The 60,948-nt window shown below is 38.3% G+C and overlaps 5 protein-coding genes across 14 annotated transcripts; all 5 read right to left on the reverse strand.

Moving 5' to 3' along the window:
- Positions 1-3,971: 3,971 nt before the first annotated feature.
- Positions 3,972-6,419, reverse strand: LOC110613277. The gene has a single exon (XM_021754329.2). The coding sequence runs from the start codon at positions 5,911-5,913 to the stop codon at positions 3,991-3,993; it is 1,923 nt and encodes a 640-aa protein (XP_021610021.1). The 5' UTR covers positions 5,914-6,419; the 3' UTR covers positions 3,972-3,990.
- A 1,104-nt stretch (positions 6,420-7,523) lies between these two features.
- On the reverse strand, positions 7,524-8,181 carry LOC110613203 (chaperone protein dnaJ 11, chloroplastic). Its single transcript, XM_021754223.2, has one exon. The coding sequence runs from the start codon at positions 8,057-8,059 to the stop codon at positions 7,727-7,729; it is 333 nt and encodes a 110-aa protein (XP_021609915.1). The 5' UTR covers positions 8,060-8,181; the 3' UTR covers positions 7,524-7,726.
- A 27,840-nt stretch (positions 8,182-36,021) lies between these two features.
- Positions 36,022-38,211, reverse strand: LOC110613248. 5 transcript variants are annotated; one of them, XM_021754286.2, is made up of 3 exons: positions 37,863-38,211; positions 36,651-36,695; positions 36,022-36,494 (listed from the first exon to the last, which is right to left on the reverse strand). In XM_021754286.2, the coding sequence occupies exons 1-3, from the start codon at positions 38,202-38,204 to the stop codon at positions 36,489-36,491; spliced, it is 393 nt and encodes a 130-aa protein (XP_021609978.1). In that variant the 5' UTR covers positions 38,205-38,211; the 3' UTR covers positions 36,022-36,488. The 5 variants fall into 5 exon arrangements, with proteins under 5 accessions (XP_021609978.1, XP_021609977.1, XP_043811726.1 ...); XM_021754285.2 differs by having other exon boundaries at positions 37,860-38,211; XM_043955791.1 differs by lacking the exon at positions 36,651-36,695 and having other exon boundaries at positions 37,873-38,211.
- Positions 38,212-45,594: 7,383 nt separating this feature from the next.
- LOC110612790 (pentatricopeptide repeat-containing protein At2g21090) lies at positions 45,595-47,913 on the reverse strand. Its single transcript, XM_021753590.2, has one exon. The coding sequence runs from the start codon at positions 47,735-47,737 to the stop codon at positions 45,893-45,895; it is 1,845 nt and encodes a 614-aa protein (XP_021609282.1). The 5' UTR covers positions 47,738-47,913; the 3' UTR covers positions 45,595-45,892.
- Positions 47,914-51,007: 3,094 nt separating this feature from the next.
- On the reverse strand, positions 51,008-60,179 carry LOC110613583 (ABC transporter E family member 2). 6 transcript variants are annotated; one of them, XR_002487644.2, is made up of 12 exons: positions 58,736-58,859; positions 58,563-58,648; positions 58,360-58,457; positions 57,801-57,918; positions 57,622-57,711; positions 54,126-54,430; positions 53,840-54,035; positions 53,560-53,745; positions 53,198-53,467; positions 51,884-52,129; positions 51,400-51,577; positions 51,008-51,242 (listed from the first exon to the last, which is right to left on the reverse strand). XR_002487644.2 is itself a non-coding variant. In XM_021754793.2 (12 exons), exons 2-12 carry the CDS (start codon positions 59,438-59,440, stop codon positions 51,458-51,460), a joined length of 1,818 nt encoding a protein of 605 aa, XP_021610485.1. In that variant the 5' UTR covers positions 59,441-59,462; positions 59,866-60,179; the 3' UTR covers positions 51,248-51,457. The 6 variants fall into 6 exon arrangements, 5 of the variants coding, with proteins under 5 accessions (XP_021610485.1, XP_043811998.1, XP_021610484.1 ...); XM_021754793.2 differs by lacking the exons at positions 51,008-51,242; positions 58,736-58,859 and adding exons at positions 59,338-59,462; positions 59,866-60,179 and having other exon boundaries at positions 51,248-51,577; XM_043956063.1 differs by lacking the exons at positions 51,008-51,242; positions 58,736-58,859 and adding exons at positions 59,025-59,162; positions 59,338-59,462 and having other exon boundaries at positions 51,248-51,577.
- Positions 60,180-60,948: the final 769 nt, after the last annotated feature.

Raw genomic sequence — 60,948 nt, forward strand, 5'->3', positions numbered from 1 at the left:
CATTTTGATCGATTTGATTTAAAATCGAATCAAATTAAATAAATTAAAAATTAAAATTTTAGTATTTATAAAAATCGAATCGATTTTGATTAAAAATTAAATTAAATCAAATCGATTTGATTCGGTTTGATTTAATTTGATCGATTTTAAATTTTAATAAATTTTTTATTTTTTATACTTTATTTTTAATATTTTAAAATTTAATTAAAATATTTTAATTTTAATATGATATAATTTCTCTATATTATTAAAAATAATATATTATTATCATTAATCAATTCGATTTAATTTTTTTAATTTTTTTAACTAAAATTGAATTAAATTAAAATTTTTAAAATTAAAAATTAAAATAAATTAAAATAAAAAATTCAACTCAACTTTTAAATTAATTTAAATCAATTAATTTTTTTAATTTAAACCGAACACTATTAACCTCTAACTCAAACAAGTATATTTATCGGTGGATAAACGGGGCTTAAGCCTTTGACATTCGATTCCTAGACTGGATCACACTGTAATCGGTCCTAGGAATTCTTAGCTTCGGTTTTCATTTATGCTTTGTTTGTATGGAAGGAAACGAGAGAGAAGAGAGGAAAAGAAGAGAAATGTTTGGATATAAATTAAGGAGAAATGAAAAAAAAAATTTTATTTCTCAATTGGTTACAAATATTTTAAAATATTTTTCTCTAAATTGATGAGAAATAGAAAAAAATAAATATAAAACATTTGAATGCTACCGTTTCTTTTAAGAGAAAATTTTAATTTCTCCTTAAAATAATTTATTTATTCAAACACTATAAAGTAAATTAATTTTTCTTTCTTTTTTTTTATTTACTCTTTTTTTATTTCTCTCCGTTACCCTTACGCAATTAAAAATCCGATTTTCTTACACAATTAAAAATCCGATTCTCTTACACAATTAAAAATCCAAACAGAGTTAGGTCCTAATTTTTGCTTTGAGCCTTGGGTCTTATTGTATTGGTCTTCTCTATTTTCTCATGTATCAGGTTTTGGATTTTTTACCATTAATGAACATTATCTTTGATAAAAAATAAAAACATTACTTCCTAATTAAAATTTAAGGAAAAGGATTGCAAGAACATGATTGCAATCTGACAAGCAGCTAAAAGATATAAAAATTTGATATTTGGATACTACAATAGAATTAATAACATCTATCTCTACAATGAAAAAACATTGGGTTGGGTTTGGATTTCATAATTTTGAAATAGCGAGACTTTTAGTGAGTATCAATTTTGTCAATTCACATGTCTCAAACGGTTATTTTGGATACAACGACTACGAATTTGAACCGAAGAGAAAGTGAGAGATTTAAGTGTAGGATCGCCAAAATAGAGAGATAAAAACGTTAGTTACGTTAAATCTCAGAGACTAAAAAGTAATTTTCTCTATAATTAATTATAAAATTATTTTTAACAATACGTAATCATATTTATGATAATTTATTAGAATATGCATCTTTTATTATAGCAATCCGTTATGTAATTATGAAATAATAAATTAAAATAATAAATATAGAAGCCCATTATTTTTTTAATTTATGAGATAATAGCTGTTAAGATTTTTTATTGTTAGGATTCAGATTTTACTCATATTTTTTCGGTTATTTTTTAGTTATATACATACGACCAAAATCAAAAGAAATTCAGTTGATTGTTCAGTCTTGCTAGAAAATTTAATTCTTTAAGGACTTGCAAATTTAGCAGAAAATTCAATATGAGTAAAAAAAAAAGGAAAATGGAGATGAAAAAAAATCAAGAATGTCTAACAAATTAGGCACAAACAACAGGCAGCTCATTGGATAAAACATGGTATGGTTCAATTAACACCATATTTGGAAATTTTTTTTGGAGTAAAGGATAAAAGATAGTTTTTTTTTTATGTAAAACTACTAATTGCATTAATAAAATTTCATCAAATAAAGAAGGATATTATCCCAAGTAGAGAGACAATTATACCTAATAGATTCTCTAGCCAAAATATGAGCAGTTAAACTAGCATTACGACGAACCCATTTAACAGAAATATCAGTTTTAGAGTCTAACAAATATTTATAATCATTCAGAATTAAACCCTTACATAATATAATTTGGCAAAAATACTCAAGTGCCTGTCTAAACCTCTGTATAAGATAATTTGGCAAAAATGCTCCTCCTTTTTTCTTATCTCTCGAACATAAATTATTAAAGTCTCCCGAATAAAGTCACGGAAGAGAGTTTCTACGAGATAAAGTTCAAATAAGATTCCAAGACTGACGTCGTCGTTGCGATTCCAAAAACCCATAATAACTAATAAACATTCATTGAACATTACATTCCGAAACAACCGAATCAATAAATTTTGAAGAAAAGCTAACAACAGAAACAGACACATGACTCTTTTATATTAATGAAAGGTCTCCTCCCAATTATTATCTATTGACGGAGAAGCAATTATCAAAATGTAAAAAACTACGAAAAAATTCCATACGAAAAATTTACCATACAGAAATCATAAGTGACGATCAGAATATCTATGGAGCTCTTAACAGGGACAACAATATCTTTTTCTTTATCGATAGTCAATTAACGCAGATCGTCTTTAATGGAGAAGGGGAAAAAAGAAATTAGATTTAAAAAAGAGAAAAAGGCGAGAGTATCGAGTCACAATGGGAATACATAAGAAAACTTTTTTTTATTAAAAATGGTTATTTTTCTTATTTTTAATTGGATAATGAAAAAAAAAAAAAAGCAAAGGCAAATATGTTTATTTTTCTTTGCTTGGAAAGACATAGAACAAAAGGAGAGTAATTTTCTTTTCATAAACGTACCATTATATCCTTCATTTTTCACTCTTTTTCATTGTTTATAGAGTGATATATATGTAACTTCAAAATAAATCACATATTTTCTTAGAGAAAATATATAATGGGAAATAATTTTTTTTAAAGTAAATTTCTTATTATTTTGTCAAGTTATTTTTATTTTCTTCTATTGTTCTGAGTGTAAATTTCATATATTTATATTACATGTTCAAGTAAAATTTTTTAATAATTTTTTATTTAAAATAATTTTTTTTTTAAATTTAAAAATTTTTCATTTTAAAAGAGATTAAATGCTTACATTATTTTATAAGAATTCTTTTGAATTAAAAAAATAAATGCTACCAAACGGATATTTAATGTTTTTTTTTTTTTTTTTAGGTATTCTTGTGGTTTGTTTGGGGAGAAATTATAGTGATAGAGGGATTAATTTATAACTTTTTGTAAATTTTTTGAGTAAATTGTAAAATATGAAATATTACTTTTAGTCCTTAATTATATGATGCGTGTTCTAAACACCCAAATTTTGAGACAAATTGACCACTTTGCCAGCTTGTATGATCTAATTTCACCCTTATATTTATTAAAAACTTAAATTGTGCATATTTTTATTAGGCATGAAGTACTAATTTGAGTTTAATTTAGCGTAAAAACCAAGAAAATAAAGAAAATTGAGCTTTTTGATTTTTTTGGTTAAATCAAGAAATTAAAAAAATAGCTCAATATTTAAAAAATTAAAAATCTTGATTTTTTATCTAAAACAAAAGTTTAGCCAAACTTGAGCTTAAATTGAAATTCTCAGCCTAATTTAGACAAAAAGTTAAAAACGGGTTAAAGTGTACATCCCCAATATGCACAGAGATGAAATTAAACATTTAGAGAAGCAAAAAATGAAAGAGAATTTGCAGTCTACAATGTGTTTGTGAAATTTTCTGAACAATTACTAATTTTTCACGTAAGAAAAAAAAGCTACATTATGTACATTCCATAGAACAAAAAATAATCAAAGAGCTTCTCAACGACGAGCAAAATTTTTTCTAAACTGATCTATATGGACCTGTAATATAAAATATATGAGATTTTATGTGGATCTCACCATTTATTTATATTACAGGTCCGCGTAAATTCAATGCAGATAAATACTTTCATGATGTTACAGAGTTGCATAGTTAATGGAATCCCCTTGAGCCTCTTGACTGATAGAGCTCCAGTCTCCTCTTTGCATCAATCAATAGAGGTTCAATTGTGTAATCTTGGACAAAATGTGATTGCTTTGATGACCATTCTAGCACAATCAGAACCTCTTCATTTGCAAGAACGTCGCTATCTGGGCAACTCAATGCGATGTAGCAAACCAAACGCAATGAAGGAATTTGAACCATTTGCTCTCCAAAGTAAACTAGTTGAATCAAGTGCTTGGCACCTCCTGCATTGATTATAGCCTTTGAATGAGTAACACACAGGTAATTTTCTGTGGATGCAAATTTGTTGAGAGCAATTGCTGCTTCCATTGTAATTTCAGGCTCCCTTTCATCTAGTAGCTTCACTAATGGCCCAATCATCCTTGTTTCTGTTGCTCGAAAGGTCCTGGCTAAGTTGCCTATGGCACTGATGCAGGGTATGAGGAGGTCTGAATCTGCCTTTTCAATTACTTTTAGAAGGTGATCAACAACTGCTTTAGCGGTTGGGGAAGTGGGTTTGAAAGCAGAGCGTCTTAAATCAGAATTTTTTTCAGCTACTGCTGTGATTTCCATTAATGCCATTGCTGAATGGGATTGAACATCTTCAGGACCTTTCTCTAACAAAACTGTGAAGCATAAAAGCGCTCGCGACTCGGTTATGCTTTGGCATATAGTGACATTTCCCTTGCAGAGTTGCCAAAGTGCTCTAGCTGCCATGGCTTTCATTTGCGCTTTTGTAGCAGGGTCTTCACATTCCCTCCCTTTGATGCTAGTCCCAGTTAAAACATGATGGTGATGACGTTTTGAATTGCTTTGGTTGCCCCTTCCTTGGTGTGGATGATGTGTTTGATTTTTTATCTGAGTTGGTGTTTGATTTTGCTTCATAGTGTTGGTTACCAAATTGTGCATTTGGTTAGAAGTGTTATGGTTCGTTGGATGAGAAATCCTTGTGTTTTCATCTTCTTTCTTTTTTTCATTTGGGTTATTACTGGCCATGACAACTGAATGAATTGATATTGATTGCTTACTAGCAATTGCATACTTGCTATGTTCTTGAACCGTCTCAAAAGCAAGATGAGTAACAAGAAACCGAATTATATTGTTTTGTGCAAAATGATCTTGGCATTTGGGATAATTTGCAGCCAATTCAGACACAGCCCAAGCCACAACAGCTTGAACTTTCATATGACCTTCTTTGAGGATTTTCGCAAACACATTGCAAACCCCAGCATTCACAAGCTGTTCGACACTTTCTGGGTCACGTCCTAATAATCCAATGGCCCTAACAGCATTTTCTTGACCCATCATTTGCCCTTCTTTAAGCAACTTAAGCAATGGAGGAACTCCGCCTTCCTCAATGATCAACTTCCCATACCGATCATTATCTCTAGCTAAAGAAACCAAAGAAGCTGCAGCATCTGATCTCTCTTCTAAAGAACCTGTAAAAAGTAGAGCAATTTGTTCCCATATGAGACACAGAATCGGTTCATTTGCAGCAATAGGAGGCAGCCCTAAGTACTCATCATCTCTATCATCAGCAGAAGCTGAGACACGCAGTAACCAAGAAACATCGCCTATTGAATTCTCCAACTGCATTGAAGTTTTTCGAAAGGCACCAGAAGGGATAATGGTGAACATTCGTTTCATTAGGCCAGTGGCACGACATTTAATGACAAGAGTAAGAGCTTTATCAAGGACTTGCTCTGTGTCATCGATGATGCGTCTGGTTGGGCGTTGATAAAGGACGTTGCTTGCACGAGCTGCTTGGCGTAAAAGTATTGCGAGCTTCTCTGTTTTGGCTTTAAGTTCTTGACAATCCTGCTTGAAAGATTGTGCCTCATCAATGGACTTTGTCACCTGGTCCGCTAATTGTATTGGCCTTGCCAGGATCTCTTTCACGATGTCCGCCATGGCCAAGGCGGACAAGAAGGCCTAGAGTTTAAGATCAAAACACTTTCAATGGGAAAATTTTATTGCCAATAGTAGAAATTCTAGGGAGAAAAGAAAGAAAGAAAGAAAGAAACTGTTTTTGCTATTAATGGTGAAGGGTATGCATTTCTTGATTCTTTGTGTTTGTGCTGGAGATCAAGGTGTTTAATAAATTTTTTCTTTCTTCTCTTTTTTATACGTTCTTTTGGTTTTATGGAGAAGTTTTGATGCTTGTATCTCTTGTATCAGCTACGAGAGGCAATGTGGAGGGGCAAATGGTGGTCGTGCATGGTGGTACAGTTGGTGCCGGCGATGAATTTTGTTCGCTAAACAGGGAGAGAGAGATAGAGAATGGTTAGACGGATTTTTCTCCTACATCTATGGTTACAACGTTAACATTATTCTTAATTTATATTAATTATGATAGAAATCATATAAAAACATTGAGTTCATATAAACAAAATTTGGAATTGGCATCAGACATCTTTCTTAAGGTGTCCCATTCACAAATATAACTGCAAATATAGCAATAAAAATATTTTTATATTTGATATGATTTATATATATATTTTAAATAATAATTTAATTTTTAAAAATCTCATTTATTCTAATAACATAAAATAAAATATGTGCTGCAGCAACTTTTTATCATTCTAAAAATTTTTAAATTATGTGAAATTATAATTCATTTCTTATGGTTTAATAAAATCTATAATTTAGTCTGAATAAAAAAAATTGCTTTTAAAATTTATAGGGTTGATTCCAATTAATTGGAATATTCTTTTTGTATTGACCACTATTTATAAATAACTAATTAATAAATTTTTTAATAATTTAAAAATATTTTAATATATTTTTAAAATTAATGAATTAATTAATAAATTTTTTTATATCATTAAAATTAAATAATATATATTTTGTAATTTTATAATAGTGCCGTGTGTTTTCGCTGGGTTAAAATCTTAATATTTTAAAAATTGGGGAAGTGAATTATAAAAGTCGATAATGTTCGACTAACTTCAAACCATCAGCATGATTAAGAGCTTATGTGGAAAAAAGAAATAACTTAATTTATTTTCACACGGGCAATGAGTCACCACAAGGCTAGCGCTGCACGATAAACATGAAGTTTGGGGACATTTGTTTTCAAAGAAAGAAAGATGAATGGGTGATTTGGCAGCGACATGTCATTATCTCCCCACAATAAAAGCAAATACATAATCTATGTTCTGTCCATTTCTCTCTCTTTACTTAGAGGGTTTTTATCCATTGGAAATAGATAAACATTGTGCCCTTGCTCAATTCAATAGAAAAAAAAAATCCTAATGTTTTTTTTTAAGTTTATCTAAACATTTTAATTTTAAATTTATTATTTAAATATTAATTATATGTAATTTTAATTTATTTTTAAAATTAATATTTGAAATTTAAATTTACCCACATGAAAATGTAATTTTGCAATTTTAATCCAATTAGTTTTTTTTTTTAAATTATACTTGTCCATAGTTGGAACTTGTCCACTGTAGAGTGAGTGTATCATGAGCCAACCAACAAAGGTTGCCCTGTCCCGAGGTATCCGTTCGTCGTTGCTCTAAGAGGGGAACCGAAAGATTTATTACATATACAATGGTCTGTCTAAATACAGATGCCATTTCTGCCATGTGGTTGTCTTCTACTCTGTTTCGATCTAGTGCAGAATATTTGAAACAGAGAATCAAAATCGACAACCCTTTTCAGCTAAAACACATTCGGGCAAGAAAAGACACAGAAATCTAAAAAAAAGAAGAAAAAATCACTACCAACACTGATCAGTCTCCCAGTTTCTACCGCAATAAGCATAACCAGAAGCAGCAGCTATTGTCGCAGAGCTGAGAGAAGATAAGCCAGTAGGCCGCTGGCGAAACCTATGAAGATCCCTGTCATAATTTGCTCGTTTATCAGGATCAGACAAGGTGGAATAAGCTGCATGGATTTTCATGAATTCATTGGCTGACATATCCTTCTGTTTTACAGACACAACATCAGGATGCAAAGCTCTTGCTAGTTTTCTGTAGGCTGCTTTAATCTCGTGGCCACTTGCGTTCACTGGTATCCCTAACACTTCGTACAACGATGAAGTTGAAGCCATTAAATCATTAGTACAATAGTTTGGTGTTTTGAATTTTGGGTGCTGTGAGTTGAAGAGATTGAGTAGGGTTATGAAGCTTGTGCCTTGAAGCGTTGTTGATTGATGGTGGGAGTTGCAGATAAATTACAAGCATAAATAGATAACGAAGGCAATCTTTTTTTCCTTTTTTACCCGTGATTTTTCTTTTGCTGAAATCCTTATCCATAGGAGACTATCCTTTGCTGACTCGGCTAAGATTTTACATGGATAGGCCTTCAATCTTCCTTGGTCCCACCTTTCCTTCTTGCCTCGTACACTTATTTTATTTTCATTTTCATTTTTATTTTTATGAGATTAGCTCATTATGGAGTAAAATACCTTCGGATCCATTGAGCTGAATGATTAGTCCGTAAATGGATTAAACTGTTTATATTCTTTGAAATTTAATTTGATAAAATGACTCAATTTAATTTCTAAATAAATCAAATTTAAACTTAATTTTTAATCTTTTTTATAAACAAACTAAATTTGAAATTCAAAATATTCAATTTGTTAAGTCTTGTGAGCTTGATTTATTTTCGAATTTGATGACCGCTGGATTTTTTCACCCCGGTCTAGGGTTAGGCCCACGACACCAGGTCCTCTTCTAGGGACCTTCAAGCCTCATCACATGTATCAAGCCCGGCCCACTCAGCCTGAAGGCCGGACTCCCATCAATCTCTTCAATCAGGTCGGTCTAAGCCCTTTGGGCCCGATGAATAAAATCCTCCCCGGGTTCATCCCATATCATATCATTCGGTCCGGCCCAGAATAAGGAAGAAGACCTACCCTTCCTTCACTTGGGACCACCCGTATGCGCGTCCGGGAGAATCAGGGGCCGTTACGCATGGGACAGAGATATGATTCCCTCGTACGTCCGTATCAACGTAGTCTGTTAACACGTCACTAGCAGACAAAAGGAATCATATAAAAGGAGAAATACTCTTCTCTAGGTCTAAACTTTTCCAGTTTTACAGAACCTATTGTAAAACCCTATTTTCTGGATCTCAGATCATCAATTGGCGCCGTCTGTGGGAACGAAGGAGATCTTTTCATTGCCGGAGTTCCACTCTCACAAATACCCACTGAGATCCACAATGGCTAACCACAACAAAAACAACGTCACTCCAAACGACCTGAGCTCTGCCCAAGAGGGGCAGAAGTTCTCCTTTTCTAGTCCTACAACACCAAATAACCAAACACCTATTCCTTTCAATCCCTCGCCAAGCTTGGCAGGGAATGCTCCCACCGCTACCTTGTCCAATCAGGACCTCCAAACTATGGCCCTTCAACTGCAGAATACCGCCCACTGGTTGGGGCAAATAATGCAACAACGGGGCCTTAGTACCCCCGCAAACGTATCGCCAGTGGTAGAAGAACCCCAGACCAACGAACCTCAGCCTACCTTCAACCACCCCAGAGCCGTCAGCCAAGAAACCGGAGATGGGAGGAGGAAAGCCGGAGAAGAGGAAGAGCCGGAAGCTCGAGTTCATGGAAGGAGGGCGAGGGAGCTGATAGAGAATGATGAAGTCGATAGCTACTCCGCCGGAATCACCGGAAGAGGGGGGAGCGAGACATGGGAAGAGGAGGGCTGCCAAGAGAGGAAGCCCAGGCAGGAAGGGGAGAGTGTAGACCAGAAGTTGCAAAAGATGAGAGAGCAACTCTTGGCCGAGCTAGGAATGAAGGATCAGAACCAGGCCCTCCTGCCCACCTCTTCACCCTTCTCGAAGTGGGTACAGCAAGAGACTGTCCCCAAGAAGTTTATGATGCCGCCTATGGCCGCGTACGACGGGGCGGGGAACCCCAGGGAGCATGTCTTGAACTATAAGACTTTCATGGAGCTGCAAACTTTGTCAGACGCCCTGATGTGCAAGGTATTTCCTACGACGCTCTCGGGGCCAGCACGGGCATGGTTCAACAGCCTTGAGGCAGGAAGTATTAGTAGCTTTGGAGATCTGGCCACCCGCTTCATCAGCCGGTTCATCACCGGGGTGCCCGCAGATAGGAAGACCAGTTACCTGGAGACGGTCAGACAGAGGAGAGACGAATCACTTAGGGAATACGTCGCCCGTTTCAACACGGAGGCCTTGCAAATTTCTGAGCTCGATGAAGGAAGGGCTGTAGAAGCCATGCAGAAGGGGACGACCTCAGCTGAGTTCTTTGGTTCACTGAGCAGGAAGCCTCCGACCTCACTAGCCGAGGTAATGAAGCGGGCTGAAAAATACATAAAGCAGGATGATGCCTTAGTGACAAGCAGGTTTGCCAAAGGAGCGACGGATAAGGGGAAAGCACCGGAGGAGGGAAGGCTGTAGAGGCATGAGAAAAAGCATGGCAAGAGACCTGAACCGTATAGACAACCCTGGGAGCGCAGGGACCAAAGAACTCTCCCTCCTCGGGCCTCAGAGTAAAGGTCACTCCCCCTGTGGGTTCCGGAAACACCGACCCCTCTCAATGTCTCTAGAGCCGAGGTGCTCATGGCTGTCCAGGACAAGGAGTTCCTTCAATGGCCTAGGCCTATGAAAACGAAAGCAAGCCAGCGAGATCCTGACAAATATTGTCAATACCATCGCACACACGGCCACGACACCAATAACTGCTTCCAGTTGATTACAGAGATCGAAAGGTTGATAAAAAAAGGGCACTTCAAGAACTTCGTAAGGAAACCAGAGGGACAGAGGCCTCAGCCCAATCCGGCAGCACAAGTGTCAAGGAAGACAGGAATTGGACCGGTGAATGATGGGACTAGTGGGACCATCAACATGATTGTTGGGGGAATAGGAGGTCGGATGAGCCGTAGGGGAAAAAAGAGGAGTCGAGAGGGAGAGAGCAGCGGCGCCGAGGTCATGCAGGTAGTTGAGCACTCTCCGGTAACCATCACCTTCTCTCCAGAGGATGCCCAGGGTGTTCAGATGCCCCATGACGACGCCCTTGTCGTTGAAGCTATCATCAACAACTATCGAGTCAAGAAGATTTTAGTGGATGATGGGAGCAAGGTGAACTTATTACCCTACCGAGTTTTCCAACAGATGGGAATCCCCGAGGAACAGCTAGTTCGAGATCAGGCACCGGTCAAGGGGATTGGAGGGATACCAGTACCCGTAGAAGGGAAAGTGAAGCTGGCTCTCACCCTAGGCGAAGCACCAAGAACTCGCACCTATTATGCGGTGTTCTTAGTGGTTAAACTCCAGTTGAGCTACAACGCCATCTTGGGGAGGCCTACCTTGTTTGACTTCGAGGCAGTCACCAGTATCAGATATCTGGCATTGAAGTTCCCAACTAAGGCAGGAGTAGGAGTAGTCCGGGGAAGCCAGGAGGAAGCGAGAGCAGTATACTTAGCCACAGTGGCGGAGCCGAGCTCGGTGGCAGAGAGGCTCAACTCAGAGGTGTTAGAGGTCAGGGACGAGGAGAAAGAAACCAGAACAGAGCCGGTCGGAAGACTGAAGACTTTCCCTTTATTAGAAGCAGAAACAGATAAAATCTTCAGTCTCAATGCTAGCCTCACCGAAGAACAAAAAACTGAAGTCATGACCTTGATCCGAGGCCACGCATCGAGCTTCGCTTGGAAGCCTTCTGATATGCCCGGGATTGACCCTGAGGTGATGACCCATAAGCTGAACGTTCTCTCCGACGCTAGACCGGTAAAGCAGAAGAAGAGGGTGGTCGGAAGGGAGAAGCAACAGGCCATCAGGGAGGAAGTGCAGAAGTTAGAAGAGGCATGCTTTATTAGGGAAGTCATGTACCCGCAGTGGTTAGCAAATCCTGTATTAGTCAAAAAAGCCAATGGCAAAAATAGGATGTGCATAGATTTTACCGACCTGAATCAGGCCTGTCCAAAAGATTGTTACCCCCTCCCCGACATTAATAAAATGGTCGACTCTACGGCCGGTTTCGATTACATGTCTTCTTTGGATGCTATGTCTGGCTATCACCAAATTCCAATGGACAGGTCAGATGAAGAAAAGACTTCGTTCATAACAGAAGAAGGGACTTATTGCTATAAAGCCATGCCCTTCGGTCTGAAAAATGCCGAGGCAACATATCAAAGACTGATGAACAAGGTCTTCAAAGATCAGATCGGCAGAAATGTAGAGGTGTATGTAGATGATATGGTGGTCAAAAGCCCCACTTTCCAGCAGCATATGATAGATCTGAGGGAAGTATTTGATGTGCTAGAACAGTATAGAATGAGGCTGAACCCAGCAAAGTGTGCTTTCTTCATCAGAGGAGGAAAGTTCCTAGGATACATGGTGAGTGGGAAAGGCATCGAGCCCAATCCAGAGAAAATAAAAGCTATACTGAATATGCCAGAGCCAACCTGTGTAAGGGATGTTCAGAGATTAACTAGGAGAGTAGTGGCGTTAAATCGCTTTATGTCTAGGTCGGCAGAGAAATGCTTGCCGTTCTTTAAGAAGTTGAGGAAGGTACCAAACTTTGAATGGACGGAAGACTGCCGAGAGGCTTTCGAAGAGCTTAAAGGCTACCTCAGCTCCCCCCATGTACTCAGTAGCCCCTTGAAAGGAGAGGAACTTTTGATATACTTGGCAGCCTCTGAATAAGCGATCAGTGCAGTATTGGTAAGGGTAGATGAAGGAGAACAAAAGCCGGTATTTTACGTCAGCAAGGTACTTAAGGGTGCCGAGACCAGATACCTGAACATTGAAAAGGTGGCGTATGCTCTGTTGCTAGCCGTCCGAAAGTTTAGGATCTATCTGGAAAGCCATCAAGGTATAGTGATGACGGACCAACCTCTGAAGAAGGTTTTGCGTAGGCCAGAAACATCAGGTCGGATGCTCGCTTGGTCCATGGAAATTAGCCCTTACTGCCTAGAATATCGACCTCGGACCTCTATAAAATCTCAGGCCCTTGCTGACTTCATAGCTGAATGCTCGTTCAACGAGGAACAGGGAGAGTCATCTTCTGAAGCGTCGGGGAGTGGGAGAAAAGAAGACCCTCCCCAAGAATTTGACTAGAAGTTGTACGTAGACGGGGCATCAAGCGCCGGGGGCAGTGGCGCCGGGATAATGCTTAAAGGACCTGGAGAGTTTAAGGTCTACTATGCCCTATGCCTGGAATTCAAGACCTCCAATAACGTGGCAGAGTATGAAGCTTTAATAAATGGGATGCTGGTGGTAATGGAGGTAGGGGTAACCGACCTCGAAGTGAATAGTGACTCCCAGCTAGTGATCAATCAGGTAACTGGGGTATATCAGGCCAGAGGTCCAACCATGCAGGATTATTTAGCAAAGGTAAAAGCCATAGAAGCCGAACTCAAGGGTCGGGGAACCATCGTCAAATACCAAAGAATACCTCGAGAGAGAAATGAGGAAGCAGACCTGCTTAGTCGGTTGTCCAAGGAAGAATTAGAACAGCTCCTTGACGAAGTATACATACAGCATGTCAACACACCAGCTTTTAATGAAACAACCACTGTGTTGTAGGTAAAACAAGGCCAGACCTGAATGACCCCATACCTGGAGTATCTAGAAAAAGAAAAGCTCCCTGAAGACAAGGATGAAGCAAGAAAGATAGCAGCTCGAGCCGCTAACTACCAAGCAGTAAGGGGGACATTATACAGAAGAGGGAAGTCCAGCCCCTGGCTCCGGTGTGTAAGCCCGGAGGAGGCAATGAAGGTGATGGAAGAGATACACAGAGGAATATGCGGAGCTCACGAAGGGGTAGGAACACTGGCTAATAAAATATTCAGGCAAGGATACTACTGGCTCACTGCCAAAAAAGAGGCAGAGGAGTTCGTCCGGAAATGCGATGTATGCCAGAGGTTTGCTAACGCCATCAATATCCCGGCCACTCCTCAATCCAGCATATCCAGCCCGTGACCGTTCTCACAATGGGGAATAGACATCCTAGGGCCCTTTCCCAAGACCACGGGGCAGAGAAAATTCGTGGTAGTGGCTGTGGAGTACTTCTCAAAATGGCCAGAGGCGGAAGCAATTCCTACAATTACAGCCCGCCAGATGATAGATTTCGTATGGGGGCACATCATCTGCAGATTTGGCATCCCTAAGGTGCTTGTTTCAGACAACGGCAGGCAATTCGACTGCAACGCCTTCAGAGCCTTTACGGCCAACATGGGCATATGGCACAAGTTTTCCTCAGTGGCCCATCCTCAGACCAACGGCCAAACAGAGGTCACCAGACTATTCCCTTAAAGTGGGAGGTCAAGGGTTCGAGTAGTGGGGGAGGCGACCTAATTTCCAAAGGGAAATTTGGGCCAAATCCACTTGGGGAAGGATGCGATGCGAGAACCCAAGGGGACAAATCCTGCCAGGAACCCGTGAGGGTGAATGGATGTTAAGAGCTGTTCACGACGCCAGTGGAAAGCCCGAGGTGGCACAGGCCAGGCGAGGGATAGCCCTGGGCCGTGAACGGTAACAGTGCCGGTGAAAGGGCCGGGCTGTTACATAAAACTCTGTAACAACCCGGAAACCGATACCCCTTTGTAACGGCCCGAACCGCCACCGGCGCTAGGATCCAGATCGGCTTAAGGCCGCCGGGACCCGTAGCAAGCCAAACATACCTCCTATCACCTGGTCAAATCCCATACATGATCGAAACTTTAACATAAAAACTCAAACATCTGATGTACAAACCGAGCCTGACCTGTATGCGACATAACTGAAACATCAAGAACCCCCTACTAGAGCCCTCATCAAAACTCTAGCTGGGTCAACACAACATACATCAAGCCGGAGTCACATCCAAGGAACTAGAACCTAACCTGTGCATGCAACAAAACCACAAACATAAGACCTCTACAAGGGTCCTCATCAAACACTAGCGTGGTAAACAACACATGCCACAAGATTAGTTCAAACACAACTCAACAAAAGCCATAACATTAAAACATTATATACATCATGTACTACAAAGGGACTAACCAAGTCTTAGGGCCAAGCACATTTCTAATCCATAAACATAACTCCACTTAACTTTACATTACATTCTCTTACAAATCATTATATCAATTTACATTACATGTCCACACAACTCTAATCTATTACAAAAGCAAAACCTTAACTCTTGAGACTTCCCGATCAACCTCAAACCTGCAACACTGGGGTTAGGGGAGAGGGGTGAGCTAAAAAGCCCAGTGAGTAGAAACAAAGAAAACAGTTCATTAATTACATGCTTTCATGAAATGCGTCACAGCACAAACAAGTCATATCACGGATTGGACCCAACCCCAAAACATCCCTTCAAGTCTCAGTATGCCCGGCCCAGCCGAGTCTCACAACCTTCGTATGCCTGGCCCGGCCAGGTCTTACAACAACTGAAAATGTATGCCTGGCCCGGCCAGGTCTCACAACATCTCTAGGGCTAGTGGGGTCGTCCTTGGTCCAATCTCCATCATCAATAAATAATGCAATGCTTCATATTCGTGTAACTAGTGCAACCAACCTATTACATATAAACATGATGCATGAGCATGCTTTAGGCATTTGATTTCATAAAATAAAGATTAAGTTTAGTTCTACTCACCTCTGGCAGACACTGGACTAACTCTGCAACTGCTGACACTGATGGCCTCCTCGATCCCTCGGGTCCGATCCTACACAGGTGGACTCGAATGAGGTGCCAACACACTCTAAACAACTCATAAACAACTCCCCAAAAACCCTCTAAAACATCACTTAATCATGCATAGAAAACAACCTTGAAAAGGCTGGACAGGGCACTTTCGGCGGCACCTTCGGCGGCCGAACCCTTCCTCCAGAGACGAAACTCGGGCACTTTCGGCAGCACCTTCGGCGGCCGAAAGTCCCACTCCAGAGACGAAAGTCAGGCACTTTCGGCGGTCGAATCCTTCCTTCGGCGGCCAAAAGTCTGCTTTCAAGCCAAAACTCAGCTTTCGGGGGCAAGGTTAGGCGGCCAAACCATGCATCCACAGACAGGTTCGGCGGCCGAAGCCACTTTCGCCGGCCGAACCTGAGTTCTTCCCAGAAGGGCAGAACTCAGCTTCTCATGCATTCAAGCCTCCCAAACCTTCCAAACACCCCAAAACAAGCACCCAACTTTACCAAAACATGCATAAACCTTAAACCATGCATAAAGGAGCTTAACAACTAGATTAAACTCCAAAAACAACATCCAAACATACCTAGATAGTTTATGACCCACATAGGCCAAAACCATCAAAACAACCCAAATCCTCACATACTCTCTCCCCATCATGCATACTCACTCCCACATGCATAAAGGAGCATAAACTAACAACATATCATCACATAAACACATATAATCATACATTGGGCATCAAACCCATATAAACCTAAACATGCATATCTACCCATTAAAACACCATTAAACTTACTTAAAACTTCATTAAAATATAAAGGGAAGCATATATCCACACTTACCTCTTGAAGATCGAGGGTTGGTGCGATCCCTAACTTGGAGATGGGAGGAAACTAATCCTTGGGTCTCCAAGCTCCCAAAACTTGATCTAAGCTTGAAAACTCTTCAAAAACAGCCATGGAACTCATGAAAATATGAAGGAGATGAAGAAAAACATGAAAACGGCCAAGGGAGGACAAAAACTCACCTGAGCTCGAGTAAAGGGGAGAAAACTCGCCCATTTCCGATCTGAGGGCCCTTTATAGGTGGCCTGGTCAGAGACCTTCGGCAGCCTAACGTGCCCCCTAAACTCATGCATGTTCGGCTCGTTCAAACAAGACTTTCGGAGGCCAAAAGCGCTCCTGAAGCCTTTCCATGTTCGGCGGCCGAACTTCACTTTCGGCGGCCGAACCTGGCAAACGCCTCCTTGGTCTTTTCTTTTCAAAACTCAAATCTTTTCCATTTAAACCATGAAATTATTGTGAAAACATTTTAGAAAACACATTTTACCCCTCTAGAAACCTCTGGTATATTCAGAATTCCAGATTCCAACGGAGATTCTGCCGGAAGGTAGGGATTCCGATGCCGGAATTTAGCCGGGTATTACAGCCATCCTACAGGGATTGAAAAAACGGCTGGATGGGGCAAAGGCGAACTGGGCGGAAGAGCTCAACAGCATCCTGTGGGCACTCTGAACTACCCCCAGAACGTCCACTAAGGAAACACCCTTCGCACTCGCTTTTGGCACAGAGGCCGTAGTCCCAGTCGAGCTGCAAATCCCCACTCATCGAGTCCAATTTGCTAACGCAAGCACTAACGATGATAAGTTGAGGAGCCACCTGGATGCCCTCGAAGAGGTTAGGGAGAAAGCCCAAGTCCGAACTGCCGCTTACCAACAACGAGCAGCTCGCTACTACAACCAAAGGGTCAGGGAAAGAAGCCTAAAGGTGGGAGACCTAGCCTTGAGAAACCTGGAGGCTACGGGAAAGAGAGCGGCAATAGGCAAACTAGCACCGACCTGGGAGGGCCCCTTCAGAGTAGCAAAAGTGGTCAGGCCAGGAGTATACCGAATTGAAGATATGCAGGAAAACTGTAACAGCCCGCTTACCGGACCATCACCGGCACTAGGATCCAGATCGGCTTAAGGCCGCCGGGACCCGTAGTAAGCCTACTGTCAACTCTGTGTACCTGATAAATCCCATACATGATCACACTTAAACTTAAAACTGTGACTTACTCTTTTTTTTTTTCTCTGCTTGACTATCTTTTCTTTCTGTATAACTGAAACTTTTCTCATCAACTAAGCCTGGGCTATGCATGCTCTGTCTGTATGCACTCGAAGAGTGATACCTGCTATGGTACCATACAGTAACTACAGAAATAGAAATACTACCATGCACCAAGCCTAGCTCTCATAACAACATTATCTCACTCATAAAACATAAACATAAAATGATCATGTGCAAAGGGATAAACATACACTAGGGCCAAGCACAATTCTATAACTCAATACATATCTTGCTATTACATCGTTACTATACATTACATAAACTCTGTACTGTACATCATTATCATAATAATCATGTCCACTCATCTATACTATTACATATGCTTTTTACCCTTGCTATCTCTTTCTCTTTCTCTTCTCTGAGGCCCTGTAAAATGGGGTTAGGGAGAGGGATGAGCTGCTAAAGCCCAGTGAGCGGAATCTATAAAAAAAACACATTTAAAACATGCTATCATATGATGCATCACTGCACAAACATTTCACATCTCGGATTGGACATGATCCCAAAACTCCCTCTGTCAGTGCCCGGCTCCCAAAGGAGCTCACACAGGTCTTTCACTAACTACTCATGGTGCCCGACCCTATAAGGGCTCTCACAGGACTCACCCAAGGTAAATGCCCGGCCCCAAAGGAGCTCACACAGGACATACAATAATGACAGACTTATGGGCTATTGAGATCGCCTCGGTCCAATCCACATATACAAGTAATAATGCAATGCATCAACTTAGTGAATACTAATGCAAAGCATCCTACATAAACATGGCATTAATGATGCATGAATCATGCTAAAACAGTTCTTAACTTTTTAAAATAAAGTTCTTGTTCCACTCACCTCTGGCAACTGCTGAGCAGTCTCTGTAACTCTAACTCTGTGGGCCTCCTTGGTCTCTCGGGTCCGTACCTACACAGGTGGACTCAAATGAGGACCAAACTTACTTAAACATAACTCTTACTATCTCCCCAAAACCCCTCTAAAACATCATAGGCATGCATGGAAAAATGGGCAAAAGAAGGCTGGACTGGGCACTTTCGGCGGCTGGTTCGGCGGCCGAAACCTCCCTCCAGAGACGAAACTCATGCATGTTCGGCGGCACCTTCGGCGGCCGAAAGTCTCATCCAGAGACGAAACTCATGCACTTTCGGCGGCCGAACTTCCTCTTTCGGCGGCCGAAAGTCTCTTTCTCACCCAAAAGCCTAGCTTTCGGGGGCAAGGTTTGGCAGCCGAAACTGCCTCCACAAGGGGTTCGGCGGCCGAACCTTGCTTCGGCGGCCGAACCTGGATTCTCCAGAAAGGTAGAATCCGAGCACAACTCATGCTCTCAGCCTCCAAACTCCTAGCAAACACCCATAACATGCATACCAACACTTCTCAACTAACATATAACATAACTCATGCATATAGAGGCCTAAAAACTAGTTCAAGCCCCAAAAACCACAACAAAACGCATATGAGCAACATATGCTCAAACTCATGCTTATACCCCAAAACATGCCATAAACCTCTCCAAAACTTCTAAAACTTGCTTTAAACATAAGGGAAGGTGAGGATCCATGCTTACCTCTTGCAGAACTAGAGGATTGATGATCCAAGCTTGGAGATGGGGAAAAACTCACTCAAACTCTCCAAGTGCTCAACTTTGCTTCCTTTTGCTCAAATCTCTAAAACAAAGCTCAAATCAAGTTAAAACATGCAAGATTTGAGGAAAACATGAGAAATCACACCAAGGAGAGCTTAAACCTACCTTTGACCCAAAAACAGAGTGTTTAACACTCAAATCTCGGGCAAAAGGGGCTTTTGTAGTGGCCAACCGACCCTTCCTTCGGCGGCCTAACGTGCATGCGAAACCATGCAACTTTCGGCGGCCGAACTTCACCTTCGGCGGCTGAACCTGGCTTTTGTCCCCTTGGCCTTTTCATTTCAAAACTCAATTTTCTTAACTCAAAACATGCAAACACTTAAAAACATCTTAAAAACCTTTCTTATACCCTTAGGGCGAGCTCCGACATCCTCGAATCCCGACTTCCAACGGAAAATCCGCCGGAACGTAGGAATTCCGATACCGGGGTCTAGCCGGGTATTACATTCTCCCCCCCTTAAGAACATTCGTCCCCGAATGTTCCTCTCTAACTCAAACATGCTCCAAACATAACATAAGGCACATAAAGAACAAAAGAAACTCAAACTAACCTCAAAAGAGATGGGGGTACTGTCGGAGCATAGACTCCCTTGTCTCCCAGGTGCACTCTTCGATATTATGGTGGTTCCAGAGGACTTTTACCATCGGGATCTCCTTGTTCCTTAGCTTTCTGATCTGGGTGTCAATGATCCGTACTGGCTGCTCTACATACGTGAGATCACCTAGGATCTCCACATCTGGTTCGCTGAGAACCTTACTCGGATCTGACACAAACTTCCTTAGCATCGAAACATGGAAGACTGGATGGATTCTTTCCATAGACCTAGGCAAATCAAGCTTATACGACACATTTCCGACCTTCTGCAAAATCTCAAAAGGTCCAATGTACCGCGGAGCCAGTTTACCTTTCCTCCCAAAACGAACCACCCCTTTCATTGGAGACACCTTCAACAAGACCAGATCCCCCTCCTCAAACTCTATGTGCTTTCTGCGAACGTCTGCATAGCTCTTCTGCCGACTAACAGCAGTCTTGAGCCTCTCTCTGATGATGGGCACCACCCTGTTCGTGATCTCTACTAACTCAGGCCCTGCTAGGGACCTTTCTCCAACCTCTTCCCAACAAATGGGTGACCTGCACTTCCTCCCATACAGAGCTTCATATGGGGCCATCCCTATGCTAGCATGATGACTATTGTTGTAGGCAAACTCCACTAAGGGTAGATGCTGCCTCCAAGATCCGCCAAAATCTAGCACGCACATGCGAAGCATATCTTCTATGGTTTGGATGGTCCTCTCTGACTGTCCGTCAGTCTGTGGATGGAAAGCAGTGCTGAAGTCTAATCTCGTGCCCATAGCCTCTTGCAGACTTCGCCAAAACCTGGAGGTAAACTGGGGTCCTCTGTCAGACACTATAGAAACAGGAGCCCCATGTAACCTCACAACTTCCTCAACATATACCTGCGCTAGCTTGTCCACAGAGTAGCCGCTCCTGACAGGAATGAAGTGAGCAGATTTCGTCAGTCTATCCACTATCACCCATATGGAGTCTAGTCTGTTGGACGTCGCCGGTAAGCCCACTACAAAATCCATGGCTATGTTCTCCCATTTCCATTCTGGAATCGGCAGTGGGTTAAGCATTCCAGCCGGCTTCTGATGCTCTAGCTTCACCCTTTGACATATCTCGCAGGCTGACACAAACTGTGCCACTTCTCTCTTCATTGCTGGCCACCAATACACTCTCTTCAAATCTTGATACATCTTGGTGGCTCCAGGGTGAATGCTATATCTCGCATTATGAGCTTCCCTCATAATGTCTCCTTTCAAACTGATGTCATCTGGTACACATAGTCTATGCCCGTATCGGAGAATCCCTTGGTCGTCGAATCTGAACTCTTCGCTCTTGCCTGACTGAACAGTCCTGGCAATCTTGATCAACGCTGGATCCTCATGTTGTTTCTGAGCCACCTGCTCCAGAAACACGGGTGTAACTTTCATCTGTGCAATCAAAGCACCTGTACCAGTTAACTCTAACTGTAGCCCTTCCTCAACTAATCTGTAGAAGTCCTTCACCACCGGCCTCCTCTCTGCTGTAATGTGAGATAAACTGCCTAGTGACTTCCGGCTCAAGGCATCGGCTACAACATTTGCCTTTCCCGGATGATACTGGATCCTGCAATCATAATCACTAAGCAATTCTACCCACCGTCTCTGCCTCAAATTTAACTCTCTCTGACTCAGGATGTGCTGTAGGCTCTTATGATCGGTAAAGATCTCACATTTCACCCCATAGAGGTAATGCCTCCACATCTTGAGTGCAAAGATAACAGCTGCCATCTCAAGATCGTGTGTTGGATAGTTCAGCTCGTGCTTCTTCAGCTGTCTAGAAGCATAAGCTATTACTCTGTCATTCTGCATTAACACACAACCCAATCCCACTCGGGACGCATCACAGAACACTGTGAAGTCTTCATCACTAGTAGGCAGAGTTAACACCGGTGCTGAAGTTAATCTTCTCTTTAACTCTTCAAAACTCTCTTCACATTGGTCAGACCATGTGACTCTCTGGTTCTTTCTGGTTAATCTGGTCATAGGAGCCGCTATCTTAGAGAAGTCCTGAACGAACCTCCTGTAGTAGCCTGCCAAACCCAAGAAACTCTTGACCTCTGTCACTGTGGTGGGTCTAGGCCAATTGGCTACAGCTTCTATCTTCTTGGGGTCCACTGCTATACCTTGATCTGACACTACATGCCCCAAGAATGAAATGCTCCTTAGCCAGAACTCACACTTGGAGAACTTGGCATATAAACCATGCTCTCTCAAGGTCTGCAGGACTATCCTCAGATGATGGGCATGCTCCTCTGCATTCCTGGAATACACCAAGATATCATCTATGAAGACAATAACAAAGTGATCCAGGTATTCTCTGAAAACTCAGTTCATGAGATCCATGAATGCTGCAGGGGCGTTAGTCAACCCGAACGGCATCACTAAGAACTCATAATGCCCATATCTGGTCCTGAAAGCTGTCTTAGGTACATCCTCTTCCCTGATTCTCAGCTGATGATAGCCTGATCTCAGATCTATCTTAGAAAAACAACCTGCTCCTGCTAGCTGGTCGAATAGATCATCGATCCTGGGTAGAGGATACTTATTCTTGGTAGTGACTTTGTTCAACTGCCTGTAGTCGATACAAAGTCTAAGGGATCCATCCTTTTTCTTGACAAACAACACTGGAGCACCCCATGGTGAGGTACTTGGACGGATGAAACCCTTCTCTACCAACTCCTGTAGCTGCTCTTTCAACTCCTTAAGCTCTGCTGGTGCCATCCTGTAGGGAGGAATAGAGATCGGTCTGGTACCAGGCACTAACTCGATCTCGAACTCTATTTCCCTATCAGGTGGTAGTCCTGGAAGCTCATCTAGAAACACATCTGGGAACTCTCTGACTACGGGCACTGAACTGGGGTCCCTAACCTGACTGTCTAGCTCTCTCACATGAGCTAGATACCCCTGACATCCCCTCCTGAGCAACCTACGAGCCTGTAGGGCTGATATCAGACCTCTAGGCGTGCCCCTCCTGTCTCCTCTGAAGGCAAACTCAGATCCATCCTCATCTCTGAACTTAACTACCTTGTCTCTGCAGTCCAAGGTAGCACCATATGCAGATAGCCAATCCATCCCTAGAATGACGTCAAAATCTGTCAACTCTAGAACCACAAGGTCAGCTGGAAGGCATCTACCATCTATAAACACTGGACTATGTCGACAGACTGTCTCTGCCAACGATGGATCACACTTAGGGCCACTGACCCATAGGGGACACTCTAACCCAGACGTCATCAAACCCACTCTCTCTATGGCTTTGGGAGCAACAAAGGAATGCGAAGCACCAGGGTCTAACAAAGTATACACCTCAGAACACCCAATGAGGAGATTACCTGACACCACGGTGTTAGAAGTGTTTGCCTCCTGCTGTGTCATCGTGAAAATCCGCGCCGGAGCTGACAGACCTCCACCTCGGGGACCCGCAGATGAAGAGGCTGACCCTCTCCCTCTGCCTCTGCCCTGCGTCATACCTGAAACTGGTGGCTGTGGCATGCTAGCTGGAGCTGTCTGATGGGATGGTGCCGTGAAAGATGCCTGAGGGCACTCACGAGCCATGTGTCCCTCCTGGCCACACCTGTAACATCCTGTAATCCCAAAGCGACAAACTCCTCTGTGCGCTTTCCCGCACCTATTACACACTGGAACCTCTGAACCTGAACTCATGCCACTGCCTAATCCCAGACCTGCTTTAATCTTATTCCAGAACTTATTCTTCTTCGACTTCTGCGTGGAACCACTCCACTTCTTACCACTGGAAGTTGCTGCACCCTGTGAAGAGGGATCTGACTTACCCCTACCTGGGGTCTTAGAACCAGAAGACTGTGCCGGCTGCTGTTTCACTGTACCCTGTATAATGGCACTAGCTTCCATTCTTCGTGCTAAATCCACCACGGTGTGGAAACTCTCCCTCTCGGCTGCATGGATCAAAGAGGAATACCTGGAATGCAGTTTCATAGCATACCTCCTGGCCTTTTTCTGTTCCGTATCATAGGCCTGTCCTGCATACCGCAACAACTCCAAAAACCGGTCAGTAAACTCATCAATACTCATATCCTCTGTCTGCTTGAGCTGCTCAAACTCTATCAGCTTTAGCTCTTTCGAACTATCTGGAAATGCCCATCCGGCAAACTCATTAGCAAACTCCTCCCAAGACATGTTATCCAACCTAGGGTCCACATAGACGCCAAACCATTCCTTCGCCTTCTTACATTTTAACGTGAACCCTGCCATCTGAATGGCTCTGGTATCATCTGCCCCTAGCTCATCTGCTATCATCTTGACTGCTTTAATGTACTCAAACGGATCATCTCCTGATTGATACTTAGGAGCATCTAACTTTAGGTAATCAGTCATCTTTACCTTGCTCCTCACAGATGGGCCAGGTTGAGGTGTTTGGATAACTGGGGCTTCTGGTTGTACCACTGGTGGTGGTGGGGGAGGTGCAGAACTTTCTGGTGTAGAGTATGCTGGACTGGGGTAAAAAGGTGAGGGTGGATACATGGGATATGGTGGATATGGGGGGTAATACGGTGGATAAGGCATATATGTGGGATATGGGTGAAAACTAGGATGATCCGATGTACCTCCCATCGAATATCCTGGGCCCTGTGGGTAGGGCTGATAGTGGGGTGGATAACCATACCCCGAGGCCTGACCGCCTCCCTGTGATGATCCCACATCCTCCTCCATAGTGCCAACACCTAACCCTCCATCCCTTCTTGGATCCACATCCATCTCTTCCCTTGTATCACTAGATCTTCTTCTCTGTTCTGTCTCCCTCCTGCTTTCATCAAAAGACCTTCTAGGGTCCCTTGATGATCTTTCTCTGCCTGCCCTTTGGGACATAGCTCTTGGCAAAGCAGGGGGACGCCCTTCCATACCCTCATTCTCGGGCGGAGCTCCAGTCAATCTAGCTGATCGACGGGTTCCTCTCATCTTAGCTTCTGAAAACATAACATAAACTTTAGCATCATAGGATCCATGTAACAACATGAACCCGCAACTCATAACATAACATATCATAGCATATCATTAAATGCACATGCATAAAGTCATGGCATAACACATCAAGACAGGACTCAACATCCTATCCTAGTGGACATGATCTTCCTATTGTGCTTGCCCTCTAAAACAACCTCTTTCCGATGTGAGATATCTCTAATCCCTGAGCATCTTAGCTCAGCACACCGTACTCTAGAGGCCCTATGCTCTGATACCAATCTGTAACAGCCCGCTTACCGGACCATCACCGGCACTAGGATCCAGATCGGCTTAAGGCCGCCGGGACCCGTAGTAAGCCTACTGTCAACTCTGTGTACCTGATAAATCCCATACATGATCACACTTAAACTTAAAACTGTGACTTACTCTTTTTTTTTTCTCTGCTTGACTATCTTTTCTTTCTGTATAACTGAAACTTTTCTCATCAACTAAGCCTGGGCTATGCATGCTCTGTCTGTATGCACTCGAAGAGTGATACCTGCTATGGTACCATACAGTAACTACAGAAATAGAAATACTACCATGCACCAAGCCTAGCTCTCATAACAACATTATCTCACTCATAAAACATAAACATAAAATGATCATGTGCAAAGGGATAAACATACACTAGGGCCAAGCACAATTCTATAACTCAATACATATCTTGCTATTACATCGTTACTATACATTACATAAACTCTGTACTGTACATCATTATCATAATAATCATGTCCACTCATCTATACTATTACATATGCTTTTTACCCTTGCTATCTCTTTCTCTTTCTCTTCTCTGAGGCCCTGTAAAATGGGGTTAGGGAGAGGGATGAGCTGCTAAAGCCCAGTGAGCGGAATCTATAAAAAAAACACATTTAAAACATGCTATCATATGATGCATCACTGCACAAACATTTCACATCTCGGATTGGACATGATCCCAAAACTCCCTCTGTCAGTGCCCGGCTCCCAAAGGAGCTCACACAGGTCTTTCACTAACTACTCATGGTGCCCGACCCTATAAGGGCTCTCACAGGACTCACCCAAGGTAAATGCCCGGCCCCAAAGGAGCTCACACAGGACATACAATAATGACAGACTTATGGGCTATTGAGATCGCCTCGGTCCAATCCACATATACAAGTAATAATGCAATGCATCAACTTAGTGAATACTAATGCAAAGCATCCTACATAAACATGGCATTAATGATGCATGAATCATGCTAAAACAGTTCTTAACTTTTTAAAATAAAGTTCTTGTTCCACTCACCTCTGGCAACTGCTGAGCAGTCTCTGTAACTCTAACTCTGTGGGCCTCCTTGGTCTCTCGGGTCCGTACCTACACAGGTGGACTCAAATGAGGACCAAACTTACTTAAACATAACTCTTACTATCTCCCCAAAACCCCTCTAAAACATCATAGGCATGCATGGAAAAATGGGCAAAAGAAGGCTGGACTGGGCACTTTCGGCGGCTGGTTCGGCGGCCGAAACCTCCCTCCAGAGACGAAACTCATGCATGTTCGGCGGCACCTTCGGCGGCCGAAAGTCTCATCCAGAGACGAAACTCATGCACTTTCGGCGGCCGAACTTCCTCTTTCGGCGGCCGAAAGTCTCTTTCTCACCCAAAAGCCTAGCTTTCGGGGGCAAGGTTTGGCAGCCGAAACTGCCTCCACAAGGGGTTCGGCGGCCGAACCTTGCTTCGGCGGCCGAACCTTGCTTCGGCGGCCGAACCTAGATTCTCCAGAAAGGTAGAATCCGAGCACAACTCATGCTCTCAGCCTCCAAACTCCTAGCAAACACCCATAACATGCATACCAACACTTCTCAACTAACATATAACATAACTCATGCATATAGAGGCCTAAAAACTAGTTCAAGCCCCAAAAACCACAACAAAACGCATATGAGCAACATATGCTCAAACTCATGCTTATACCCCAAAACATGCCATAAACCTCTCCAAAACTTCTAAAACTTGCTTTAAACATAAGGGAAGGTGAGGATCCATGCTTACCTCTTGCAGAACTAGAGGATTGATGATCCAAGCTTGGAGATGGGGAAAAACTCACTCAAACTCTCCAAGTGCTCAACTTTGCTTCCTTTTGCTCAAATCTCTAAAACAAAGCTCAAATCAAGTTAAAACATGCAAGATTTGAGGAAAACATGAGAAATCACACCAAGGAGAGCTTAAACCTACCTTTGACCCAAAAACAGAGTGTTTAACACTCAAATCTCGGGCAAAAGGGGCTTTTGTAGTGGCCAACCGACCCTTCCTTCGGCGGCCTAACGTGCATGCGAAACCATGCAACTTTCGGCGGCCGAACTTCACCTTCGGCGGCCGAACCTGGCTTTTGTCCCCTTGGCCTTTTCATTTCAAAACTCAATTTTCTTAACTCAAAACATGCAAACACTTAAAAACATCTTAAAAACCTTTCTTATACCCTTAGGGCAAGCTCCGACATCCTCGAATCCCGACTTCCAACGGAAAATCCGCCGGAACGTAGGAATTCCGATACCGGGGTCTAGCCGGGTATTACATTATTGGAACAATTGGTACTCACTCTCACCAGACTATTCCCTTAAAGTGGGAGGTCAAGGGTTCGAGCAGTGGGGGAGGCGACCTAATTCCCAGAGGAAGGAATTGGGCCAAATCCACTCGGGCTAGGGCGGGCCGTAATGGCTCCTCCGAGGGACAAATCCTGCCTGGAACCCATGAGGGTGAAGGGATGTTAAGAGCTGCTCACGACGCCAGTGGAAAGCCCGAGGTGGCAAGAGGCCAGGCGAGGGATAGCCCTGGGCCGTGAGTGGTAACAGTGCCGTGCGAGAAGGGCCGGGCTGTTACATAAAAAGGCGCCTTTTTATGTAACAGCCCGGCCCTTCTCGCACGGCACTGTTACCGCTCACGGCCCAGGGCTATCCCTCGCCTGGCCTCTTGCCACCTCGGGCTTTCCACTGGCGTCGTGAGCAGCTCTTAACATCCCTTCACCCTCACGGGTTCCAGGCAGGATTTGTCCCCTTGGGTTCTCGTCAAACGCATCCTTCCCCAAGTGGATTTGGCCCAAATTTCCCTTAGGAAATTAGGTCGCCTCCCCCACTGCTCGAACCCTTGACCTCCCACTTTAAGGGAATAGTCTGGTGAGAGTGAGTACCAGTTGTTCCAATGGAACAACTGGTACTCACTCTCACCAGACTATTCCCTTAAAGTGGGAGGTCAAGGGTTCGAGCAGTGGGGGAGGCGACCTAATTTCCTAAGGGAAATTTGGGCCAAATCCACTTGGGGAAGGATGCGTTTGACGAGAACCCAAGGGGACAAATCCTGCCTGGAACCCGTGAGGGTGAAGGGATGTTAAGAGCTGCTCACGACGCCAGTGGAAAGCCCGAGGTGGCAAGAGGCCAGGCGAGGGATAGCCCTGGGCCGTGAGCGGTAACAGTGCCGTGCGAGAAGGGCCGGGCTGTTACAAAAACCCTGAGCCTTATGCCTGGAATATCCAACACTTTAAAAGATACTTCCCTTGAGGTATCGTTAAATGCAAAAGACTTATTGTATTTTAAAAGCATGGTAATAAAATAGGCGATGCTTATCGTCTCAATTCATTATTTGTCTCTACTCGCATTGCTCTCATGAAAGAAACAAAAGGGAAAAATGAAACAGGCATAAATACTCAAGACCTCAGTTAGGCACAAAACCAGCTAAGATGACAAAGCGACAGTAAGGCCAATGAGCCTGAATCTTACCCAAGACCTCAGTTAGGCACAAAACCAGCTGAGATGACGAAGCGACAGTAAGGCCAATGAGCCTGAATCTTGCCCAAGACCTCAGTTAGGCACAAAACCAGCTGAGATGACGAAGCGACAATAAGGCCAACGAGCCTGAATCTTGAAAAACGGCCGGCGGGATCAATAAGATCTCCCCGGAGCAAAAACGGCCAGGATCCCGTAAGATCTCCTGGAACAAAAATGGCCGGCGGGATCAACAAGATCTCCCCGGAGCAAAAACGGCCAGGATCCCGTAAGATCTCCTGGAGCAAAAACGGCTGGCGCGATCAACAAGATCTCCCCGGAGCAAAAACGGCCAGGATCCCGTAAGATCTCTTGGAGCAAAAACAGCCGGCGGGATCAACAAGATCTCCCCGGAGCAAAAACGGCCAGGATCTCGTAAGATCTCCTGGAGCAAAAACGGCCAGCGGGATCAACAAGATTTCCTCGGAACAAAAATGACCTGGAGCCCTGAAGCACAGCCCGTATGAGGCTCATCAAGAAAGCAAGAAATTAAGCGCTGACTTCACAAAAAAGAAGGAGAATTTTCGAACTCATGAGCCCGTCACACAAACAACACAAAAGCTGTAGCACAAAAATCCAAGTAAATAACAAAAATCCGAGCTCCTTAATCAGCTGAACGGACGAACTTACGAACAAAGCAAATGATCCCACCCACAGCTCGGATCAACTCACAATAAACAAACGCTTAGCAAAAATGACCCTGGGAGAGGAAAACGACAACACAGCTGAACTCCCCCTCCCAGTGGGGCATACAGCCCACACCGCACCAACTGACAAAGGATAACCTCAAAGGAGACCAGATACTCGAACTCATTACCAGACAGAGAGGTAAAATCGTCTAAAATAAAGCAGCGCCATTCCAAATGAAGTTTAGGGATTTACCCCCTCACCACTCATGTCATAAATGCTGATGAGGTAAAAGGGGCAACTTGAGGAGAAATCCAAAGGCATGAGCAGATGAAACTCCAGTTTCAGCTCTTATCAAATTGGAACTAAGGACAAAAAGGCCAGCCCTGCTTATCACCTTTAAAGGTACACGATCTGACCTATTACTATTAAACAAAAGTTGTATGACCGAGCTCATAATAATGAAGTAATAAGAGAAAAATGAGGATGTCCTTGCAAGAATCATAAGAACTTGCAGGTTGAGAGTCCAGTCCCATGTTAACAACAGAGCTCATGGGTAAGGATAGTCCAGCCCGGAAAGAGTTTACAGATAAGAATGCCTTAGCAAAATAGATGAGTCTATAAGCCAAAAGTTCAGTCAATTAGTAGAATTTTAGTTCTGATGAGTTTGAAAGCAAAAAGAAGAAAACAAGCAAAATAAATAAAAATGAAATTTCATTCAAAGAAAAAGAAGAGTTACAGTCTAATCACCCACACTACTGAAGAAAAACCGTCCTCAAAGGACTTACATGCCTAGATACATTATCATCTACATCACTATCACCTACACTCTTATTTTATCTTTCAATGAATCCTTACTGTTCGGAAGACGAGCTTCACGAGTCTGTGGGGTTTCCCGCTTCTTTTTTAGCTCGGCAGACTCCCTATACTCCTTTAGACGCTCCTTACATTCCAGCTGAACTCTGCCTCGATATTATAGGAGAATTGAACAAGTTGACACCCATGAGCATCTCTCACTGTTCCATCATACGCTGTGTGTATATCACGCATGAAAAACATAAGTCTTCAAGTTAAAGTCCCTGGAAGATCAGCCTTGTCGACTGGTTACTGAATGAACAAAACATTCCACGGGAAGATTGACGAGGCATTTTGGAGAGCAATGGAACAAGTGAATGTTGCAAGCCTACACACATACTATGTTGGACTAATTTTAGCAGATTACCCTTGCTTATGTTACATGTGTGAACAGCATCTTGTATCCCACAATAAGCCTCAGAAACCATGTTATTCCATGAGTTTGAGTTAGGAGCAGACATCAGGGGCACCACGAGAACCTTCTCCTCCTCCCCGAGAGAAAGAAAGACAGAAGCCGGTCTTCTAGAAGTCCAAGACTTCTTTGGAGCGCGAACCAGGACAAGCACTTTGATGAGAATGGGACGTTTGCCTCCGACCTTCTCCGCTACACCCCCATCATCCACAAAGCTGAGTTCCCTATCCTCGGCAGTCGGACCGACCTCGGAAAGGACCCCATGGACATTCCTCACAAAGGCGATCTCAGCCCTACTAGCAAGGGTCCCCATCTCAGCTATGAAGGCCTCAAGCCTCTCTCCAGAAGCATCGACAAAAGACGGAGCAGGCTTCACTCCCGTCAACCCGGAGTCCTCGCTCGACCTTGAAGCCCGAGGGAACTTGAGAGCTTGAACAACCAGAGCGGCTGAGACCGACCTGTCAATGTTTGACAGCCTTGAAGGGTCGGCCCCTCGAGAACTCGACTTTGGAGATAAGGCAGAGGCAAGAGGAGGAGGTCGGCCGGGCGACCTGGACGATATGACTTCGGCCACTTGTTGGGTGACCCCTCCCGCTGATCGCCCTACTAGGAGGATGTCCGAGGCAACATTCAGAATCCCCCTGGGCAGCGTGAGAATCTTAGGCGACTTAATTTGATCCATCTTTATTTCAGAAGCTGCAAAACATCCAAAATCGGGGCAAGTCAGAATGATTCTCAATGAAAATCACGAAAGCAAGATTAAAACAGACCTCTATGAGAGGCAAAGTAATAGAACTTTAGCTCACCTTGACCAGCCCGAAAAAAGTATCAAACAGATGCCCTGTGAATGTGAAACCCTCGTTCAGACAGATATATTCGAAAAAAGACATGAAGAGAAGGAAATTAGTAGTCAACACTCGAGGAGCAATCCCGAAATGCTAGAAAACCCCGCGGAAGAAAGGAGATAAGAGAAAGGAGTTCACGTCTTTTTGAAGATCGATTATACCGGAGGTATATGGATCGGAAGAAAAGATCCTCCCATCCCGGAGAGGGTCCTGAAGGGAAAGAAGGGGGTGATACCAAGATATACCCTGAGAAGGAGGTTTTTATGCTGGATGGGACTGTAATATCCGGCTCGAGTCCGGCCTCGGAATTCCTATAGTTCGGTGGAATCTCGAGTGTCGGAACCCTCGAGAAGGGTAAGACATATGTTTTCATGTGTGTTTTCAGAGTTTTGAATGTTTTCAAGTGTGAAAGGAAATGAGTTTTGAAAGAAAAGCAACAAGGGAGAAATGCAACGGTTCGGCCGCCGAAGGTCACTTTCGGCCGCCGAACATTGCATGGTTTCGGCTTCACGTTCAGCTGCCGAAGGTGGTCTGGCCAGCCACCTATTTAAGGGCCAAAGGTCGGTGGAAGGAGGATATTTCTCCTCCACTTGCAGCTAGAGGTGAGTTCAAGCCTCTCCCAAGTTGACTTTCATGTTTTCCATGTTTTTCCCCAAATCTTCCAAGGTTTTAAGAGTTTTGATGATTTTTGAAGGTTTTAAGCAAAAAGAACAAAGTTTGAAGCTTGGAGAGTTTGAGAACGGATTTCTCTCTATCTCCACGTTAGGATCGTGTAATCTCGTGTTTAGAAGAGGTAAGTACAGATCCTGAACCTTCTTTGTTGATGTTTGAAGGTTTTATGAAGTTTGTATGGGTAGTATGCATGTTTAGGTTTAGGTGAGGTTTTTGGTGATCTTTCATGTTTAAGTGTTATGTGCTATGTTTGTTTGGGGTTTAGGATAGTTTGAGACCCCTTTGTGCATATCTATGTGTATGTGCTAGTTGGGAGTAGTTGATATGCATGTTGTAGGTTTTTGGGCAAAGTTTGCATGAAACAGAGCAAGGTTCTGTCCCCTGGACAAAACTAGGTTCGGCCGCCGAAAGAAGGTTCGGCCGCCGAACATGCTTGGAGGCAGTTTCGGCTGCCAAAGCTTGCCCCCGAAAGCTAAGCTTTCGGTTGAGAAAGGGACTTTCGGCCGCCGAAAGAGGGAGTTCGGCCGCCGAAAGAGGGAGTTCGGCCGCCGAAAGTATGTGAGTTTCGTCTTTGGACGAGACCTTCGGTCGTCGAAGGTGCCGCCGAACATGCATGAGTTTCGTCTCTGGAGAGGGGTTTCGGCCGCCGAACCTGCCGCCGAAAGTGCCCTGTCCAGCCTTCTTTTGCATGTTTTCTGTGAATGTTCGAGGATGGTTTAGAAGGGTTTTGGGGAGTTTCTTAGAAATATTATTGAGTGAGTTTGGTCCCTCATTTGAGTCCACCTGTGTAGGTACGGACCAGAGGAATCAGGGAGGTCAGCAGTGAGTCCAGTTTCAGAACCTGCAGAGTCAGTTCAGAGTCAACTCGAGGTGAGTGGAACTGAACTTAGTATTTGCATGAATATGCTATAGGGTGAGTGCATTAGTGTACACGAATATGATGCATTGCATTTATCCTTGATTCTATGACTGTATGGACATAGTAAGGATTCAATAGCCCTCAGAGGAAAGACCTGGAACAGCCCTACGGGGACCAGGCATAAAGACCTGGAACAGCCCTACGGGGACCAGGCACAAAGACCTGGAACAGCCCTACGGGGACCAGGCATATGGTATAGAGGGAGTGTTGATCCGTCCATGCTGAGATGTGATTACTTGTGATGTGATACATTGCATGAGAGCATGTTTTATCACCTGTTCTTTATTACTGTTCTACTCACTGGGCTATAGTAGCTCATCCCTCTCCCCTAACTCCAGTTGTGCAGGTTCAGAATTCAGAAGGAAGTCAGCAGGGTACAGGAAGAGTATATAGTTTGTAATAGTTAGTCAGTGTGGACATGTAAATGTAATGTAAAGAGATAATGTATGTGTACAGTGTATAGAATGGTGCTTGATTATAAGAGTTGTAATCCCTTTTTGTGTTTTCACATGATCAATTTATGTGTATTAATGTAAAAAGATAATGTATGTGTACAGTGTATAGAATGGTGCTTGATTATAAGAGTTGTAATCCCTTTTTGTGTTTTCACATGATCAGTTTATGTGTATATATTGTGGTATATTTATGAGAAAACCAGGCTTAACATTATGAGTTTTATCCGCCTAGAGCAATGAGGAGCTCTAGTAGGGATTGGTAGAGAACAGAGATAGTGCATGCACAGGTTAAGCCTTGGAATGAAGAAAAGTTTTATGTTTTTTACAGAAAATATATGATCATGTATGGGATGTCACAGGTTCACAGTCAGGATAGCAGGCTTACTACGGGTCCCGGCGACCTTAAGTCGATCTGGATCCTAGTGCCGGTGGCAGTTCAGTTTCCGGGCTGTTACAGGGACGATGCTAGACTCTAGGCTAGCAGTGTCAGGATCCTTAAAAGCTATTCATAGGAGAGGAAGAAAACCGTACCCTGAAGGTAAAAGCAGGAAAGTGAAGATGGCAATATATACGAAAAACAGAAGAAAGCCAGAAGTGGAAAAAGACAAAGGGGATTCGAAAGTCCAAATGACAAAAAGATGAAAGGATGTTATGAGGGAAGCTGTACATAAACAGGCGCGGTCATAATGATTCTTGGGATTTACCCCCTCGTCAGTCGAGGCAATAACTGACGAGGAGGTAAAGGGGCAATTGATGACCGCTGGATTTCTTCACCCCGGTCTAGGGCCAGGCCCACGACACCAGGTCCTCTTCTAGGGACCTTCAAGCCTCATCACATGTATCAAGCCCGGCCCACTCAACCTGAAGGCCGGACTCCCATCAATCTCCTCAATCAGGCCGGCCTAAGCCCTTTGGGCCCGATGAATAAAATCCTTTCCGGGTTCATCCCATATCATATCATTCGGTCCGGCCCAGAATCAGGAAGAAGACCTACCCCTCCTTCACTTGGGACCACCTGTACGCGCGTCCGGGAGAATCAGGGGCCGTTACGCATGGGACAGAGATCTGATTCCCTCGTACGTCCGTATCAACGTAGCAGGGACAGGTGGTCCAATGATACACGTTCTGTTAACACGTCACTAGCAGACAAAAGGAAACATATAAAAGGATAAATACTCTCCTCTAGGTCTAAGCTTTTCCAGTTTTACAGAACCCATTGTAAAACTCTATTTTCTGGATCTCAGATCATCAGAATTTATGAATAGACTCGCAAATAGATTCGTAAATAATCTGGTTAAGCACATTGATATTAATATCATGAAAAAACTAAACTCAAATTCTGTATATACTTTCGAGAATCAAATTTAAGTTTTTTAAAATTTAGTTCTACGTAGTTTAATTACACTTAAAACTTGTAAATATTTAGATTTTTTAAGATTTAAGAGTTTATTTTTTTATAAATTTGCAAACTAATTTATATATATACTTATTTAATTAAAATTATTGAATTTTAAATTTATTAATTTTAAATTAAAAAAATATTACACATGTAAAATAAATTGAACTGTTTGAGACTAAACTCGATAAAGTTTTATTCGTTTAATAAGCTCGTGTATAATTCATCTAATATGCTCGTTTGTTAAATGAATCAAGTTTGAACTTATTGATATTCAATTTTAATTCGAAATGAGTAAATTTTGAGTTCAATTCAAACTCGAAAAAATTTTAATAAATTAAATTTAAACTTTTTAAAATTCAAATCGACTTGTTTGATTTACACTTTACCAATAATTAATTACTTCATTTTCATTTTGGCATTGTTTTGAGAAGTTTGAAGATTTTTAACGGATTTTTAGTATGTTTTAAGTTTTTTAGAGTTTTTTTCCCAATATTTACATTTTAGAAATTCATTTGCAATTTAGAAAGGGACTTTAGAGATGGCTTCTAAATTTTGAATTCTTTTTTAATTTTCAAATTATACAATTTATGAATGATCTTGAAAAAATTCCCCACAGAGTGGGCCTATTTTGGGACCATTTCTAAAAGTCATTTTCACACTTTGCAGCAATTTACTAGTGTCAATACACCGAAGCATGACACATCCATTATAAAAAAAGATTATCAACGACGAAAATTTTTATGGCTGGCTGGTAATATAAAATCTGTCGCTGATATCTTTAGTAATGAATTTTCAACAAACTAAGATCCGTTGTTTAAAATTTTATCGCTAATTTTTTCCGACAAATTTCCCTTGCCATCAGCGACGGTTTCTGATGTAAATATCTGTTGGAAAATGCCCGACAACTGTATCCGTCGCTAATGTCCCTCGGTAAAACTGATATACATAATAACAACTTCTATCCGTCACAAATCCATCGAAAATAATCAAAATACTTTTAGTAAAAATTGTAGCTAAATTTATTTATTTATTTTTAAATATCTTTTATTAATCATATAATCTCAAGATTATACATACATAAAAATAATATAGCAATTAAAATAAATTTGATCAACACAAATAAATTGTATATATTATTAAAACTGAATGATCCATACAAAACAACTAACATTTATTTAAAACAATTAAAATATGATTACATATTAAATTAAATTTATGGATATTAATTATGTATACAAAAAGAGCTTAGTCGTGGGTCGCCAGGATGCACGATAAGTTGCTCTCTCATTGGTCTAGTCGTACTTAAAAAAGTTTGGCAGCATAAATAAGCTACTTCTTCGATAATTTGATCATACCCAGAAAAGTCTTAATATCTTAAAACATGGCCAAACATTTTTTGGCCATGTTTTAATGGAAATCTAACACTAACCTACTTCAAAATTGCTCCAATAAAACATAAAAGAAAAGACAAAAATAATGAATTTGATTAATTGAAGAAAGAATACCAACCTTCAAATTTTACATTTCTTTCATCAAGAGGATCATTGGCTACTAGTAGTACCTGTAGACCCGTGATATCAGCCCTACAGAATTACTCCATCAGAATTTATAATGACAAAGGAAATCTAGATAAGTTAACAACTAGTTTATAGCATTACCAACAAGTAAAACCTTTTTCAAGTTCACACTGAATTAATATTACTCACACAAGAAATAGGAAAAGTTTAAAACATAAATACCTTTGGCAATGCGATCAACTGCTGTATAAGGATCCTTTTTTTTTGCTAAAAAAGCAAGTGATAATAAAAATATTTGTCATGATCCAAAAGCAAATGATATATAATGCTTAATGATATATAATAATATCTCATACTGGATTAATCCAGATAGATGTAAAACCAACTAACCAGCTATGTAAATCATGTATAGTACAAACATGCAAGTTTTAATTCTGCAGTGACGATCAAAGCAAATAGAGTATCCCAAAACTGTTTGGCAATCACAGTAACTTACAACTCGAGCAGTTGGCAATCAGTCCTCTTTATTATGTTTGCTAACAGGTTTCCCAACCCAACAAGATTGATGTTCCCCAGGACTAAACACCAAGTCAAAGAGGGAAGCATGCATGACTGCCAACTAATGGTTTCATCATAAGTAATTTTTTTTAATAATGACTCAAAATCATTTATAGATGAGTTGGTAAATATCCCATTTATCATTAACAGAATGTTATCATGTCCTAAACACCAATTAGGTTCAATACAATGTTAAACCACAGTAATAGAACGGTAGGTTTCCCAACTTCTTTTCTATGCGTTGAGACAAAATTTACAGATTCATAATTTGGAGCTGTTTTGTTTCTGAAAATGCTGAAGTTTCCAAGCTGAACAATCTGTTCTGGTAGAGATGGCTGTCTTTGACAAAATTTTAATAAAATTATGCAGCAACAATATTATAATTCTGATATTAAATGTTCTGTCACCCAATTAACTGCTTTATAAGTCATTAACATCAAATCAAACAAGTTCACAACGAGCATTTTCAATCTCAAGATAGTGCATATTTTACCAGCTCACTGTAGCACGAGCAATGAGTGCTACAATAACTCAAATTCTAGACACTGGTGAAGTTGTAGGATTTGGTCAGTTCATGGAAGTGAAATGTTAACAAGCAAATTGCAGGATATAAAATTAACAGGAATCAACAATACCATATTAAAAATGCTATAAACAATTAAATACCCATGAAAATGCTTTAAAATGAAGTCAAAATCAGAAGTAAAACATAAAGATTAGATTCACAGCCGCACAGGCACAACCAAAGTCAGTATAAAACCAACCCATAACCTAGAAATTAAAAGGCTGAACCTCATTCAAAGAAATTAAGGTTCATAAATGATCCAACTGAGCTTGTAAAAGGCAAAAAAGCGAAAGATAGAGAGGAATTACTACGGTTACGAACAGTGGATTCGACAGTGTAGCGGCTAGATTCTCGGCAAGAGGCGAACAGCGGGTGACCATAGGCGAAGACGGCGAGCACCAAAAGTAGCGAGTAGCGAGTAGTGAGTAGCGGAGGCGAGCACCGGATAGCAGAGTAGCTGGACCAAATGGGCGTCGATATGCACCAAATGCCGAGAAGAGATGCGAACAACAGCGAGATGATGTCGTCGTTGAGGGGCCTCGCTGGTGGTGCCAGAACGTGAGCGCCGATGAAGGGAGATTATTTTTGTACTTCGTTGCCACAGTTGTTAGCCGCTCCCACCCGTTGGGTGACACGCAGGTAGACATGGCCATGGGCCGATTTGATTTATTTTTTAAATCAAATTGAAATCGATCTGATTTAATACGATTCAAAACGATTTTAATTTTTAACTATATTAGTTCAATTTTGATTCAATTTTAAAATGGTTACTATTTTAATTTTTTACTGTTTTGATTTGGATTTTAATTAAATTTGAATTATAAACAATTAATTTAATTTTGATTTGAAAAAAGTTAAAAAATTAAATAAAATGTAAAAAAAAATAAATATAAATCTTAAATTTTGTTGAATATAAATTTTATTAAATAAATAAATTATAAAATGTAATCATTTATATGATATAAAAGAAAATAATATATATAATATAAAAATAAAATAATATTATATTTAAATGCAAATAATTTTTTTATAAATTAAAAATAAATTTAAATTTAATTATTTAATAATTTAACTTAATTATGTATCAACTTTAAATGATACAATTTTTTAAAATATTTATCTGAGAAATAAAAGATTAAATTGAAATCGAATTAAATTATAGTTGGAATCAGTCGATTTTAGTTTGGATTAACGGAAGGAGAAATCAAAACTGACTCCTCTAATTTTGAAGTTTTAGTTCAGTTTAAAAACCGAAACCGATTAATTAATCTAATTTTAAATTTAATTGATTTGATTCACAATTTAAATCAGACCGTGGCTATATCTGGACGCAGGCTGCAGACTGTGTTTGTGAGGAGAGGAGAAGGTCGATTTACACTTGGAGAGGAAGGCTGACAGCTGGTGAGAGTAAGATTTTTGGTTTGAGTTAGGAGACCTAGGGTTTTGTTGATTTATGTATATAGTAATAGTATTAATTAATTATATTAATTAGATGTGTAAGTAAAGTAGTAATATAATTAAGGTTATAAAAGTAAAATGATGTTTTATTGATTTTTAAGGGGTTAGGATAGCATTTTTTATAATAATAATAATAATAATAATAATAATAATAATAATAATAATTTAATTAATTTTTTATTAATTTCAAATTTCATTTTACACTTTAAAAAAATAGCTGCATAAAAAACTAATACTATTACTTTCATCAAATAAAAATAAAAATTATATCTTTTTCTCATAATAAGTTAAACTGAGTAACAATATTAAATTTTAATAATTAATTAAATTATTATATGATAAAGTAATAATATCTATAAATTGAGATATTATGTTTGCAAATTACATTGGTAAATTATTTTTAAAATATAAATTTATTACTTGAAATTGTTAATTTTATAAACATATAATCCTAGTTTTTTATAGTAAAATATTTTATTTATTTATAAATTTAATTAAAATTTAAAATGAGAATATGATCATAAATAAAAAGCTGTTTCCAAGAAAGTAGTAGTAGTTTTTTATATAACCCGTCCAATAACCAATTTCGAATAAAATTAGCAACGGACACGAAATCTATTGCAGAATTCATATTATATTAAATTTGATAAAATTTAAATCAACTACGTAATATTCTTATAGAGATACATTACCCTATTAATAATTGAAGTAGAATTCAATTGAGATAATAAATTAAAAATATTATTTTATATAATTTTATTGGCAAATTACTACTAAAAGCCACTACTAAATATAAATTATTCTTTTATAAATAAATAATTCTAAAATTTGTTGCTATTAATTTTAAATCCATCACAAATTAGAACAAGATAGAACCCATTTCAAATTTTGATTGCAATATTACAGACAAATGTTTTAAATGAATTATTAATATAGATTTCAAATAAATATTTTTTGACATTTAAAGGAATGAATTTAAATATAATTATATTCATGATAAACATAAAGACTAAAAAAAGAATTTACAGTAATAATGTTAACTATATATTATTTAAAACTCATGGTTATCTACAAATATTATTTTACCAGATAATCATTTCAATTTTAAGTTCAAGGTTTGAAAATTTTTTTAATCAAATAAAATATTTAAAAATTTAAAAATTTTATCATATGATAACCAAATTCCAATTCAAATAACCAACCTAAATGCTAAGTAAAATATTTTTTAACAACACAAACATGCCCAAACTATCACAAATCAATATTAAATTCAATATATTCTTCAAGCTTAGAACTATATTGGAGCCTAAAATATTTATGAGATATTCAATACGGTAGAAAAACTCTAATACCATATTAAAATTGAATCATGCCTAATTCATCTAAAAACTAATTTAAAGGAAACGAGTGTTTAAAGCCCTTAAAGTTAAACACTGCCCTTGTATTAAATCGATATAAAATTCAACCTTATAAGATTTATTTAAAGTCTGGCATTCAATTTTATATCACAATAGTATTTTCTGATATGAATTTCATATTAATTTGAAATTTAAAAATTGTTATTATTTATAAATGATAAAATTTAACACACACTTTAAAATAAACCAAATATAATATAAAAAAAATCGATAAAATCACATATTATTTTTTTATATTGATAATTTATATACATAAAATGTCCATAATTGATAAAATGCGCAAGAGAAATAGTGACCTTTATAAAATTAAGCACTTAACAATTAATTTTTCTGTATATCAGACATAATTAGAGTTGATAAAATAATTTTATGCTAATATAAAAATAAACACTTAGCTCACGCAGAGTTTCCTCAAAGTGTAATGTCAGAAACCAATTAAATTAAAATTTTATATTTATATATATATATAAAAGAGAACGGTATTATCAAAGAGTGATTTTAATATAAGAAATTCTCTAATGCCTTTTGGATAGCTTTTGGGTTGCAACTCTGTATTGATTGATAAACACGACCGTTAACCAAATTTTCGGAATGTAATAACTAGTAGATTAAAATATAACCAAAAGTTACTGCTAAAAATTAATTCTTCGTTTGCTACTTCAGAGATAACCTTTTCTCTTTTTTATTATATAGGGTAATAATTTATAAATAAATAAATACAAAATTTAAACTTAAAATTTCACTTTGTTTTAAAATATAAAAATACTAGTCTGACTATTTCTGATTTTTATTTTTACTTAAATTACTAGTTAACATAAATTGATAGCGACCTCTAAACATTTACGAAATTTACATATGTGAAAACTGAATTTAAAAAGCTACAGATAAATTATGATACAGTATTTAAGCACTGACAAATTAAAACTTAGTCTTAATATTTTATAAATCTCAAAATATTTCTTTCTATATTTTCCATTACAAACTTTCTCTTTTCTTTTACCTGTCATGTAAAATTGTGTTATATGACTAATACTAGCAACAAAACATAACTACAATAAGACTATTAGATTGTTTAATTGATACAATTGTTAATTTGGCGGAAATAAGCCTCTAAAACAAAGAGATCTGATGAATACGAGAGAAAACTTTTAAAATTGTTATTATCGTGGCTGTAATATCCAATGGTAAATTAAATTTTGAATAAGCAAAATATTATATACAACTGTAAAATTTATTACACACTCAATTGACGTAAATTATATTATATATGCCAATTTAACCTTTGTTAACACAATTTTTGCCTTTCTTATTGTAGTAGATGAACACCCAACCCTTATAGTAATATCATGCACAATTATCCATGCATTATTAAAAACAATTACAGTAATAGCAGCGGGTGAAAACTGATCTTTCCATGTAACATCGTAGTTAAGCCTGATACTCTTTCTCGAGGGACAATTTCAAACAATATGAGGGAATTTACAATGTTAAAAGTGAGAAAAATCAACAAAAGCACCACTCTTTTGTAGTTGCCTAAAATCAACATATGTAACAGTTATGCTTGTATTTATTTTTCATTCTACAATAATTAGTAAATGTGTTAGTTAGTTAATTAGTCAATTAGTTAGTTTCTGTTTATACCACCAGTCATTAGCAGGTGGCCTTGTATAAACCTGAGATGAGCTAAACTGAAAATCAATTCAAGTTTTCCAATTCTCATATTTGTAACATGGTATCAGAGCTGTTTGGTAACAGCAATTCTCGTTTCCTCTGTTATTCTTTTCTTTCTTAAACTTTTTTTTTATTTTTTTTTCAAGATTCTTTCCTTTCTCTTCAATTGCAACCATCTTAGATCATTTTCAAAATCCATTTAGGCTAGAGCCATGAAAATCCAGTATTAGTTATGGTTTTTCTCACTCTCATCAAATCAAATTATCATTCTTGGGCTAGAGCCATGAAAATGGCACTTATTTCCGAGAACAAATTAAGATTCATCGATGGAACGCTCCTTGCACCAGCCAAAATAGATTCAATGTTTTTCACATGGGAACGCTGCAATAACACAGTTTTATCTTGACTTACGAAATCTCTATCACCGTCCATTGCTCAGAGCATTTTATGGCTCTAGCCCAAGAATAAACATGGGAAATTAAATATCAGCTATTCAAATAACCAGTATTATTAAGAGTCTATGTAGAAATAAACATGAAGTTGGAAAAAGAAAATATGAGGGGGCATTTGTTTTCAAAGAAAGAAAGATGAATGGGTGATTTGGCAGCGACATGTCACTATCTCCCCACAATAAAAACAAATACATAATCTATGTTCTGTCCATTTCTCTCTCTCTTTTCTTAGAAGGTTTTGATCCGTTGGAAGTAGATAAACATGGTGTCACATAATACGAATTTAGGTTGACCAAATGATGCACGCAATCTCCTCTAATTTCATTTTGCTTTGCTCAATTCAATTTTAAAAAATCTAATTTTTTTTTCAAGTTTATCTAAACATTTTATTTTTAAGTTTATTACTCCATTCTTTTTATTTAGATACAATTTTAATTTAAAATTAATATTATAATAACGTTTTAATAATTTAACGTAAAAAATATGGAATTTTATATAAAATAAAATTAAAAATTTAATATATTTTAATATTAATCTATATACATTATACTTATGTAGCTTATCCACCAGAGAGTTTGTGAATCGTGAGCCTAACAACAAAGGTTGCCTTGTCTGGAAGTATGTGTCTTGCGCTAAGAGGTGAATGTGATCCCACTCCTTTTAAGATGTATAATGGCAATGAGTTAGAGAGCTAACCACTTGTCCGGTTCAATATGTAACTGACAATTTAGAATTAGAGGAAATATGAAATCGCAGTTTGAACCGGCTACAATTGGTGGGTTTCCGGTTCATTATTTAAATAATGTTTATTCAATATGTAATCATCTTTCATATAGGTTTTAATAGTATCCAAAGCACAACAAGCACAGGGATTATTGCAGGAACATAAAAGAATTGGCATGAAATTATTTAGTTCATCCCAAAGAATTTTAAGTTGAGCGAAACAGTCTATCACTGAAAGCTCACTTTGCTTGGAGGTAAAAATCTCTTCCTGCAGAACAGAGATGCGAATGATATGATCTTGTGAGAATTGATCCTTGTGATCATTCCACACATTATAGCTTTGTCAAGCCACAAGATACTTTTTGCTATAGATGATGAGAGTGATTTTGTTATCCAAGAAATAGTTGTTGTATTGCACCTCTCCCATGTTGAATACATCCGATCTGTCTTGGCAGGTGTTGTGAGAGTACCGTCTATGAACTTCAGTTTGTTCTTTGAAGCTAGTGCCATTTTCATTGCTCTTGCCCATGGATGATAGTTAGATCCATTGAGTGCTGGTGAAACCAACACCAAAGCAAGATTCTCATTGGGTGTAGATAATAGTGATTGGAAGGGTTTTGCAGATGATCATTTTGTGTTGTAGCCATTGAAGGGATCGAGAAATTTTCAAGAAAGTAAAGAAAAGAGAAAGAAAGTAGAAGAAGGAAAATAACTATCTTGGGATTGCTCTGATACCATGTTATGAAACTGAAAGGATTGGCAAACGAACTTATGTATTATTCATGCCTTTGGTTTGCTTTTATAAAGAGTCCATAGGAAGAAAGTTAACAACTAATAAAACAGAAAGCCAGCAGAAACAGTTCTAACAAACTAACTTAAGGAAGAATCCATAAGAATAAATAATTCCAGCTCAGCTTGCTTTTGATCCTTACTTTGGCAGCTTCATTAGTCTGCATCTCCTTTTCTATTGGTTAAGAGAGAGTTCTATAAATGGTTGCTAGAAAATGAGAGAGAAAAAATTCCTTGTATTTGTGTTGCTCTATTTTTATTTTCAATGAAGTTTGATGTTTGTTTTTCTCTCCATCTTATCTCTCTTTTCTCGTAATAATATTATGTTTCTAAGATGTGTTTGCCAAATCTAAGTTTCAATTATTTTTTATCTTTGTTCTGTTATTGCATATTTTATAAAATTTTTTATTTCTAGTTTGCTTTTGTAATACTCTGTTTCCTGAATTGTTTCTGTCTGATTTTAAATATCTAATTTCAGTTAAATATTTGTTTCAAATTGAACCTGTTATTAGAGCTTGCAAAACTTTTTATTTCTATTTCAACAATGGTATCAGAACTTCTTTTGATTTTTCAACAATTAGCATCAGGCCAACTCTGCAAAAATTCCCCACAGTTAATGCTGATTCCAAGCATATTTTCATCAGTTTTCGCCACTCATTGTAAACAATCAAACAAAAGCGATATTTGCAAGGCAAGAAAACTATTGTTAAAGATACAAGGCTAAGGCTCCCTTACTATAAATTTAAAGCATTTGCAAATTCATTTCACAAAGTGCAGTACCCTGCAGAACAGAAAACCACATAATATCACCCCTCAATTGGATGAAGTTGTTATGCATTGTAGAAGAAAAAAGAAAAGTAATAAAGTAGAGGAGAATTGGAGGAAATAAATGATGTAATTGCTTTTTGGAGGGAATAACAGATTGTTAGTTGAGAGGTAGTTATGCAGGTACAAAAGAGAGAATCTCGTTCCTGTACAGCATTGAAGAAGATCAATAAACCTCTCATTCTCCTCTCATCTCTTTCTCATCTCCTTTCTCTCTCAGTTCTCTTCTCACCTCTTCTAAATTTCTCTTCTCATCTCCTTTGTCTCTGGTCCTCAGAGGATCACAAGAAGAAGATCAAGGACATGCAGCAAGAAGCATCTACTAATGGGTCAAACTAACTATAGTTGAATGCCTTTTCAGATCTCTAACAAAATATAGATTTATTTTTTGCGAAGTAGCTGTTCAAAACTTTGTGAAATTCTAGTAGTCCACAAATTGCAAGATATGTTGCATATTTTATTTCTAAGTGAGTATTTTGGCCAATATTTGAAAAGTAAAAAGTAAAAATTTGTCTACAATACTCCTCTTCCTGCTCTTCCATCTTTGGATCCATTTCTCTGATCCGCACAATGTATATAAATGAACTAGCTGCAGTTTCCAAATTAATACCTTTTCTTATACAAGGATCAAGAAGAATATCAGTAGACTCAGTACCAGGAAAAATCCTGACTAGCTAGTTATGCAACTAAAACAAACAAAGAACAAGTTGGACATTGAACTTCTCAATTTATTGGCAAAAAGTAATCCAAAACAATTACAATGGAGGAAGAAGAATATCTTCCTAATGATTGTTTGTCTACATTTTTGGAATGATCTTGCAAGTATAACATTGTGAACTGGAGATTCGAGTCTAGAAAATGCAAAGATGAACTACAATATTTGGCACTGGAAGACCTGCCCATTCAAGTAAAGGCAAATGTTACAAGTTAAGCAAAACCAAACAAGGATTTAAATCTTGTGCATATCCCTCAGCACGCCTGGAAAGAACGGATAAAAATTTTTTATCACTCATTATTAATTGATGCAACTTCTTCTTCCATGTGGTCAGCTAATTGTACCAAAACTGAATATATTGCTTCTTTCAAAGGGTGCAACTGATCAGATACAGTGAAAGAGTGGACCTTGTTTTCAATATCTATCCAACTAACAGCTCGCTCCTTTTTTACTTGTCTCTCATTCATAAGCTGTCTCACCTTCTCAACTGATTCCCACCTCCCAAGTGCAGCATATATACTTGATAGTAATACATAGGCTGCAGAGGATTGAGGCTTCAGTTCAATAAGTTTTTCAGCTACTTTTCTTCCCAGTTCTACATTTCCATGGATTCTGCAAACACCGACCAGGGCATTCCAGATCTGATCATTTGGTTTACATGGCATTTTCTCAAGCTGACCCAGCAACCTATCAAAATGTCCTGCACGACCTAGAAGATCAATCAAGCATGCATAATGTTCCTGATTGGGAACAACACCATGACAACAAGTCATCGACTCAAATAACCTAAGCCCTTCCATCACAAGACCTGAATGACTACATGCATTGAGAATGACCACCAATGTTATCTCATCAGGCTTCATACCTAATCTAACCATGTCATCAAACATCTGAATAGCCTCTTCACCATGACCGTGCTGTGCCAAGGCAGAAATGATAGTATTCCACAAGACAACATCCCGTTTATTGCCCATAAGGTCAAAAACTAAACTCGCCATTTCGATACTTCCACACTTTGAATACATGTCAATAAGAGAGCTCACCACAATCGTATTAGGTCTGAAATGGGTGCGTGTAAAATAACCATGTATTTGTTTGCCATGATTAAGTGAGGCTATACTAGCACAAGCACAAAGACAACTACTAAAAGTAAATTGATCAGGGCTAATACGAAGCATCAACATCTTTGTAAACAACTCAAGTGCCTTATGACCTAAACCATGCCTAGCATACCCAGCAATCAAAGCTGTCCATGAAACAGGATTTTTTTTGGGCATCAAATCAAATATTTCATTAGCTGCCTCCATATCACCCAACTGGGCATACCCTGAGACCATTGTTGTCCAAGAAAGAATATCCCTCACATTCATCTCGTCAAACAGCAACCTTGCATCACTCATCTTACTGCATTTTGCATAGGAATCAACAACTGAACTGGAAATCACCAAATTAGACAAAAATCCAGCAACCAAAACTTGCCCATGAGCCTGCCTAGTAAGATCCACTTCCTTGCATTTGACACAAACGTTCAACAGACCTGCAAAACTGTACTCATTGTACCCTATCCCCAAATTCCTCAACTCCCTGTAAAGCCTCAGAGCCTCATTGTATAATCCACTCTGCGCATAGGCAATAACCATCGTATTCCAGGACACAACATCTTTCTCGGGCATTTTATCAAACAACTTCCTAGCCGGCTTTACTTTGCCCAGTTTAGCATACCCAGAAAGCATATTATTCCAGGAGTACACATTCTTCATAGGCATTTCATCAAACACCTTGTAAGCGCCTACATAATCTGCGCATGTCATATACATATGGATCAGATTATTAGCCAAAAACGCATTAGGTCTTTTAAATCCTGTTAACTTCAAATGGAGATGGATCTTCTTGCCCAACTTAAGCGACTTGGTTTTCGCGCACTGTAGGATTAGGTAACCCAAAGTCTGACATGGCAAGCGTATGCCTTTGCGTGACAACGGCTCAAGTGAGGAGATTGCTTGCGCGAGTTGGCTTTGAGAGGTCAAGTTAAGAAAGGATTTCACTATGCAGGGAGGCCTTGTGGAGAGCTGCTTTCTGGGAAATGAGTGAAATTTCGAGAAAGTGGAGGGCTTCGGCGAAGAGAGAGAGGGCATTGGAGAGAAGAACCATGCGAAGTAAAATCAAGAGAGTTTTACTCTCGTTCAACATTATTGGGGTGGTGCCGCCGTGAGATTGGCATCGCCCGCTGCGTTACATGTGAAGGTAGGGATGTCATGTTGACTACTGGCCTTTGCTTAGTTTTAACCATTCAAACCAATAGCATTTTGCTATGGTTAGTAGATACGAATCCAGTGAAATGGTAAATCAAGAAATTTACAAAAAATCAATTTAATTAATTTTTTTTATTAAATTCTGAGAATTTAATTCTTTTTAATTAAAAAATTCATTTTATAAGAAATATTAATTTAGTCTTTATATTACATTATCCAACGATTTCTCTTATTTCAATTTTTTGATCTGAAATCCTGGCTTCCTCTCCTAACCCGATATTGAGTCTATGAATATTTTTGTTTGTTGTTGGCAGCGACTAAGATTGTTAGTGGACTTTGTTTTTTTGAGCTGCATGCTCTATCTCCTAAAGCCAAGAAGGGTTTTTTTTTCTCTTGTTATTTTCTTATTGTAATTTTCTATATTTCTTTCTCAAGGATTTGAAGGTGGAGGACAGATCTGAATGCCTCACCAGTGTTTACAAAGGTTTGGAGGCGGTAGTTGTTAAATACAAATAGACATTGGAAGGTAATATGTTATTAAAACCTTGTGGGCAAACAATACAAGGATGGTTTGGCTAATTATGGGGTTCGCAGGAGAGAGAAGAGAAGCAATCTATCGCAGGTGGTCTTCGTAAATGCCATCGCTGTTAGCTGAAGAAGAGATCAAATTTAAAAAAAAGAATAGACACATGGTTGGGAATAGACATATGTCTTAATCTAACTAAAGAGTAATTATTGTACGTTATCATTCCTCACAATAAGAGAATATGTTTTGAGAAATTATTCGGTGTTTCAGGTGTATCATAGTATTGAAATGGTGCATCAAATTAAATTTTAATTATATTATAATATATTAATAAAAATTATCCATTAAAAATCATATTACTACTAACATTTTTTTAATAGAAGTTAAAAGAATAAAAAATTTATTAAATTTTTATTATAAAACAATTTATTATAATATGATCAATTTGATATACTACCTCAATATAATAAAGTAGTATTCTAAATATATATAATAATTTGTCACATTTTTTATTTAGATACGTTTTAATTCACGATATATAAGTAAATTTCATTTATTTTTTTATAGAAAATTTACTTTTAAATGCATGATAAATCATACACATAAAATTTTCTCTACAAGAAACAATAAAATTTACATTAAAAAATAAAACTTTGAATATCAACAAATTTAAAAATCTATAAATAAAAAAAACCTCTGAATTTAAGAGAAGCACATATTAGAAATAATATTGAATTTTCAAAATAAAGAAATCAAAGAGAAATCAGTTGAATTGAGTATTTATATTTTTATACGACGGTTAAAAAACATTAATTCAATTTTGTTATCAATTAAATTTCTATATTAAGGGTGAAATAAGTTTTTAATTTTTTTTAATTTAAAATATTAAAAATTAATACTTTAATTATCATAAAAATTAAAAAAATAGAAATAGTAAATAATTTTTAAAATTAAAAAAATAAATTTTATTATTAAAAATATTTACTATTAAAAGTAATATTTTATTATTAAAAAAATAATATTATCTTAAATCTTGACCGTTGAGCAAAATTATAAAGACTTAATTAAAAAAAAGTTAAATTGTATTTATTTAACCCTAATTGTATTGATTTTCAATATTAAATGATAGATAAAACTAAGAATACGCTTAACCCCTCACTAAATTAATATAGGATAAAATACAATTTAGTCCAGAAAATATAATGAATTCTCCACTTAGTCCCTGTAGTGTATTTTAAAAATTCACTTTGATCATCCCCAACGTTTCAATTATTATATTAAATAATCTCTGCGGTTATAATTTACGTTTGTTCAAAGAAAATCCATCGAGAATAGTAGAAGGACAAAATAAAGAAAAATTTTAATATCTAAATTGACCTTTTTAGATTGGCAAGAGAAGGAGAACAATTTTCCTGCATTTATACACAGGTCATGAGTGTCATATAAAGGTTTTAAAAATAAATTTTGGGTAAAATATTTCTCTAACATCTCAAAATCAATCTACATTCTAAAACAACAATTGCAAATTTCCAATATATAACCTACTCCAATATATCCAATACTCGACCAAATACTTAACAACCCGCAGTACATTGCATAAAACATGAGAATTCATTCATCAACAGCATTCATAAAATAAATACTTAGCAAGCACAATCATGAGCATTCATGCATAGACAGCACATTTCATATTCTATAATCAGAAGTAATGAATCTAACAGTAAAGTAAAGTATGGGTAAATACCCAATCACTACAATCAATAGAGTATTTACATCTAAATAGAAACCCATTAAATACCCAATGAATATAATACTCCAAAACTCACCTTCAACAGTTGAAGGAACCAACAAAATCAAGCTAGCATATTAGAGCAAATGGAACCAAATACTGGTGTCAATAGTTAATCTTCCAGTGTGCACGTAAGCCCCAAGGGCCTATGGTGTTCAAGCAAATAAGTCCCACGGCATTAATGACAATCAATTTTCTCTGCTCTTGGTGAATACGAGTCAACAGAATGCCATCCATACAACGAAAAAGAAGACTAAGGAGGAGAAAGAGCTAGGATTAAAGAGAGATTGCGGGTCTCGACGAGAGAAAATGGGTTTGGGTTAGGCCACTTCTCGCCAAATCCAAACCACCATTTTGCTTTCTAGGCTGAACGTGGTTTAGTTTTTACAAGCTGAGGTGATTTCTACGTTTTTTCTTTTCCGAGTGAGAGGTTTTAGGAAATTAATTTTTTCTCCATTGATTAGGGTTTAATCCTCAAGTTTACTTGTCTTTTCCACAAACTAACGTTCATTCAACACCTAATCTAACGGCAAAGACTTTAATATAATAATTGAGATGTCAACGACTATTAAAATGAATTTTGAAAATATAGGGATTAAAGTAGAGAATTCATTATACACCCTCTAATATAATCGAGTTGAATTCACACCCTAAAATTAGATCAAGCGGGGCTCTATTATCGCCGGTGAACTCTTGATGGGCCTGTGGAAGAATCTAATATCTGAATTTTATTTGTATTTTTATTTTTTTAAGGTGATGATTCAGTCTTTTCATTTTTGAAGTGCAGTGATTACGTTTGCAACTGAAGGAACGGCAAAATAAACAGAGTAACATAAAATTTGAGCGGAAAAACAATTAAGCTGCTATCAACGTAATATTAACTTCAAAAATGATTCTGAAGCATTAACGTCTTTTTGTTCTTCCTCGTAACTTTTTATGGAAATCTTGTAAAATACAAACCACAAGTAAAATCGATGAAAATATTATGATTCACCCTCTTTAAACTCGTCAAAAACTGGAGAACAGAAAACATGCAATAAGAGATGACGTATTGAAGCAGCATCATAAATAGCCTTCAGAGAAAAAAAATAGACATTTATTTCTTCAACAGCCGGGAGATATCCATTCATTCGTCAACTATTATCAGAGTGATGCCATCAAATTCTGCATATCTAAAAACAGCTGCCAAAGTATCCGGTTCGCAAAAACATAACCTTAGCAGGATACTACCTGAGTGGGCGTGCATTTTGGCCAGAGTCAAAACTATGTAAAACTGCCAATAATTACATCAATCATCCAGGTAATAATATGACCCAGCAGACTTCTGCTCTCTATCCTTGGTAGAGTCTAACTTGTTGATTCTCGGTCGATAATTCGTTGGGTCCCGCCTAAAAGTGATATCTAGATGCTGCAACAGGTGAAGCAAAATCAAATTCTCAGTGGAAAGAAATCATAAATACCAACTAAAATTTAAATAGTACAGTGTATGACAAATGACTTGAGCAGAACTGAGCTATTGAGACAAGCTTCATTGAAGTTCACAATAAGCAAAACCACTACATGGCTCAAAAAGCAGAGAGCCTCCAAGCAAGGTGAAATTTTCAAAAGCTTATGTCCAAAATTGGACTAATGAAAAATAAAACAATTCAGTTGGTTTTTTTCTTGAACTTAATCTTTCTTAATTCTCTTTAAAACATGAACAATTAGTACTTACTGATAAGAAGAGATTCATTCCAGTCAACAATGACTGAGGCGAATTTGCTGTACAGTCCACAGATGGCCTTCCCTCGTATACGATAACTCTGTCAGCCAGGTAAGTTGCCATTATAAAATCATGCTCTACCACAAATGCAGTTTTCTTCGCATGAAGGATAAACCTCTTTATGACTTTTGAAGCCACAATACGCTGCTCAGAATCAAGATAAGCACTTGGTTCATCTATCAGATAAATATCTGCAGGCTGCATCAAGGACAGTACACCATGCATCAGAATCCATTAAATATAAAAAACCTAAAATCTTTGAAAATTAATATTAAAATCAAGCTGCCTGGCTCTAGTCACAATTTAGAAGTCACTTTTCTGTTCCCTAATGAACCCACAAAAAGAACTGAAAAGCACTGCACCACTCACACACCCCAAGTGAAAAGAAAAAAAAATTCTAGCCATGACTGGTGCCACATGACTAGTTTCATTTACACACCAATCTGTGTTTTAGCTACTGTTTTATATTCAAATCATTGATACTCGCTGCATAAATCAAGAATCAACCACAAACTACTGAAACAGGAAAGAAGTAAAGTAGAACCCCTGAAAGAAATTTCAGGGACTGTTTGCAGCTTAGGTTCTTCACATGTTCAAAAAAGCATCCCTGGAGTCACCAGGTATAGACCTGCAGTCTTCCCCCGTGTTGTCAAATGAGGACAGTGTTTCCTGTCTTAGGTCTTGAGTCTTCCATCAGGCTTTTCTGTGAATTTTAGGGAGCTTTGGTACTTGGTAAGTCCTAATTTTACTCCAGCGCCTCAAATCTTCAAATATCAATATCCATCAGCTGGTTCTAGTTACAATTACAGGAATGCTGCTAACATACTCATGTTACTGCTTTTTGTGAACCCCCCCACCCCCCAAAAAAATAAAATAAAATAAAATAAAAAGAAAAATTGAAAAGCACTAGCACTACATTCCATATAGCAGACCCCAAGTAGTTTAGAATTAAGGTTCAGTTGCTATTCTTGTACCTAAAGCTAAAAGTCCATCTCAACAAAGTAAAAGAAATTCAATCAACCTATACAAATGAACTCATCAACCTCCCATGAAACCCTCAAACCACCCTTCAAGTGATTCTTCAACAATTTTTGCAAAAGCCATTCCATCCATCAGTTCAATTATACAAGAGCAATAGAACCAACCACAAAACAGATTATAGAATCAAGTGAAATGAATTAAAAGTTAAAATATCACCAAAGAGTCAGTTGTATATTCATTACACCAAAATGAGTTACTGAATTACAAATAAGTTAAAGTGATCACCTTCCCAAGACAGAGGCACAAAGCAACTCTTTGCAACTCCCCACCGGATAGATTCACTACTTCTTGATCCATTAGTTGTTCTATAAGAAGTGGTTTCATGACATCTGATACAAACTGAGGATGTGTATAAGAATCACGAATTTTTTGATGTAGCAAATGTCTAACAGTAGATTGGAACTTAGGACTGATCTTCTGGGGCTTGTAAGAAACATTAAACTCAGGTATCTCCACATCAGAATCTTCTATAGTATCAGGTTTCAATAAGCCAGCCTGTATATTTGGCCAAGAATATAAATTGTTCAACAAATGCCAGATTTCATGGCAAAAGAATGTTCTGTAAAATTATTTGCAGAAAGATGTACCAGCATACGAATAAATGTTGTCTTCCCCGTCCCATTCTCGCCCAGCATAACAATTATCTGAGAATCTGTAAATTCACCCTCAATCACACGAAGCTTGAAGTTGCCCTGAGTTTTAGTCATGGTTGGATATTTGTAGCGTGCATATGTTTCTATCTCCTCAGCACTCTCTTGCGGAGTCTCAGCAACCTATAAAAGGCAACTAGTTTGGTATCAAGCAGGGAGGGAGGGAGCAAGCGATAGAATGTATCTTTGTGTAGATGCAAAAACATAGCAAAACTACCTTGAAGGTTAATGACTCATCCCGGAATCGAAGATTTTCTGTGGGAACAAATCCAGCCAAGAATATATTAATCCCTTCCCTGACAGAGAAGGGAAGGGTTACAACTCCATATGCACCCGGTTTCCCATATAAGCAGCAAATGAAGTCTGATAAATAATCGAGGACACTAAGGTCATGCTCCACCACAATAACATAGCTGAAACAAAATTGAAACAAATGCAATTAAGTTTTAAGTGTCAAAATGAAAAAAAAAAAAAATTTGAAAACAGATGAAAGAAGTTTAAACCTATTAGGCCTGAGCAAAGATCTGATAACTTGGGCAGCTTTAAGCCTCTGTTTGACATCAAGATAACTTGAAGGTTCGTCAAACATATATATCTCTGCATTCTGTATTGCAACGACAGCAATAGCAAAACGCTGGAGCTCCCCACCAGACAGATCCCCCACATTACGATCTATAACCTGGTTCAGCTCAAGATCATCACAGAGTTCTGCTTTCATCTCTCTCTCATCTTTTTGGTCGAGCACCTGCCCTACATTACCTTGGACTGCTTTTGGAATGTGGTCAACATACTGAGGCTTTATGATGGCCTGTAGAATATGAAATTGTCTTAGCAAGAAAGATTTAGATGAATGTGAGTGAATCATGCATTGTTCACAAGATTACATATTTAATATTTTTCCTCTCTATTCCTACCATGGTAAGTAGAAAAGTACATTACAAAAAGAGAAGTGTAAGGAACACAAACTTTAATATAGCAAGCCAAAACAAAGTCTTCTTATGCGAACCCAGAATTTCTTGTAAAAGGGAAAAAAAGATTAAGGAATAAACATCTCAGGGTAAAAATTGAATATGAAAACAACAATTACACATGGAAGGAAATAATGCTTCATTCACATCCAAACAGATGCATCACAGAACTTCAGGAACTGAAAAGACAAAACACAAGAGGGTAAGAATCCAAATTACAAGATAATTTGCATTAAATCTGTGAAATAAGTTCACAGTTTGGTGGAGAAATAGGAGGGAAAGAAAATCACAGAAATTGGAGGAAGATGGAATGAATTTCTCTTATTTGAACGAGTATGGGTTAGCATTATTAGATTTAAACCAACAAACTGAATCAGATTCACACATGTTTGGTTTTTCAGTTCAGTTGTTTATTTTTACAATTTGCTTTTCCAAGTATATTTTCATTATTTCCATTAGGTTATGTTTTTACAATTAAAAGTTGAATCAATCAGACCAACTGAATATGTATCATTTAATAAAAACTGAAACTGGTGCAGATGTTCAGTTTGGTTTCGCTTCTAAGAAGTTTCAATTTATTCAGTTTTGTTAAATTCCAAACTGAATCACAATAATATCTCTTACTTTTGACAGATAACATTTAACGGGAGGATAATTTAGTAGTTATATTGAGCTTCTCTTCACTTCTACCAAAATTTGGGGTAGAAAGTTTTGTGGATCCCACAGGAGTATTGTAAGTGCATAACTTTTCCTCATGTATTTTCCATCTCTTCCAAACAAGTTATCATTTTATCCTCCCCTTCTTCCTCTCCCCGCTTTTATTCCTTCCCAAATATAGTGTTAACAATTATGATTATCCCATTTGAGATTGTTAAGCTTCTCTTCACTTTTACCCTAATTTGGGGTAGAAAGTTTTGTGGGCCCTACGTGCAAGTATATTTTCATTATTTCCATTAGGTTATGTTTTTACAATTAAAATTTGAATCAATCAGACCAACTGAATATGTATCATTTAATAAAAACTGAAACTGGTGCAGATGTTCAGTTTGGTTTCCCTTCTAAGAAGTTTCAATTTATTCAGTTTTGTTAAATTCCAAACTGAATCACAATAATATCTCTTACTTTTGACAGATAACATTTAACGGGAGGATAATTTAGTAGTTATATTGAGCTTCTCTTCACTTCTACCAAAATTTGGGGTAGAAAGTTTTGTGGATCCCACAGGAGTATTGTAAGTGCATAACTTTTCTTCATGTATTTTCCATCTCTTCCAAACAAGTTATCATTTTATCCTCCCCTTCTTCCTCTCCCCGCTTTTATTCCTTCCCAAATATAGTGTTAACAATTATGATTATCCCATTTGAGATTGTTAAGCTTCCCTTCACTTTTACCCTAATTTGGGGTAGAAAGTTTTGTGGGCCCTACGTGCAAGTATATTTTTATTATTTCCATTAGGTTATGTTTTTACAATTAAAATTTGAATCAATCAGACCAACTGAATATGTATCATTTAATAAAAACTGAAACTGGTGCAGATGTTCAGTTTGGTTTCCCTTCTAAGAAGTTTCAATTTATTCAGTTTTGTTAAATTCCAAACTGAATCACAATAATATCTCTTACTTTTGACAGATAACATTTAACGGGAGGATAATTTAGTAGTTATATTGAGCTTCTCTTCACTTCTACCAAAATTTGGGGTAGAAAGTTTTGTGGATCCCACAGGAGCATTGTAAGTGCATAACTTTTCTTCATGTATTTTCCATCTCTTCCAAACAAGTTATCATTTTATCCTCCCCTTCTTCCTCTCCCCGCTTTTATTCCTTCCCAAATATAGTGTTAACAATTATGATTATCCCATTTGAGATTGTTAAGCTTCTCTTCACTTTTACCCTAATTTGGGGTAGAAAGTTTTGTGGGCCCTACGTGCAAGTATATTTTCATCATTTCCATTAGGTTATGTTTTTACAATTAAAATTTGAATCAATCAGACCAACTGAATATGTATCATTTAATAAAAACTGAAACTGGTGCAGATGTTCAGTTTGGTTTCCCTTCTAAGAAGTTTCAATTTATTCAGTTTTGTTAAATTCCAAACTGAATCACAATAATATCTCTTACTTTTGACAGATAACATTTAACGGGAGGATAATTTAGTAGTTATATTGAGCTTCTCTTCACTTCTACCAAAATTTGGGGTAGAAAGTTTGGTGGATCCCACAGGAGTATTGTAAGTGCATAACTTTTCCTCATGTATTTTCCATCTCTTCCAAACAAGTTATGATTTTATCCTCCCCTTCTTCCTCTCCCCTCTTTTATTCCTTCCCAAATATAGTGTTAACAATTATGATTATCCCGTTTGAGATTGTTAAGCTTCTCTTCACTTTTACCCTAATTTGGGGTAGAAAGTTTTGTGGGCCCTATGTGCATAACTTTCCCTCATTCTTTTCCCTCTCTTCCAAACAAGTTATTGTTTTATCCTCCCCCTGTTCCTCTTCCCACTTTTATCCCTCCCCAAATATAGTCTTACAGTTATCCCATTTGAGATTATCTTCAATGGAAATTGAAATTAAAAAGGACTACTGGAATACCACAAAGCATAGTAATTCATGGAACAAAACCCCAAAATATAATGCAATATGAAGGCATGCAATTGAACAATATAAAAGGACTTAGGTCCAGCAATAAATGACTGCATTCCACATCAAATAAGCAATTGTAGTAGTGAAGAAATAAAAAAAGTGAACATCATTGATTGAAGAATTCTGTCATGTGCAAATTAGATAACACATGTAAATCAAATTTTGAACCAATGTTATGTCATATCATAAACAGTCAGTCATCACCACACTCAAATCTGCGCAGAATAGTTAAAACTACAGTCATTTAATACAGCTATTAAAAAATTTGAAGTGACAGCCAGGAGAGTTAAGTGGAAGAAAAACATGAAAGGATGAAACTTAAGTACTTCATAAGATAGAACAATATCAAATATTTAATACAAGTCCAAGACCATGTTGAAATGGAAAAGTACCTTCAAATTATCTTCCAGGATACGGGTAAAATAATTTTGCAATTCAGATCCTCGAAAGTAGGTTAAGATTTCCTGCCAATCTGGAGGATTCTGAAAATAGAAAAGAATAATGCAAAGAGGTTAACAGAAATATGAATCCATCATATAGCAATGATAGGAATTATACATAAAGATAGTACATTGAAACGACCCAAATTTGGTTTCAGTTTTCCAGCCAAAACTTTGAGGGCAGTTGACTTGCCAATGCCATTTGTTCCAACTAATCCAAGAACTTGCCCAGGCCTAGGAACTGGTAACCTGCAATTGTGATGTTCTGATATGTCAAAGGGCATAAAACATGATTCTAGCTGCTTCTTTTTTGAAAGCCAAATTATCATTTGATGTCCAAATTCCAATACAAGAAGGCGGCGATTATTTGCAAAAGAACAAAAGGATTTAAAAGACACTATGCACCCACAAGAGAATAGAGGCCCTAGTTCCTACCTAATCCAAGGTAATTGTGGGAGAGGGTCTTTTGTTTGGCTTCCCTACTATTCATATAGTTATGCCCTTCCAAACCAATGCTTTTTCATGACCAGAAACTATCATCATGTTTCCTTCCACCTTACACATAAAACTTGATGTGTGCATCTCCAACCCTAAGACTGGCACTGTAAAAAGATGAGGATCTTTTATCCCCTCCCCCTCCCTTAACAATTATTAATATTAATCCATTAATCCATGCAAGCATAAACTGACCTGTGCAATTTAAAGGTGTTAGGACCATAACGGTGAGTTGTATCTTTATCCAAATCCTTTGGCAAATTGATAATCTGAATTGCTTCAAATGGGCATTTCTGCATCAACAGATCCAAAAATAGTCAGTTTTGCACAAATCCATAAACAAAATGAAAAACAAAATGAAAAACAAAGACCAAGGGTCCCTACTTGAATTTACCAACCTTAACACAAATACCACACCCAATGCACAACTCCTCAGAGATAAAAGCTATCTTAGATGCAGGAGTAACCTCAATACATAATTTCCCTGTGGAAAAAATGTGTGAAACAGTAAGAAGAAAGACATATGGATTACTAATCTATTGCAAAGATCATTAACAAAGACAACTCAAACCAAGAGAAGGATGACAGTGATCTCTACTCTTTGAGATCCAACATACACCAAGCAAGGGGCAGAATGGATAAAGTGAGATCCACTCCTCGCACAAATCATTCCAATTCATATAGTCTTCCCACTCCAGAGAACTCCATTTGAGGTAAACATATAGTGAATATGCCAGCAGAAACCTAGTTAGCTAAAGTTTAATTGAGCTAAGTACAAGGCTAGCTATGAAAATAGAATTATGTTAACAACATCTGAGTTAGTAGTAAGGAAACACTTACAAAACAAACAAAAAAGTTACCTATATAATGAAAGAATCAGGTGCAGAGCACTCCAAGTTTCCAACAAAGGAGCTTTAGACAAAATTTATGTTAAATTCTGTTTTGAACGCAAAAACAACAAGTGGAGACATTGCCAATCACCAATCAAAGGGCCAAAGCTGTTCAAGTATTGCATTGAGTAATGCACACAATTATTACAGAGAAAAGATCTGGGATACTGATTTAAAAAGTGAACTAGAGACCATGGAACAAACTCTGATTGACTAAGCCGATCATCAAACCAAAAAAAAAAGGTAAATAAGTATAAGAATATCATTGAGAAAAAAAAGCTACCAGTTTTGACAACAGGACAACTCTTTTTGCATTCTTGACGGCACTTCTTAGGCTTGCATCTATCAGAGCTCACAATTGCTATACGCGTCAACCTGTCTGCCATCCCTCCCCGTTCTTTCTTTTACCTGCCGAATATGTTCACGAATACATAACCAGTGAAAATTAAAATAAAGCATTACATGCCGAATATAATGATCTAACGATTCATTCGTTATTGTTAACAATAGATTGCAAATAAGCTGAACTAATCAGAGCTCAGATCAATAAAATCCAACGCCTTTGTAAGCAGACGAACTACCTCCAAGTACTAAGGTAGGAAAGAAATTCTGGACGTAGGATGACATATCTAACAAAACCTGATCAGAACATCTAATGAAGAAATCATGATGTTTAGCAGGAATTCGAACATCTAAAAACCAGCATCACAATCTATGGCTTGAATTTTCTACACTTTCGGTGCCAACATCTATAAACAAATGAAAAGCATGGGCCAAGTAATAAATCTCAAGCTTTAATTGGAAAGCTCACCTCAAACACACAACAGCGACGGCGATGTGGATAAGCTAGTTAGGCAGAGGATTTGACAGTATTTTGGGCCACTTGCCTGCTCGAGTTCAACTTCAACGGGCACGGCGATGGCTCGAAGTGGTGAACGGCAGCTGCGCGACAGTTACCGAAAGCGGCAAAGGTGAACAACAATGGCGTTGGTGGAATCACAGCGGTGCGGCAGCGGCAGCGGCAGCGGCAACTGAAGGACTTAGGGTTTGTAGGAGGAACCGTGAAATAGAAGAGAGTAACTGTTTTTTATTAAACGACAACGACAGTTCTAAAGCGGGGGATCTGAACCTTAATTTGCATAAACGGTGTAGCATGAATTACAGTATTTTAGTTACATGTATTTTCGCAGTTTTACAATCTACTTCACAACGTAACTTCCGTTATATTTTAACATCTGAATTTTTAGGCCGTTAACACATTAGGGATACATTTACTAATGTTGTTAAGATAGGGTGAGGGGCACATGTCTCATAATCGTCACTTCTAATGTGATATAATAATATTATTTATCATATTAATCGGTTGATATTATTATCACATTATTAATATTTTTTATAATTTAAATATAAACTCTTAAATTACAAATAAAATAAAATTTTATACTATTCATAATAAAAGTATAAAACTTTTAAAATGAATGAGAAAAAAAATAAAACAAAAAGAAAATGACGGTACAGAAAATTTATCATGTCTCATTCTTCTTTATCTCACTTTACTTTCTCTCTCTCCTTTTTCTTATTTTTTCCATACATTTTGAAAATTTTAAATTTATATCGTTAAGGGTTGAACTTTATTTTATTTATAATTTAAAATTTTATATTTTTAAATTCTTGTATTTAGATTATAAAATGATAAACGAATAATATGATCATAATATTAATATATTATGTTTAATATGGCAAAATGACATAATATATCACATCAACATAACAATGATGTTGACATTCACGTCAACATATCTAATATCATTAGCATTTATATTTTCAAAATGATAATTGTACAAAAGTTCAAACAAAAAATTAAAAAAAAATACTTTAGCCTTTAAAATGCAAA

Source organism: Manihot esculenta, chromosome 4, assembly GCF_001659605.2.
Source record: "Manihot esculenta cultivar AM560-2 chromosome 4, M.esculenta_v8, whole genome shotgun sequence".
Taxonomy (NCBI): Eukaryota; Viridiplantae; Streptophyta; class Magnoliopsida; order Malpighiales; family Euphorbiaceae; genus Manihot; species Manihot esculenta.

Excerpts from the sequence above, each read along its gene's own strand:
- LOC110613248 (XM_043955791.1), bottom strand. The coding sequence starts at position 38,204 with ATGGCCATGTCTACCTGCGTGTCACCCAACGGGTGGGAGCGGCTAACA. Across the intron at positions 36,495-37,872 it reads GCTACACTGTCGAATCCACT|GGCTGATATCACGGGTCTAC; the intron begins GTTCGTAACCGT and ends GTAATTCTGTAG.
- LOC110613203 (XM_021754223.2), bottom strand. The coding sequence starts at position 8,059 with ATGGCTTCAACTTCATCGTTGTACGAAGTGTTAGGGATACCAGTGAAC.
- LOC110613277 (XM_021754329.2), bottom strand. The coding sequence starts at position 5,913 with ATGGCGGACATCGTGAAAGAGATCCTGGCAAGGCCAATACAATTAGCG.
- LOC110613583 (XM_021754792.2), bottom strand. The coding sequence starts at position 58,844 with ATGAATTGGAATGATTTGTGCGAGGAGTGGATCTCACTTTATCCATTC. Across the intron at positions 58,649-58,735 it reads TCACTGTCATCCTTCTCTTG|GGAAATTATGTATTGAGGTT; the intron begins GTTTGAGTTGTC and ends TTTTTTCCACAG. Across the intron at positions 53,746-53,839 it reads ATGAGTCATTAACCTTCAAG|GTTGCTGAGACTCCGCAAGA; the intron begins GTAGTTTTGCTA and ends TGCCTTTTATAG.
- LOC110612790 (XM_021753590.2), bottom strand. The coding sequence starts at position 47,737 with ATGCCCTCTCTCTCTTCGCCGAAGCCCTCCACTTTCTCGAAATTTCAC.